At 42.9% G+C, this 72,089-nt stretch overlaps 1 protein-coding gene and 1 long non-coding RNA gene across 2 annotated transcripts; one reads left to right on the top strand and one right to left on the bottom strand.

Annotated features, from left to right (window-relative positions):
- Positions 1-11,728: 11,728 nt before the first annotated feature.
- Positions 11,729-61,195, top strand: LOC143850659 (CDT1-like protein a, chloroplastic). The gene is made up of 9 exons (XM_077359882.1): positions 11,729-11,735; positions 15,212-15,260; positions 15,789-15,983; positions 17,652-17,771; positions 18,542-18,773; positions 19,482-20,219; positions 20,900-21,101; positions 21,196-21,286; positions 60,787-61,195. Exons 1-9 carry the CDS (start codon positions 11,729-11,731, stop codon positions 60,842-60,844), a joined length of 1,692 nt encoding a protein of 563 aa, XP_077215997.1. The 3' UTR covers positions 60,845-61,195.
- Positions 61,196-65,096: 3,901 nt separating this feature from the next.
- LOC143851236 (uncharacterized) lies at positions 65,097-68,348 on the bottom strand. Its single transcript, XR_013236266.1, has 2 exons — positions 67,357-68,348; positions 65,097-65,808 (listed from the first exon to the last, which is right to left on the bottom strand). It is a non-coding gene; the product is annotated as an uncharacterized LOC143851236 (long non-coding RNA).
- Between the last annotated feature and the right edge of the window lie 3,741 nt (positions 68,349-72,089).

Genomic DNA, 72,089 nt, shown 5'->3' with positions numbered 1-72,089 from the left:
ATTCGAAATGGCTATCATTTTCTCGCTACAAAATTTTGTTTTAATGAGAAGTGATTTTTATATGGGGCTTGGGAAAATATTGTTTGGAAGCGTGTGTTTGATTTGTACTGGGCTGGTTTAAGAAGCGAAATTGGAAGATTATAAGCAATGGGTTTATTCAATTCTGTAATGTTGCTAACCGTGAATTAAGTTATTTGAGGTGTGGTTGCAATATGGCAGATTAGATTGGTAAGTTGCTTTTCGATGAGATCCATGTTTATTTTAAATGGTGAGGAGCTAACAAGATGAAATTGACCGCCTTATTTCAAATGTTTTAGGTTGTTTGTTTCCCAAATTCCCAATAAATCAATCTGAGATAAGGAAGCACGTTGTGTAATGTCTCTATTTTGAGTGTTGCAAATGCGGGTTGAATTTACACATTTCTTTGCCCCTATTATTTTCAGCCGGCCCGTTGTTTTTAATCAAAAAGTGTCTTTGAAAACATGTTGGTTTTATTGGGAAGCCTGCTACTATATGCTTGATACGATATTCAGGTTCTGTGATGCATGTTTGTCATCCAAAAGCAGGTTGTGGTTTAGCCTTTTGCTCTAATTTTACTTCAATCTTGGATGTTTATATGGGCGCATGGAAAATTTTATTTCAAAGGCAATGTCTATTTGGGGCACAGTCTCTTCAAGTTCCTAGGGATACTCTTTGCATTTTTGGATTCCATTGATTTTGGGCATATCATCCTCGGATTTTGGCGATGACGGAATGTTTCTTGAGCCAACCTCTTCCCTTCCTGCCTTAGAGTTCTCGCAGGTTAAGGGATTTCCTTCTCTCAGAGTATTTAACTTGTTAGTAGCCCATTCATTGATCGGGCAATGATAAGGTTACTTGGAGCCCGTCTTTATGTTTTATGGCTCACCGCTTCACACTTGGATCTGCACAAGTTGATGTCCCATGTATGCACTGAAATTTTTAATAAATTGGAATTATCATAATCTTTTGATTTTTTTTTAATATTCTTCTCTTGTACTAATCTTTGAGTTAGGTTTTGAAGATGATAATAAATAGACTGCTCAGGTGAGACTCTCTTGAGGTTCATAAACTTGTCTTTTATTTAAATAAATTGTTTTAGGAAAGAAGGAGATCAGATGACTACTCTATTCGATATTATCGACATGAGTACTGTCTGATCTCAAGGCGGGCTTAGAAATATTATCCTGTGTATTTGTGATATCAGATGATTACTTTAGCATCATCTGATTTCACCCCCATATTGGGGCAGTGGTACTTGTGGTTGGGCATAGAAGTGTTTAATGTTGTTTCTTGCTTTATTAGGCTATCCAGCGGCTGGTCTGGACTAATTAATGTTGTTTACCATTTTATGGTTGATATTCTTACAGATTGTGCACTCTTTAGTTGTAAATCATACTCTGCGAATATTTGTTTTGTTTTTATAATAATTGATTGAAAATTTGAGATTATCTGGTAGCCTTTTCTTCTCTCTTTGATAGACTAACACAGTCTTATAGATTTCTGTTAATTTTCTTTAGATACTAGAATCCCCTCTCATTGCGAGGGCGATGAAGGCGCTAGCCCAAGCCCATCCTTAGGGGACTTGCTCAGTCCAAGTAGCATACCCCTCATTTGTATATAGGAGACTTGCCCAGTCTTGCTAGCATTTTTCTCTATCCTACCTCTGTGTCTAAGAGACTTACCCAGTCTCATTCTCTTGCTAAACCTCCTCTTTGTGCGTCGTTTGGTTTTGGGAGAACACCCTACTCGGCTTGGCAGCATACCCCGACCCTTATAGGTATTGGGTTGCACATTTGTTGCACCCTAGGGCTAGGTAGCTGTCCGGCCCGGCTGGGTGTTTTACCTTTGCCAAATATGCACAGGGTCTCTTATTCCTTTTTACGTCATTTGTGTCTTGGAGACAAGCCTTGTCTCATGTAGAGAGTTTCCCCTTTAGGAGGCTTACCTAGCCTCATGTTAGAGTGGCCTCCTCTTTTAGAGTGAGTCTTTGACTCGGTAGTGTTATTAGAGAGTCTCTGACTCATTTGTTCTCCCGTCTTTGGTGTTTTTTTTAGTTAGGAGTTTCTCCTTTAGAGTTGTCGTTATTCCATTTTAATTAGAGACTAACTCAGTCTTATTAGAGCTTTGCTTGTTTGAGATCTTGGATCGTTTTCTCTCTTCTTGGGACGCTATCTTTCTTGTTGTGGTTCGTCTCTTTGAGGCGTTAGTTGCTTGTTCGGGGTTTCCCCTTTTGGATTTAGGGCTTTGCCCTAGTTTGTGGTTGTTCTTGCGTGTTCCCTTTAAGATTGAAAACATTTAAAGGTTTAGAGCATTGGAAAAGCTTTAAAATCCAAAAAAATCAGAAATTCGAAACTAAAAAAAAAAACATTTGAAAACTTTAAAAATATCAAAAATATTTGAAAAACATAAAAAACCTTTAAAAAAATCTAAAGTGTTGAGTGTATCTTTTAGAAGCGTAGTTTGAGAGTTCGTTTCGAACTACGTTGGCTTGATCCTCTTCCACGAGGTACGTAGTGCAGCTTGAGATTCTTATCTTAAGTCCAGCCAAACTTTGTAAATAAATGCTTTAACCCTTTTTCTTCAAAACCTTGTTTTCAACAAGATCTTCCTCTAGAGTTAGGAGTTTGTCCTAGATAGAGAGTTTTAGAGTTAGGAGTTTGTCTTTTATTTGTTGTGTGCTTGTTTGTGTTGTTTTAGAGTTAGGAGTTTGTCTTTTGTTGTGTGCTTGTTGTGTGTCTGTGTTAGAGTTAGGAGTTTGTCCTAGCTAGGAGCGCCTTCGTCCGGTCAGTTGGCGATTCACATTGCCGACTGATGACTAGGTCTAAGATGCGTTAGTGATCCCATTGTTTTCCTTAGGACACACAGCCTAGTTACACATAGGTCGTAGGAACCACCTGCATTAGCTTAGGGCTAACCTGCATATAGCTAGGGCATATAGGGTGTCCTAAAATTCACAATCCATTTGGAATTTAAATAATCGCGCAAGAAGCTTTAAGAACTAGTCCGGTCTTTTAGATCGAGTCTAAGATAGAGGTCTAGGTGTCTTAGGCATCCTAGTTTAGAATAGGTGCGAAGAACTACGTTGCCTTGATTCTCGTGGAGGCGGGGATACGTAGGCTTCTTTGGATGAACATCAGACCATCCGAGGACTCGGGCTAAATCATTTAGAGTCTTAGGATTTGTTGTGTTATATTGTATATTTTGTTGTGTTTTCTTACTTTCTTGTGCAGACCTATACCTTTAGCTGTAGCATGCATGTGTTCGTCCACCAGAACTTAGACACCAGTTAGGCATGTCACTCATAACCTAGCAATATTTAGGTGGCACCTCTTTCATTTATTTTTTGTGTGCTTATTATTTCTATTCTCAGGAAATGCATGCTTAGATAGACGACTCCTGAGGATTGTTCCCATTTCACATGATTTTTACCCAAACTTCTTCGAAGTTAATGAAAAATGGCATAAGAGACCAAGTGTTCGCACTCGGGCGAATTGGGGACGCTCTTCGGACCTTCTCCATTCGTCATCAGGCACGGACCTTTTGTATCTCTGGTTATCCATTGCAAACAGAGTATTTGTTTTGGTTCCATGGCATGTCCATGGATGGCGACTCTGAGTTATTTTCAGATATGTCTTGGTTTCAAGCCCTGGCTCCGGATCAGGATGTATCTCATTCTTTTTGTATCGCCACTCATGCTATGCTGTGAGAGTGGCACCTGTTTTGAGAGTTCCTTGGCAGAGCTCTCCTTCACTTTGTGGATGATCGAGAGGATGGTGTAGGGACCAGTTTCCCTCACCTCACTACGTCCTCGGATCGGGGTCCACATCTCGGAACTCCGAGAATCGGCCCAGGAGCTTCATAACCCTGGACCCGGTTCCTTTTTTTTACTTCACTTTTCTTCTCTTCTTTCCCTATACCTAAACCACTTCTCTTGAAACCGTAAGTCCACTTTTTCTTTCGTTCCGTCATTTTCTCCCTACATCTTCCTCCAAAACCCTCTTCTCCCTTCCAAATCCCTCTCTTCTTCCTAAAACCCTAGCATTTCACCCCTTTTTCGTTTTTTCTTTCTTCCCTTCTCTATTTCTCTTTTTGGCCTCCATTTTAGGGCTATTTCTCTTCTACTTTACATATCACTTTTGTCTCCATCCATATTTCCTGTCACCATGCCTCCTAAAACCAAAAATCTCAACATCGGAGGCTCCTCCCAAGTTGAAGACCCCGAATACGTTCGTGAAGAAGTTCCCGACGAAGAAGGGCCTTCACGGAAGAAGTCCAAGGCCAAGGTTGTGGCTGCCGAGGTTGTGGCCAAGTCCTATTTCACTGGGGATAAGGCGAAGAAACTCTGGGACGACGTCGGCACTAGGCGCGTCCTCACCGGTAGGTACATTGATCCCCCTGTCCTTGAAAATTTTGATTTAAAGGCCAAATTTGATGCCCTTCATTGGACACCCATCCTTCACATTAACGAACCTGTTTACCCTCGATTGGTGCGTCTCTTCTATGCCAATCTCACCATTTCCCCTTCCTTCTTCAAAATCGAATCTAAGGTGAAGAAAACTGTCATCAAACTCACCTATCAGACTTTTGCCACAGTATTTGGGATTAGCCATGACGGCCTCTTACACTATTTTTGGTCGGACGATGGGACGCATGAACTTGATGATATTGATCATGACACTGTCTATGGGCGGATAACACGGCGCTACCACCCTAATATGCCCGTACAATCTGCCGACCTCATTCCGGTTGCGCGCGTGCTCCATAACTTCATGTACCACATCTTCATACCTCGTGGTGGGATGCGTGAAGCCGTAAGACCCTTAGAGGCATATATTATCTACAGCATCCTAGAGGGCCGCCAGCTTTGTCTGCCATATATCATGTTTCGCTTCATGTTTCAGACCCCTGAACGCTACCGATCTTCCTTGCCATATGGCATGATTCTCACCCGTGTCTTCCGGCACTTCGGCATCACCTTGGATGGAGAGATGACCATGACTCCTACTGCCCCGTTTGATGTTCCGACATTTAACCGCATGGCTCTTAATGAAGCAGCGATTGACATCGATGTTCACGATGGAGGAGGCTATGAAGCCGAGGACCAGCCTGCACCGGCACCTCAGCCTTCAGGAGATACATCTCAGTTCTGCACTCGCCAGGATTTGGCTCACATGCAGGAGGCCATTGAGCGATCCATGGCCTCTCAGTTTCAGCAATTGTCTACCCATGTCGACTCTGCGATTTCGACTCGCTTCCACACCATGACTTCCCACTTTGATGACCAGTGGGCCGCCTATTATCGCTACATCTCCAGTGGTCAGTGGGGCCAAGCGCCGGGCAGTTCTTCTCATCACCCACCGCCTCCTTCGGAACAGTAGATAGCTCTAGTTCTCTGATGATGGATCCTGTGTTGTTCAGATTTCTTTTTATATTAGCCTTATCTATATGTTTCTATAGTGTTTGGATTATCAGTTGGTTGTATGGATCATATTTAGGTAGTTGCTTGGATAGTAAGTTGGATCTTTTTGGGATGTATTCCGTTTTATATAATTCTGTCACTGTTATGATGTGTCGTGGATGCTATGTACTTTGAGTGGTTGTACACACTTTCATTGGCTCACACCTACTCTCTTTCCTTTTGTTCCACCTTTTTTGGTGATGACAAAAGGCGGAGAATATTTGAGCTCCCAAGTCATAATAATATGCATATATTAAGGGGGAGTAAAGCTCTATGCTCCATTTTTTTGGGACATCAATGCCCATGAAACGAACAAAAAGGTCAATAAATAAAGGTTGCAAAATGACAAACTTTATTGCTCCCTTTCTTACCAGCAGGGAAAAGCTTTTTGCAAACTTTTTTGCAAAATGACAAACTTTTTGCAAAATGAACAAAAAGGTCATATATATACAACCAATTTAATTTTTCAGTTCTTGAATTTTCTTACCAGCAGGGAAAAGCTTATTTTAACAATGCTTGCAAGGTAGAACTCATTCGAGCTTCAGAAAACTGGGCAGCCTTCAACTATGACAACCCATTCCACCTTAAGAAAACAGGGTTTCCCTCCAAAAATTACAGTATACCAGTAATTACAGTATACCATTAATTACAGTATAACAAAGAATACAGTATTCCACCTTCAAAAAATTGAATTTCCCTCATAAAACTGGGCAGCCTTCAACTATGCACACCACTAATTACAGTATACCATTAATTACAGTATAACAAAAAATTGAGTATTCCACCTTCAGAAAATTGGGTTTCCCTCATAAAACTGGGCAGCCTTCAACTATGCACACCACTAATTACAGTATACCATTAATTACAGTAGGGTCCAAAAAATAGAATATTCCACCTTCAAAAAATTGGGTTCTCCTCAGAAAACTTGCCAGCCTTCAACTATGCACACCTCAAAAAATTATTATATACAGCAACTAATTACTGTGCACACTTTCAATTAATCCACTTCTCCTCCTTCATCCAACTAGAGCCTCCAATGCATTATCCGCGGAATAATTACGTGAAAAAGGAGCTGCACAAGGTACACCCGACCTACAACACCACCACCACACCGAATAAGTATGGAATCGGGGATGTTCTATACTACTTATTGACCTCAATATATTACGTATCATGTACCTATTGAAAACGGGGGCAGAGGGTCCAATGGAAGATTCATCAGGGAGTTGTCTCTCCATGGGAGGTTCTCTGCAAGTCCTTTTGTTGTGGCCTAGTTTTCCACAGATCGTACATTTGCGATGCACTCCACTCTGCAATTCGCGGTTAGTTCTTCTCGTTCGCGGCCGTCCAGGTGGTCTTTTCGCTATTGGAGGTAATACAGTCTGTAGAGGTTCTGGAGGCAGTTCCCATTGAGTGCGATCTACTGTAGGGTGAAGCACCTCACAGTACGTTTCCCGATACATCTGTATACGAAACCATTTATGGCAATAATCGTACTCATCAAAATCTGTGATGGCAATGGCTGCCATGGCATGTCCGCACGGAAGCCCAAGCGTTTGGAACTCACGACATGTACAGGTTTGTTGCAGCAAGTTTACGACATCATGATGATCACGGGACCTTACTTCAAATTCGTGCACACCTGCTCGATAAGCAGTATATCCGCGACCCTGTTCCCTGGCCAGTCCCAAATGTTTTTCTGCATAATGCGTGCACTTTGTTTCCCATTGAAGGCCCATCGCTTGACGTTTCTGTATGTATTCGGAGCTCTTAAAACGAGTCAGCTCCACCGCAGCTGCAATCGGCAATTTTCTGGCATCCTTTAGCACTGCATTGTAACACTCCGATCTATTGGTGGTCAACACATCATATCTTTCCCCCTTGAAGTAGAAACTAGCCCAGTTTTCCTTCGGAATAGCGGCTATCCAGTTGTGTGCATTTTCATTCCTCGCCTTTATTTTTTCCATTGTGTCTATGAAAACACTCTCTCTCAAAGCCCTAGCAGCTCTCCAGAACAATTTCTTAAGTGAAGGGTCTTTGAAGTCGGTGTACAGATTGGCGGCGAGGTGACGCATGCAGTAGCTATGGTTTGCAATAGGCATTACTTTAGGCACTGCTTGCATCAACCCCTTTTGTCGATCGGAGCACAGGGTCAATGCGCCTATCCCCTCAGGCAATACGTGCCGCTTCACCAAATAGAGGAACCAGCACCAGCTATCTTCGTTCTCAGTCTCGACAACACCAAAAGCTAATGGAACTAAGCCGTTGTTCCCGTCTACCCCAACTGCGATCAGTAAGATTCCAAGATACTTTCCACGTAGATGCGTCCCATCGACCAAAACTATCGATCTGAGTGTTCGTTGGAAAGAACGTATGCTGGGACCAAATGCCCAGAATAAGCGAGCAAATTTATCATCTCCCCCTGGACGTAGATCTCTCGCTCGAAAAACACGCATGTAGGTGCCCGGGTTTGTTCTCATCATCTCAACTATCAGTGCAGGGAGCAAGCGGTACGAGTCCTCCACATTTCCACACTTTATTTCAAGGATGATGTTCATCGCAAGGTGTGCTCTACGGTAGGTCATGGTCATACCCCAGTGCGACTTCATGTACTGTCTTATGATCCTTGTCCCCACATCTTCTGGACGGTCAAATAGGGGTAAGCATGTCTCGGCAACCCATGGGGATGTAGCTAGATGATTATCATTGCCCTTTAAGTGAGATGTACACGTATGGTCGCTCACAAACTTCTTCACTAACACATAAGTCATACGGCTAATGCCTGATATACGCCACTTGCAACCTGGTTCTTTGCATACAACGGCATACTTCTTGGGAGTTGACCGTGACTTCTTGAACATGAATCGCTGCCGAATTGCATACTCCTTAACGGCCTTCTTGAACTGCTTCATATTTGGATACATAGCCCCAACAGTTAACTCATCGAACTGAAGATTATCTGCATCTACCTCATCAGCCCCAACATACATGTCGTCTACTTCCAGTGGCCGACTTGTGCCACCAGGTAGAAATGGCCAACCATTGGCGGTAGGGGGAGCCACTTCTGTTGGCCTACGATTTTCACCAGAATCTTCGTTCTGATTTTCATTTCCATTATAATTTTCAGGATCATGGGCGGCCTCATCACCCTCCTCATCCTGAACCTCAGCCTCGTCATCATCCTCATCATCATCCTCTGCAGGATCATCATCATTGTCATCTTCAGTTCTAAATTCTTCGAAATCACAACCAAAGACATGAAAATCATCCTCCAAAACGTTAATATGCTCCAACGGCACATCTGCATCATTCCCGGGGACAATGATATCTTCGGAGGTAGGGTTCTCATACATATCGTCCGAGAAGTTTTCATTTAGGCCAACTCGTACCCTACACAGTTCAACAATATAAAATTAGGATAGTAGATTGAGTACTTCAATATAAATAAAATTGTACAAGACATACCTTGAACTTAATTGTGCCGAGTCACCTCCTATGCTTGTATTACCCAATTCTGTAAGTCTACTTCAAAACGAGAGTCGGGAGTGACAGTTACTCGTTCCGATGGATATCTTAGGTGTGGAATCGGTGGAACGGAAGTAAGAGGTATGCATGCATTATGAGAGGGATTTTGAGAGGGAATCGGTGGTACAGAAGTCAAACGTATGGGCAGGTTATGAGAGGGATTTCGAGGTGAAAAGGAAGTAGAAGGTATGACATTGTTTGTAGGCAGAATTGAAGAATAAGATGAATTTAGGCCATTGTCAATTTTTGTTATGTATAGCATCACAGAGTTGAAATTATCTTTCTCAAGCACCTTAACCAACGATTGGAAGATTTCATCGCTATCGACGTCGATTAGAGTGCTTATATATGGATCAACAACATATCGACATTTGATGGATAGTGACACCCCTCCTCCAATACTCCCAATTCGACTGTGGATTAGAGCCTCCAATTCTTTAAGATTCATTCGGGGACTTACCAATAACAATTTCTTACTCCCACCAACATATTCCCAATTAACTTCATCATTCAGTATGCCATCATAGTGTAACAGCAGAGAAAGCATTGTGCGTGCCAGTTTACGAAGACCTGCAAAGGGCAGACAAGATATGATAAGAAGCAGTACGTAAAGAGGGCTTCTCAAGGCGAATAAGTAGAGGCCGACATAAGCAAAACCTTCGGAGGCACACGTTGAAAGAAGAAAATATGACCTTCCTGATTGAAAACTTGTCTGCAAAAGGAGTATATGATATGGTTAAGACTTAAACATGAGAAGAAGATGATAACATATTTTGATTCTCAGTACATTTAATACCAGACTGAAGCATGGAAATAATTTAACATAAGTGAACATTGCATTTCAAGTACACAGGTCACAGTACGAAATCTAGTTTAAAGACGAAATCTACGAGAAATTAGTTTAACATGTTACATCTGGCAAGGATATAATATTTTCTTAATTAAATTACAGCAAAAGGGATTATGGGCCCTCAAATGGGGTAGGAGAAGTACCCTCGGAGGGTCCATCAAATCCAGAAGAAGGTCCTCAAGGTGAAAGGCATGGGTTTTCAGCTACAAAGAAGGGGTTATTAGTACCTAAGGGGGGCTTCTCAAGGGCAATAGAGGGGAGCTATGCATGGTATTAGAGAAGGGATTATGGGCCCTCAAATGGGGTAGAAGAAGTACCCTTGGAGGGTCCATCAAATCCATAAGATGGTCCTGAAGTTGAAAGTCATGGGTTTTCAGCTACAAAAAGGGGTTATTAGTACGTAAGGGGGGCTTCTCAAGGGCAATAGAGGGGACCTATGGATGGTATTAGAGAAGGGATTATGGGCACTCAAATGAGGTAGGAGAAGTACCCTCAGAGGGTCCATCAAATCCAGAAGAAGGTCCTCAAGGTCAAAGGCATGGGTTTTCAGCTACAAAGAAGGGGTTATTAGTACCTAAGGGGGGCTTTTCAAGGGCAACCGAGGGGAGCTATGCATGGTATTAGAGAAGGGATTATGGGCACTCAAATGGGGTAGAAGAAGTACCCTTGGAGGGTCCATCAAATCCAGAAGAAAGTCCTGAAGTTGAAAGTCATGGGTTTTCAGCTACAAAAAAGGGTGTTATTAGTACTTAAGGGGGGCTTCTCAAGGGCAATAGAGGGGAGCTATGCATGGTATTAGAGAAGGGATTATGGGCCCTCAAATGGGGTAGAAGAAGTACCCTTGGAGGGTCCATCAAATCCAGAAGATGGTCGTCAAGGTTAAAGTCATGGGTTTTCAGCTACAAAAGGGGTTATTAGTACGTAAGGGGGGCTTCTCAAGGGCAATAGAGGGGAGCTATGCATGGTATTAGAGAAGGGATTATGGGCCCTCAAATGGGGTAGAAGAAGTACCCTTAGAGGGTCCATCAAATCCAGAAGATGATCGTCAAGTTGAAAGTCATGGGTTTTCAGCTACAAAGAAGGGGTTATTAGTACCTATGGGGGGCTTCTCAAGGCCAATAGAAGGGACCTATGGATGGTATTAGAGAAGGGATTATGGGCCCTCAAATGGGGTAGGAGAAGTACCCTTGGAGGGTGCAGCAAATCCAAAGATGGTGCTCAAGTTGAAAGGCATGGGTTTTCAGCTACAAAGAAGGGGTTATTAGTACCTAAGGGGGGCTTCTCAAGGGCAATAGAGGGGAGCTATGCATGGTATTAGAGAAGGGATTATAGGCCCTCAAAAATTCAATCCCTACACTCTTCAAACTCATGTCTGTCTTCTTTTCGCAAGCACTTTCACATTTAACACCAAAGCTAAATGGGATAGCATGAGTTTTGAAATACTAATAATAGCAATATCTTATGGAGCACAACCACCCTTTGCGTATTATCATATCACACTGCCACATTTCTCTTAAATAAAATCTTTGCAAATTATTTCTTTCAGATAGTAAAGAAAATAATATGAAAGATAACAAGGGGGTGAAGGCAACGGAGAAAGATATGTGATTTTATAAGAATGCCATCTGGAAACATGTACCCCAACTGTAAGAACGGTGTGTTTGCCACAAATGGTTTATTTTTTCTCTAAATATACACTCAACTCCTGTTGTTAAAGCATCAATTTCTTTAATGTTTATCTTTTCAACAATTTGTTGCTCAAAATAAGTGGATGTTAAGAAACATTTTATTCATGAAAAGTTCAAAAGCATAAATGTAGTTCAAAAGCTTTTAGTATGAGAGGTGAGACTACAAACTACATCTACATCTCTACTATGACAGGTGAGAATACAAATTTATCAACTGACTACAAACTACATCTCTACTTCGTACTCACACCGAAGACAAATCATGAAAAATAAACTGAGACCAAGTAGGGTTTACTGTTTTCCAGGTTTCATACGTGCTTCACCTTCGTCGATATCGCCGGAGAGATTGCCTACGGCTCTGTTTGGTTGTCAAAAATGAGGCATCTCATTAGAATTTCGTGGGAATTTTAGATGCCGGCACGTCGTTTGGTTGTGTTTTTAAAACCCGATGGTCAAAACACCCACAACAATGTCGGGATACGGTCGGCCCACGTGGCTCTCCAATGAGAACCGAATGGCAAACCCCCAAAACCGAGTTTCTGTATTAGAATTTCAACAGGAATGGCCTTCTCAAACGACGGATGAGGCTCCACGCACTGCTTCGTCGCATATCTTCCGCTAAATTCTTGTAATCAAATGGCATTTGGGAATTTAGTTCCAACAAAATCCTAGTAAGCATCCCTACAACCAAACGTTATTTCAAAACCCCACCCCCATAAGGTCCTTTCATTGCCATTCTGCACAAATCCCCTTTCACTTCCCCTTCCCCTTCCCGCCGAGATTCACGAACCAAACAGAGCCGTAGAGATCGCCGGAGAAGAGGACGGAAAAAAAAATAACACAGACGGGAGGAGAGAAGAGGGATGAGAGAAGAGGGAAGAGAAAGAGAGGGAAACTGAAATACTTTTAAGTCATATCACCTATTTCTGCCACAAGGGCATTCTCGTCATTGAAAATTTTGAAAACCAAATTTTGACCCCGTTATGTCATTTTGGCTATAGCTAGACCCCTGTGTCATTATACGATTTATTTGACCCCCCTACGTCAAATCTTTCAAATCTAATAAATCCTAATGATTACTATTTTTTCCATTTTATGCTTTTGCTAGCCACCTTGCCCCCATGGCCATGTTACTTCTTCCAAACTTTGCATCAAAGGATGGGCCACAAGCCGAGCAAGTGGCCTCGGCGAAGGTGGCTAGCAAATTCCTATAAAAAGAAAAAAGGGAAATGTTATCAGCATTACTGTATTTTGATGAGGGCACTCTTACTTTATTAAAAGTACAGTATGTACTGCACCATAGGATGATCCAAACCGTCCATTAGATGGGCCACAACCCATGTAGGTTGTGCCCCAAAAATCATTTCCGTAAGTTGATCCAAACCCTCCGATCTGAATGTTAGAGGGTTGATCCTAACCCTCTATAGATTGGACGGTTAGGATCAACCTATGGAAATAATTTTTGGGACACAACCTATTTAGGCTGTGGCGCATCTAATGGACGGTTTGGATCATCCAATGGTACGGATCATACTGTACTTTTAAGAAAGTGAGAGTGCCCTCGTCAAAATACAGTAGTGCTGATAACATTTCCCCAAAAAAATGTCCTAACCCAACCAAACAACGTGTGGGAGATTTGCGCTCAATCTCCCCGTTGACCGATTCCCTTTTGATTTGCTTTTAATCTCCCTTTGACTTGTTATTCTCCAAATCCTCCCAACATCTACCGGCATCCAAATAGAGCAGGGAGGTTTGATGCATGACCATGTTTTAATAATTGCACAAATCTAGCTTGTCTTTTCGTTTTTAATTGGTTTTTGACCTTTGATGTAAGGCTACAGAAGGGTCAGGTTGGGTCGGGTTTTTCAAAACCCTAACCCAACCCTGAATCCCATTATCTCGGCCCTAACCCACCCTGATCCTGAGTCAAGGCCAAAAAACCTCAACCCATTGCCCGCCCTACAGGGCTCAGCATAGCCCTGGCCCGCCCTGATTGGCCCTGATTGGGCCAGGCCAGGACGGGCTGGCTCTGATTGACCCTAGTGCAAATGCCTATTAAGAATGCCAAAAATAAAGCAACTACATATCATATAGAACAAAATGATCAATAAACATAGAAAGGGAACAAGATAAGACAATATGATTTCAACAACATGATGGGCAGCAGAGACAATCAATTAATAATAATAATATAAAGAAACATCAATTCAAGATAATAGAAAACATTAGCAAAAGAAACATACACAAATGGTTCAATTTTATAATAGAAAACTCAAGGTCGGGCCGACCCGAGGTATTAACCTTAAACCTGACCTGACCCGACCTTGACTTAGGCCTAAAAAATGAACCCTGACCCGCCCTCAGGGTTGGAAAATCCAACTCAGACTCTGTTCGGGCTCAGGGCTGACAGGGCCAAACTTGCACCCCTTTAGTTTGATGGCTCTTTAAATAACAAAAGTCAAGACGAGTTAGTTCAAATATCAAAACGTGGTTGTGATGATATCAGTTCCCCTTTAGAAATGAATAGGTATATTGTACATGATCCTATTAGGGGATTTTCTTTTCTACACCTCTCATTCTCTCGTCTCTGCAGTTATGCTGTGTTCTCTTGTTTCCTTTTCGGTTGGGTTTACGGGAAACCCCGCTGAAACTGATATTTGTGGTGTTCTTTTAGTTTCCTCGGAAACTATTTTATCAAACGTGGAAAATGAAATAAATTACTTGGAAAAGACTTTTCCGCGGCTTTTCTCCCATCCCATTTCCGTTACAAACTATCGGAAAACCCACTTTCTCTCAAGTTTCCCCGATCGCAGCTGTGAGAAAAAAAAAAAAAGACAAACAACTTTGTCGTCTCCATCCTCCCACTGTGGCGAAAAAGCCTCATCTCCGACCTTGCTCACGGTACATGCTCTCACTCTCTCTTCTCTGTTTCTTATCTCTCTTCCCCATTCTTTCATTTTTTTTTTGAAACCCTTGTGCTCATCTTCTCCAATCTGAAATAGGGTTTCTATAAACCTGATTTAGTAAATCTGAAATAGGGTTTCTATAAATAGCTCTGTAAAATTGATTTGAGAAATCCTATTTCATGTTTTTGAGAAACCCTATTTGAGAATATTTACAGAAACCCTATTTCGGGTTTCATAAAATTGAAATAAAGTTTCATTCTCCCTCTTTTCCGAGTCTATGAACCGATAATCCAAGCTCTAGGTTTGTTGGGTTTTTTTTAGATCTAGGGATTTTTTTATCGCGGGTTTTGGTTGCTTTTTTGTACTTTTTATGCTAAAAATAGGGATAAAAGGGGTTTGTTGGTATGTCTTTGCTTGGGGGTTTCTGTACAATGCATTTTGCTGGTGTTTATTTTTGTGATTTTGTTGTACTGAGCTTTGTGAGTTTAACCCTATTTAGAGACTCCGCGACTTCGCCTCCGAATCTCCGACCACCCTGACAACTCCGGCCACCTCTCAAGTACTCCACGGTAAGAGTCTAAGATCCTCTCCCTTCTTTTCTTTCTTTCTTTTTGTCCTTTTTAATCTTTTTCATGTTAGGGTTTTGATTTCTCTCCCCTCTTTCAGTCTTTCTTTTGGTCCGAGAAATCCAATCCCACATTTTGATCTTCTCTTCCACGGCGTCGCTCTTTCAATCCCTCTCCCGCTCGACCTTGTATTTCAGTAGATTCGGAAAGGTTCGAGAGCACGGCTCCATCTGTATCTGTTTGGAGGTTTGATCTCTGTTTTTGCATCTACAATTTTTTTTTCGTTCATTTTTATGAATGTCTGAGTTTTTTCCACCAATCTCTAATAAATATCATTTTTTAGTGTTTTTAGGGTTGTTTTGTAGATTTATTCTGCTCTAACTGAACTAACCGAACAACCTAAATTATATTTCGGTTTCGGCTCGGTTCGGTTAGCAAATAATTTGGTTCGGTTTCGGTTAGCAAATTTTGGTAACCGAAATATTTCGGGTTCAGTTAATACCGATTGAACAGCCATCGCCTCTGAGAACCCTTGCTCCGTTTGGTTGCCAGTAAAATTTTTGTCCCGGGAAGATTTAGTAAAATTTTGGTCCCATCCCATGTTTGGTTGCCTATGAGCACTGGTTTTTTTTTAATCCCACTCTTGTAATGATTGCTTGTGTGGTGAATTTTTTAATCCCACTTTTGTAATGATTGCCTTTTCATCCCATCCCAAAATAATCCCAGGAACAAAAATCCCACCAAAAAGCTAATTCATCTCCCACCGCGGAGCAGAAACCGCGGTGTAGCCCTTTCTTTGAAGGAAGTAAAGATGATGGCTCAAGGGCTTGAAAAATCACAAAAAGGTTCTTCTGATCACCAAGATAGTTGCAAATCAAGCACATATCTCTTATCAGGGGATCAGACCCATATCGGTTCGAGCTTTCGCAAGGCCTCAAAGAATGAATCCAATCTCAAGCTCCATGAAAAGTAAGTTTTATCCCCCTTTTTTGGAGTTATTTAATATTTGTTATAAACTTATCTGGCATTTGGATGCGATTCAATAAAATAAATTGATTTTTTATTATATTGTCTAGAGTTTTTTTCTGCATTTTCCAGATTTCTATTTGGGGAAATTCATTGTATTCATATTGTTTTTCCTTTTTGTTATTTATGGGCATATTTTAGGTTTTGGGCCTTGAAATGCATTTTATGTAATAGTCAATTGTTATATCCTTCTATTTTTTTGTTGTTTTTGTATAAATATTATGGCTATATATTTTGTTGTCCTGATCATAATTGCACGAAACGCATGGTGGAAGTGGGAAACGCGTTTCCGTTTACGTGCCCAAAAAAATTGTGAAACGCCTGTGAAACGTGACGGAAACGGCGGGGAAACTTATGAGAGAGAGAGAGAGAGAGAGAGAGAGAGAGAGAGAGAGAGAGAGAGAGAGAGAGAGAGAAATCGCACTCTCACGATTAGGTTTAGGTTGAAAAACGAGTTCATTTAGGTAATTCATATATTCACCCCATTTTTTAACTCCGGAAAGCCCCCTTTAGTGTATTTGTGACTCCTCTTTTACACTAGATGGGACTGTCCCTATTAAATAAAAGGGGTGAAGACTTTACGTAGCTAAGTTTTATATACACCCCATTTGTTTACTTGGAACTGCCCCCTTTACTGTCTTTATGACTCATCTTTTACACCAAATGAGGCTGTCCCTAGTAAACATAAGGGGCGAAGATTTTATGTGTCTAGTTATATATTTGCCCCATTGTTTTACTTGGAACAGCCCCCTTTAGTGTCTTTATGACTCCTTTTTTAAAACTAGATGGGGTTGTACCCGGTAAACAAAAGAGGCAAAGACATTATGTAGCTAAGTGATATATTCGCCCCAATTTTTTACTTGGAACAGCCCCCTTTAGTGCATTTATGACTCCTCTTTTACACTAGATGGGGATGTCTTCGGGAAACAAAAGGAGTGAATCATTTCCCTTTATATATCACATGAAAATGATAAAAAGAGGTAAAAAGTTTTCAAGGAAATGTGTTTCCAAGGAAAAAAAAGTGTTACCCTTTATCTATCGTTTCCCGTTTCTCGTTTCCCCTATAATTTTTTTCACGCGTTTCACGTTTCCGTTTCTCGACCTGGCAACTATGGTCCTGATGTTCTTAAAAATTATTAGGTTTCTGGTTTGAAGCAATTAACCCATCTGGGTTCATCATCATTAATGTTGATTACGCGATCTTAAATACCAGATCAGTAGCCTTTAGAAGATGGTTAGAACAAAAAAGTATGGAGATTATGTAGTCAGTCCAGATCTGCTCTGCTCTTCATTTTTGTTTCTTTTGGGGATTTTTGCACTTTTCTATGTCATCAGAAGATCCATGAGCTTGAGTTCAGAGTTCAGTGTCCAAAGAATATTTACAGAACTAATGCTAACACTATAATTTGCTGGAACTCTTATATTTCACTCTTTATTTTGACTTTGGCATTTTTAGATATTTTCTTTATTGATAAAATATGATTGTGGGTTGTCAACATAAGTTTGGAAAGTGTTTAATTTTGTTCTATATTGGAGCAATGCTTATAAAATTCTGTTAATTTTACCAGGTTGATTATGTCCTGAAATTTTAATATTTGCTTGGATGATTAGGTATGAGCTGTTGGGAGAGTTCTTTGACAGGTTGCAGAGTTCAATTAGGCTGACTCAGTTGAAAGGAGCAACCACAACATTTTCAAACATTTCTCCAAAGATTGAAACTTTAACTGATAGGTATCTTTTTATCTTACCAGGAAAATTTTATTAGGCATTTAATATCTCTTTTTTTTAATTTGTTTTGTAGTTTACCTATTATCACTTAATTTGCACCAAAGAGTTTAACCTTTTCGAGAAATATTTCCAACAGGTCCCTAAATGCTTACGTAAACATACAATATATACTAAACTTTTATTGATAAAAATGTCCTTCGAGCATCACTAAAAGCAGACATTATTTTTGTCCAAAATCTTTTATTTTTGTTTCTTATGAAAACTTCAATTGTTTTAAATACGAGGAACAGTATGACTAAATAATATTTAGGAAAGAATCATGATTTAGAATGCCTTAAAGGGCATTTTTGTTGACACAAGTCTGGTATATTATTTAGGGGCTCTTCAAAAAGAAACTTTTTTAGCATTTCATGATTTGCAATGACTAATTAGATATAGAGGAATGCTAAACTCAAGAGGGCCCTTGCAAAAATCAGAGGAAAGGGTGGCCCCATTGGATGGACTTCACGAAAGTGCATTTAATAGTCATTGACTTTTACATTCTTTAATTGCACTTTGGTGACGTGCATCCAATAGAGGGCACCCTTTCTTCTGATTCTTGCAAGGGTGCCCGAGTTTAGCATTCCTCTTAGATATATTAGTTGATGATTTACAGGCAGAAATCCCTTTTTTTCATTTTGGATGCATAATATGAGAAATTTTTATTTTTCATTTGCTGAGTTGCGTATTGATAATGTACTACTTCTCTATTCTCTACTCATTTGAGTATTTAGGAGGTTTTCTTATGGTCATTTGGCACAATTGAAGTTCATTTTGCCCGAGGCCATTTGTATAAAGAAGATCCTTGTGCACGATGAGAGGACGCTTTGTATGAAGCCAGATCTTCAAGTTACCTTGAAACTTGATGCATTAAAAAATAATGGAAAGAAAAATCTTGATGGTTATTCAATTTTGGCGAAGGTGTTCCGAGCACGGCTTTTGGATTTTGTCAATGCACATCCTGAGGTACCTAATTCTTATGTCTACCTAGTCTTTTGTACGAACTAAAGTGTGGTATAACTCTCATTTCAGTAGTGATTACTAATGCAATATTATTGTTTGGTGTATTTCTTATGTGCTGTTGAATGATGTTAATTACAATTAGATTTTGTCTCAGAAAACTAGTAACAGTTTATCCTAATGATTTTCTTTTCTTGGCATATATGTGAGAAAAAAAAATGCAACCATGTTTTGAATTTGGGAAATAGCATCTTCTAGAACAGTTCTAGTTCTTTTATCATTTTTTCACAATCCATTTTCAAATATGAGTAATATGGCAGAACTCTTTTCTTCTATTTAGGGTATGTCTGGCAGCAAGGATTTTTTTTCATGAGAAATTAGTGTCTCCAAGTGGTGATAGAGGGGTAGGGCAGGTGGGAGAAGGAGAGAGATTTGAGAGGGCCGATCGCAATGAGGGTGAAAAGTGGCCAAAATTCATGAAAAAGTCAATCGGATTTTGATTAGAGTTTTTTTGTCCTGTTTTTTAGCCACTTCCCTGCCCAAGCCCTCTCTCACAATTTGGAGACACCAGTTTATCATGAAAAAAAATTCATGGTAGCCAAACGTGCCCCTAATATTTTGAGACTCCCCCCCCCCCTCTCTCTACTTACATATTGGTAATGATTTGTCATTGTGCAATGTCTCTGTAACACTTGTTTTTTTCTCATTAATCAGGGTGATGAAATTCCAGAGGAAGCACTACCAGAGCCATTCAATAGAACAAAACCAAGCATGTTATCGAACATTAGCAAGCCCTCCCGGCCCTCATTACCTATTGCATCTTCATCTGAAAGTCCTCTTCAGCCTATAACAGTTCCTTCCCATTTGTCTCAATCCTTCCAGAGAAGATTCTCGAAGAAAACTCCTCTCCAAGAATCCAAGAAAACTCAAGTACACCTATTGACTACTCTCCCATCTCTAAACCTGCAAAGTCCATACTTAAACAAAAGGTCTTCTGATGAGCCAACATCTGATTCTACTGTTAAATCCTCATTTGACTGCTCTTCAAAAGCACACACCATAAAAAAGTCATTAACATTTTGTTCTTCCTCTGTTCAATTATGCCCTTCAAGCCCGCATACAATCCATGATGCAGAGATTGAACCCACGAAGAATGTTGATTCTTCTCCAATAGAAATATCTGACATCAAAGGAACTCCAGAAAAATTCGTATTTACTCCATCAAAGTTGATGACTGTTACAGCCGAATTACGGACACCAAAGAGATGTCGCTTGAGTCCAGACAATGATTCCACAATGCCTGATAAGGCTGTGAGGCATTCAACTCGGATCCGGTCATTGAAGTTCCTCACACCTGTAAAGACTCCAAAAATCAAAGACGAGAATGAAATAGGAATTTCATCAGCGGATGAGGATATTATTAAGATTCTTCCTAAGGAGCTATTGCAATCGGTAAATCTTCTCCCTACTTTATCTTGGCTCCTTGAATTTGATGTCGATCTATGCAATTACAACACTATTTCTCACTAGTACTGCTTGCCAGGCATTGTTTTTGGACAAATGTGTCCTCTTGAGGTTCTCAATAGATTATTTTTTCTACTATTTCTTTGTTCTCTGGTCTTGTCTATGGACTCTGCTGAAGTATAAATGATTAAATAACACCAACTCTAACAGCTCAAGTTTTTGGAGTAACCCGAAACAGTTCTATTGCCTCACGACATGTCATGTGTTCAAAACCCATCAACTCCTTGATAATAAAATTCCACATGTATGGCCAACCCAAAAGAGATGCCACATGTGCCATGTGTACGGCCAACCCAAAACAAAGAGGGGCCACATGTGAGGGGAGTGTTGAAGTATTAATGATTAAATAACACCAACTCTAACTGCTTAATCTTTTGGAGTAATTGGTTATTTCACACTCTAGGTATCTTCATATAATTCAGTTATACAGAGTCAAAACAAATCAGACAAGACAAATGGCTTGATTGGCAAATGGTTTTTAAAGTGTCAATACCATTTCTTATATTAATGTAATTTTGAATACCTAGATAAAATTATGATTTTACTAGCATATCACCATTTTATGTTACATGGTTTTGATGCAGGATTAACCATATCTTTTCTCACAGGTAAGAGAGAAAGAGAGGAAGGCATTGGAGGAGCGTGATGCGGGCATTTCTGAAGCAAAGAGGCGAAAACAAATGATTGCACACTTGCCTAGGCTCTTAGACATGATCCACCTCACATTTCAGTCTACGAAGCGCTCTGTTATCACAAAACGGGAGTTGATGTACAAGATAATTGGGAATTCCAGTTATATTACCGATGATAGTAAGACCTTGAGTTCTTTATTAAGCTGAGATGACTTTTTACAACCAATAATGATTGTAGCTGAAAGCTAAATTTTTGTGATTTGGGTTTGTAGGAGAAGTTGAAGAACAGCTGAAGCTATTGCAAGAGCTTCTTCCTGATTGGATTCAAGAGAAGATGTTAGCTTCTGGGGATCTCGTCTTTTGGTAAGCTTTACTAATATTTAACTAGATGCCTTTCTGGTGTGTCTTGCATTTTTTTGAATGGTGATTTTAGTTGGATGCGTTGACTTTTCAAGAATGAACTGTGGAGATCTATACCAACTTTCTTTAAAAGAGAATTTCAAAAGCTGAGGCCCAGTTTGTTCACTTTGTTGTGCCCTCTTGGTTGAAATTCACCTCTGATTCTATCAGAGGCTGTCAAAGAAGCTTTGGACAATGAGTCTGATGAAATATAAGTGATCAAATATTTGGACTAATTGGTTGTTTCACATGTTATCCAGAACCATTGCCTCACGGCAGATCCTGGGCTCAAAACCCAACAGCTCCTTGATATTAAAAATCCACGCGTACGGCCAACCCCGAAGAAAGAGGGGCCACACATGAGGGGGAGTGTTGAAGTATAAATGATTAAATAACACTAAATCTAACTCTAACAGCTAAAGCTTTTGGAGTAATTGGTTGTTACATATCTGATATTCCAGTTATTCTTTTAGTACTTAGTGTACGAAAAATATGCATATAATCTACAACTTTACCTCGTTGAAATAATTTAGCTACGTTTCCTTTTTTTTACACCCTATGTTAACTAAATCTCTTACTGGTGTACCAAATTATGAATGTTCACAAAAAAAATGAACTATAGTACACTATGAAGTTGGTTACTATATGGTGAAGATAATTCAGCAAAAGTGCCAATTATGAATTCTTTTGAGACAATCTTGGTTGAGCTTGTTATGCAAAGGTATTTCCTGAATTTGCAGACCTATTTAGAAAGGGAGCTAGAAAGCAAATATGAGAGTTCTAAGGAAGTTCATTTAATGGCCTCCTATTCTCTCTATAGATGCTCGTAATAATGCAAGTCAAAGTCAAATGTTATGGGTATGGACTCATTCTATCGTTTGAGGATAGAATGAGTCCATTCACGAGAGCCCCGTGTAGTTGACATCCCAGATGACTACTATGGAGGCATGGTCCTTAATCGGGCCTGGGTCATATATGTCTTTGACCCTGGAGGATATTTTCGCTTAGTGGGCTGGTGGGGAACTCGAGGTCGAGTTCTTTCAAGAAGGGGAGTGTGATGCAGGAGCATCCCCTGGAATCTCTACATTGGCCTTTCGATGCTCATTAGTGTAGGAGTTTTTTTTTTTTTAAAGTGTAATAACCTCAACCTAAAACTCTACTATAGGCGAGTGCAGTGAGGGCCCTCGGGTGAGGGACCGAACGCAACGACTCAACCGCTGCTAAGGGGGCACGCTTCGCTCAATCAAACCTCTCCCTCCGTGCGTGCATGCTGGCGTTTGAGCGTGCTAGAGTCGTGAAAGGGAGGCTTTGCCGAATGAAGGCATCAATCATTTGTTCATGGTCAAACAAAGCGAGGTCTGGGGCTCATTCAAAGTCAAATCAAGGGGAGGGGTTCGATGAATACATTGATTATCTGGGTCCGTCTAGTCTCGACAAGACGGGTAGGGGCTCCTTCGTTGCCTTAAGTAGAGCTGGGCACTACCAAAAGATCAAAGGCGGGCTAGCACGTGTCAGGTGATGGCGACGCCGCAGTACTTCGATCTGGAGTGGCCGATTCCCGATAATAACACATTCTATTGATTGCCTCTGATCGGAGTCCTTGAGTTACCCGTTTAGCTTTTGAACCCGAAACCTACCAATCCACCTTTCCTCAAATGCTAGGGCCGATGACCCTCTTTCGAATCATATTGTTCACCCGACAACCCCTCTGCCAAAGAATCCCCAGTCTGGGAAAGGATCGGGAGGAGAATCGAACCTATGTGTCGAGAGATCTTTTTGGTTGTTAACCACTTCAATTCACTCCATGACGAGGACGGAAGAACAAGCAAGGCGCTGTGTTGCCCTAATGTGCAGTCTTTGCTCACTCACTATACGCGATTTATGGAAAACCAAGTGAAACAAGAAAGAAACCTTCATCGCCATCTTCAGTCACCTTACCTTAATTGGAGTCAGAGCCCGTGGCTGAACTTACCTCAGCAGTAGGAACAAAAGCATCAATTCACTTCGAGCAAGAACCGGCTCGCCCTCATCTTCCAAGCGAAGACAAACCCGGAGCCTAATCCGTTCGTTCGGAAGTTGATTCATCGAAGAAGAACTAAGATACGTCCTTGACTACTTCATTACGGGCTTAAACTGAGATGGCAAACTCTTCCTCCCATACTGTCGAATATCATGAAAGATCAAGTCAAGCATGACATTAAGAATTCCGTATCGATAGAATGAAATCGACTTAACCAGAAACGACGTCATCTACAATCGGAGTCACAATCTTCAAGTTCTCGGATGGTAGACCGATCGAAGAATACCGTCTCGCAGGCAACCTTTAGGTGCAATAGTAACAAGGCTCAGCTCATTCATTGGCTCCGTCTCAGTTTATAAATTCTTTCTTTCAAACTGTCCCGATTAGCTAGTTCAGGACCGCTCGGGACCCTGAACCAGAAAGATGGGCCTGCGGGTCCGCTGTGGTCGAATGCCTTAGGGCAGATCCTAACTCATCTGTCTTTCTTTTCAATGTAGGAATAGGAATTGAACATTGGGTTATGAATGGGTCAACGGTAGGAGAGCCACTCTTTTCACAAGACCGGAGGCAAGACAAGATCAATTAGATAGGAAAACCGGCCGTGAATGGCATGGCATAAAGAACGGGACTTTCGGGACCCGATGATGAGACTTGTTGGCCTGAAGAGGCAGAATCTCTTTCCTGCTTCACAGCTCAATCCCTCTTCAGAGTCGGATCAGCGTTCTAGTTCTTCAGGAATAGCTACGAAAGGAATCAGCTTCTCCGATCTGAGTTGAGTAGTTCCGGTAAGAGTTCCTCTTCGATGAGGTAAGAAAGATCTCATTCTCATCTCCTTTTGATTGAAAAGCGGGCTTCGTTTTTCCTTCTGGCTGAGAGCCGATGATTAGACTTTCAAGCCTAAGAGGTAATTCTAGTAATAGCCAGGAGGGGAAAGCAGCTTCTCCGACTTGCCTGTGTGAAGCACATGGCTACTTCGAAAGCGTTGGAAAGCTAGCCTAATAAGGTCTTTCCATAATAGAGAATAGGCTCTTAAGCGCCTCTTCCAGGGGGTGATGGTAGGGGGGATAGGTAAGGGGAGAGGAAGGAATTGAAGTTCGCGAGTCGCGAGGCAGGCCTTGACTTCTCATATCGTGAGCAAGTCCCTGCTTTTGTTACGCTCGAGATAAGGGCGAGGAGGTGATGATTGAAAGTTTTTTCTTGTCGGGTAAGTACCCTGAGAGTTAACTAAGTGAGAGTCAGTCCCTTGAAAAAAAGTATATTCTTTACTAAAACAGAAGGTAAAACACAATACCTCCCTTACACCTTAAGTGACTTTAGCGCGAGGAAGTCAATTGAGTTCAATGGGAAGAGTAGAGCAAGTCCCTTTCGTGGCTTAGTTCGAAGTTTAGACTTTGTTACAGGTTCTGGAAGTCCTTCAAGTTTCTTCTTATCCAAAACTTATAGTAAAACAATGACTCCTCCCGTAATTCCCTTACTAAAGGTACGCGTACGCTAGAGTGAAATAGGTAGAGGAAGAACCTTGAGGGAAAGTCCAGGAGTAGTTCGAGTCCGTTCCTTGATTTCACCGAGAGTGAAGAGGAAGTCTTTCGCGCTCGCAAGTAACTTGAGTGTAAGCAGGTCCCCGACCTTTCTTGAATGAAAGTTTCTGATTCCCTTGCGTGAAAGTCTTGTCTTGTAGACTACTAAAACGTGTGAGGTAAGTAAATTCTATCTCCCTGCCTTACTGAAGGAACCGAGATAAGCTCAAGGAAGGAGCTAGCTCGACCGATAGTTCGCGGCTAAGGCACTAGCTCAAGATAAGGTCCCAGAAGTAACTAGAGTGGCTTAGGTCGAAAACCGAAGACTAAGTACACAATTCCTCCCTTACTGTTTGTACTAGGTCGACCATGAAGGGATCAGAAGTTTCATAGCTCGAGCAAGTCACGAGAGTTAACTAGAATAGGGATCGGACGAACCTTGAGTGGCTTAGGGCGAGGAAGTCAATTGAGTGTAATAAATAGCTAGAGTTCGCTGAGTTCTTTTGTTGTGCTGCTGTGCTCTTCTTTCGGATAAGGCAGCTCATATAGTTCCTGGGTAGTGTAAATTAGGGATGCTATGCTCGTGAAGAGTTTGTTACAGGATCCTGAGTAATTAATGCTATCCACTGGATCCTCACTATCTACTGATCCTAAGTAAGGATTGTAGCTGTTCTTTCAAGCATCCGCTGGTACTCCAGTTTTTGTAGGGAGTCCTGTAAGGTTGGTAGTTCCTCGCATGAATCGCGAGAACTGTTTCTTTAATCCCTCTTCTAGGTGATTTTGAGTGTGAATTCCTCTGCTACGCCCATCTCTGTGGTTCTGCGGTTCCTGTTAAGTATTTTACGTCAGCAAGTCCCTTGATTTCAAGAACTATCACGAGGAAGTTATTGAGTGAAATAGGGCCAGGCAGTCCCTTGAGTTTAATAGCGCGCGCAAGTCCCTTGAGTGAAAGACGTTCAGTGGTTGTTCTGAATCCCACTACAGGGTCCTCCGTTTTCTGTCTGATAAGCTCCTCTTCCGGGTCAAGGATGGAAAGTATTGGTTGGTCTGCTGTGCTCTAAAAGACTTTCTTAGGATCTGAGGGTCTGTCTCATAGAAGAGATGTTATTTCAGGATCTTCAGTTCTGTAAGAGTTGTACCTCTCTACTGATGCTCAGTAAGTACTCTATCAAGGTACTTACTACTCCTCAGTAATAGCTCCACTAGCTTCTTACGCGTCTTCAGTTCTTAAATGAGTTCCTTACGTGTTCTCTGTGTAGCTATTGTTTCCTTTCTATCTCTTGGCAGGTTAGGACTTTTGTTGCTATCTTCTTGTTGTTTCTCATTTTCTTTCGTTCTAAGAGCTTCCTTCTGTCTATGAAGTTAGCTAATCAGCTGAAAGGACGCGAGTTCCTTCAGGGAAATGGGCATACCAGAAATTGAGGTCATGCAAGAGCCTGAAGTCAAAGTATTGACCTCTCATCTGAGACCCAATAAAGCACTTTCCTGGGCGGTTGAGACAGAAAATCTAAGGAAGGGGAGTGCCTGCACCATCCAGTCCATGCTTGCTGAATCCGAGCAAATGGAACGGAAAAAGGCAGAAAAAATAATATTGGAAAAAGAAAGAATGAAAAATGTATCTGCAGAGGTGAAAGGAGCCCGAGGCGAAAGAAGAGTTGCCCGAGGCGAAGGATGGTGTCTATAGAGCTTCGATAGCTCAACTTATTATTGAAATCGAGAAAGATTAAGAGGGCATTCGTGACCAATCCAAACCTCCCTCTCTCTGTTCTACGATTATCTCCCTCCTGTTTGTGTGCACAAGCTATTTGTCCAATTCCGGGCACTGTAAGAACCTATTCTCTGATTCAATCAAATATCCCAAAGGCCGATGAAAGCCCGCCCAATAGCAAGAAGGCTTTTTCAACGATTGCTATTCCTCGATTGATGAGGCCTAACGTCTTGCCTCTCCTTTATAGTCGAGCGACTTCGTTCCTCTTGGCTTTGCTTTACTATAATATATTCGATTGGAAGAGAAGCGCACCTTGAGCACTCATGAACTCATATGCACTCCTAAACTCTTGAAATCTGGAACTGGTTTGAAAGCAGCTTTACTCATGAGCTATCTAACTTATTTTGATTTTCGAGTAGTGGAAAATAAAAGGGGTATCAAAAAGTAAATACCTAAATAACTCTGGTAAATGGGCTTGCTAAAAAGCTTTTGAAGAAAAAGCGAATCTGAGCCATGTGAGGGAGGGCAGTGAGAAGGCTTTTTGGTGCTATCTCAAACGGACATGTCTTGAATCGGTGCAACACTCTACCAATTCTGCTATTCGTAATGAGCAATGCATATCGAAGAGCTAGCGTTTTGTGTGTTGCTAAACGTACGTCAATATATTTTTAACTGGGTATTGTGTCCCTACCTACAATCTTTGTCATACGAAATTGGAGATAGAGACTAAAGAGAGGAACCGATGGATAGAACAAGCAGTCGAACCAGCGCTAGTTGAGTAGGAGACCTCAAAATAGAGTATTTGGCATTCATTGTGAATAGCGCCTTCCCGGCTCTCTCATTTTTGAACCCGACGGGCCTTTTTTGCTTTGTCATCAGATATAAAATATCCCATTTCATCCGCTTGCTGTTTCACCAATGCGGAATCCAATCTTCGACAGAAAGCACACTGACATCTGCCTTTTTCGCTTCCAACCCTGTGTTTTTTGCTTCCACCCCGATTCAAAAGGGACATGCACGGAACTCCCTCCTCTCGTGCCCATAGGTTCGCTTTCAAGAAGAAGGACTTTGTTCTCTCCTCTCATGCAGGGCGAAACTGCGAGGAAGTCTGCCAAAGCCTTGCACCAGAATGAGTAGGCGCAATCTTTCTATTCTGTATATCGAAATGGAGCGTTATGATCGGTATGCAGAGAATATTTGTATTCTCCCACTAGCCGTAGAATAGGTCGTGTACGTCTTGAATCTTTGCTTTAGAACGGGAATAGTTCAGAAATGGAAGTTGTATGCCGCGTACTGGGAATTGGCATTGTTAGCAGGCTTGCGCATGAGCTAGCTTGAGTTTCTCTTTTATATCGTCTCATCTATCGATGCAAGCATGAAGGCATATAATACTACTTGCCCTCTCGGAACTCACATTGCCTGCAGGAAGAGTGAAGCGCAAATCTGCTGGATTTGATTCGTCAGGAGCTAAACAACTCAATATTGGATCTCAAACGGGAGCTTCTATTACTAATATTACAAGATTTGAACCCGCCTAACAGAATGCTGTAACCGAATGAAATACGTTTTCGTTGCTGCCTTTGCCTGCCTGCCTTCCGGGCCCGTTCTACTAGCTGTTCGAAAACAAACAGATAGGAACTCGTTCGGATGAGACAATACACCTATCTCCTTTGACGAAACAATATTCCCAGTTGAACCATAATACAATATTTTTCAAACTGATAGAGTCAAGGGGCTTGACTATACCTAAAAAATGCTTTCATAGCATTATATTGGGGCGCTCCCCCCTTCTTATCCCCTTTTGTACTCTTATGCACTTGTTACGATTGCGTTGCTGGAGCCTCGAACGGACTTGCAGTCACGTCACTCCAGCAAGCCCATCTTCAAAATAACGGAAAAAGTCGAGTCCCGTGCGGCGCCTTACCTATCAGTGAGGAGGGGGATTCCCCATTGATAACCAAGGTTACAACGCCGTGCTATCTGTTTCCAAAAAAACAAGCTGCTGAATAGGCTGTTTGTTCGTAAGTGACCCAGTGCATGTACGTGGACAAAGAAGAAGCAGCCCTTATTGCAATCCCTAATGCGGATTGGCAGGATGGGAATAGTAGGCAAATGAAAGACTCCAAAAAGGGAGAAGAGATATATAAGAGGATCATGATGTGCGAAAAACAACGGGACAATGTTGTGCAAATACTTAGAGAAGAAAGCAGCGACTTGAGACGAAAGGACTTGTTGAGCAAGTTCAAAAAAGTGATAGACTATTTATGGACAAAGAAACCCGAGGTATATAAAAGCATTTTTAATATGAGTTCTCATTTAGAAGATTTTAAGGGTGCTGGAATGTCGCTTTCTGTTTTCGACAGTGCACCGGTCATATATACTTAAACCAAATAAACCAGGCAAGCTGCGTCCTATAACACTGCCATGCAAAAGAGACATTATCGTTATGGAAGCCCTTTCTGTACTACTTAATATACGAAGACGTTTTTCTAACCAATTCTCATGGCTTTAGGAAGGGCAGAGGACCTCTTACTTTCTTCGCCCATGTTGAAAGCTGGGGGAGAATAGATCGATTTATCAAAGCAGACATTGTTGGTTGTTTTGATAACATCGATCATGCCATTTTGAATAGAGTGATAGGCTTCGATTTAGGTGAAAGCAAGAAGGATTTATTTGTGTAACCTCATTGCTGCTTTCCTAAAAACGGAGATTAAAGAGTTGGGGGGTTAGGCTTTTTTTTTTTCTCTTCTTCCTCCACTCACCTCCACGGGCGAATGGAGTCTACTACACTCTTTCTTGGCTAGTGTAGTAGACTACTATATTATAGGTCATTCGGAAAGGCTCCGTATAGTTCTATTTTGGGGCGTAACTTTGTGGTTGTTCCCGAGAAAAACAAGTTCCAGAGGCATCTTCCATTCATATTGATTTGGGTCTTTCCGCACCATATTTAGATCTGCCCCTTCTTCGATTCGGAATTCCTAGCAAATCCTTGACTCCTCGAATACGATGGGATTTCACACCTGGCGAATCTTTCACTCTACCTCCTCTAATTAACACCATAGGATGTTCCTGCGAATTATGACCTTCGCCCGGAATGTGAGCAAATATATCATGTCGATTGCTCAACCGTACTTTGGCTATCTTACGTGGAGCTTGTAGGTGTACCCTAAGGGAGCTTTGGGTGCGGACTGTGAGTTTTTCAGAGGGATGCTCCAGTTTCTTTGGTCGAGGACGGGGGCCAAAGACAGTGTAAGTTGGGTTGGGTTCCCACTTGCATTGCGTGTACGGACGGTGCACGAGTCTTGACTATACTTTGCCTCTGCACCGCGGTACGTCTTGTGGGTAGGCCATCATCAGGCTTTCCATGAGTTCGTGCCGGGGTGGCTTCGGCCGCCTTCGCGAGATGCAAGTCTTGTGGATTAGTCCATGGTGCATGCTTGCTCCTTGGATGACCAAGCCTTCGGGTTTGGCGGATCGGGACGTGGTGAACTCAATGCCTCGTTCCAAATGCAAATAAAGTGAAAGGCTCCCAAAAGGACCAGACGTTATACTTCTTCGCAAAGGTCCCGACTAGAGACGCACTAGCGTCGCAAGCTAGCTCCCAAAACAAACAAGTAAACACTGACTTAACCTTATTCCGGGGATCAGGTGAAATTCATTTTCACCGCTCTGTTCTGGGAATTAGCCTGTGACGCAGCGTGTCTAGGTTTGGTTAGAGAGGGCTTGAATGAAGACCCTGATGGAAAGCACGCTCCGTACGTTCAATGAATCAGAGAAATTCTTAAGTCTTATAGTGGATGGTCTTCATCATTTCGTGGTATTCATGGAGATAAACTCCAGGAAATACCACTCCACGATGGGCCCGCGGTTGGATAAGACCGCGAGCACTTACAAGAAATGATGTACCTGAGCTCCCACCGAGCAACCACTGTGAACCAGGGGCCGATGGACCAAGAATTGGAATTCTATAATCCAAACCTTCTTTTGATATAAAATCAAACACTTTCCACAAGATGCCAAATCGAACCAATTGAGGCTCTTTCCGGACAATCTTGTAGTCCGTGCTGACCATTGGGGCTCTAAAGAAGGCCTCGATGTTCACCTCGGGATTCAAGGCTATCCCATAATACCAGTGACAATATGTTAACCACATTTGCATCCACCCTCTTAACGTAGACCACTCTAGGAAATCTTGGAGTCCGGTAGAATTACCAGATCCAAAGAGTTCATCGGGCGGTAAACACAACTCTTTCGGCTTGAATTCTGATCGTAAACGATCAATTATCACACCTCGGAGATACGGGTTCAGAGGCCTTCCACGGCCCAACCATAATTCTAGGGGTTGATTGAGCTTAGTGTACATGGCATGAACACGCTGAAAGTGAACGGAACGGGTATGGTCAAGGCGAGAAATTGTCTGAAAACCAGCACCTCCAATCCGGGCCTGCGTCGAGAAACGCTTGACAGGGTACCTTTGACAGATACCCATCAATCCATAAGGATGAAACCAGTTTAGAAGCGCCTTGCAAGAGATAGGGGAGAGGTCGACCCTCAGACCTCGAACCCGAAATCTCTTAGCAAACTCCCCCGCGCCAGTTGATGATATGAGAGATTTTTGTAGTGATACTTGAACTCCCAAATCATCTAAAACCCGGCGGTAAACCTTAGCCACCACCTTATCGGCGATGATCACATTGTCACCTAGGACTGCATAATTTGTGAATTTGCGTCCCGGGTAAACCTTCTCTGCACAATGCCACACCACCACATGCTGGGATAGCGCAAAGAGTGGCCAAGACGAATAGTATCCTAGTGGTTGTCCTGCCACGAACGATACCGAGGACTTTTGCTTCCTAAGAAAAGGTACCTCAAATATATTCATTGCCAGTGCGGTATTAACGACGCTGGAAGCGAAGGAACGACCAAAGAGCGCCTGAAACAGTTCCATGAGAACTAAGAGAGGCCACCTATCGGTAGCCGACTTAAGGTCAAATGAGAACAGAGTCTGGTGTCCCTGCAACCTTTCTAGAGGCCGAAGTTGGGAGAAAGTCCCATCCATCAGAATCCTCTTCAAAACCTCCATCAGCCAGTCATGAATTGGCTTCAAAATGATTTGATTGATATAGTTGCCTATGGCAAATATCCGTCTCTTGCCCCCTCCTTCAATTACCTGGCCTAAACGCCCTCCTATGAAGGGGATGTTGGCGCTCCTACAATTAGGAATAAGGGGTCCAACATTCCGCTCAAAGAAATCAAGATCCGTTCCAGTGAACACTTTGATCATTGGATCTAAAGCGTATCGGATTCAGTGAGGCCAAAGCACTCCTGAATTCCACTGCTCCCCATAACTATTTACAAACTCAAGAAGGGAACCGTAACACGTCGGTTCAAAGTAAACAACGGCGAAAATGGTTCTCACACGAGTAAGAACTCTTTTACCATTAATTACACTTAGAATCTTATTTATTCCTGTGAGATTCAGAAGATAATCGGTCGGTACCGATTTCCAGGTTGGTCTCCATGAGATACCCTGAAAAAGAGGTATCGTGGAAACCCAGGGAATATACCGATGTATGAGTGCGGGAAGATCGAGTTTAATCTCACTAACTCGCATTAATACTGAACCAGGGTTCGTCCAAGGGGATATTATTGAAGAGAAAACTTTCTTTCGAATCGGTGGTGCAAGATCGACCACACGATAGATAGAAAAGAAAGAAAGGTACATCTTCACTAAGAGATCAGCCTTGGAGTCCTTCCGATACATCATTCGCCGATGGAATCGAGGAATGATTCAGGGATACCCAGATCGAGTGAGGGAGACTGGTACGGGAAGGAGAGAAGGTACAACCTTTTCCCCTCCATAAACCATCATTAAGGAAGAACTACACTGCTTCAAATAAAGAGAGCAGAATAGAAAGCCTGAACGACGGGCCAAACGCACCACCTCTTTGGAGAACAGAAAAGCTCCAATACAACACTCCTTGGACAAGCCATCCCTGATAATTAGAATCATTCTGGAAAGGAATGACCTCATTACCCTAGAATCTTCCAAAATTCTATGCCACTTCAAAGGATTCAATCGTAATACTGCAGAAAACAACTGTGAGTATTTCATTGCTACATCTTTGGGGGTGTCCTCTCTTTGGTCGCCAGTGATTACTCACCCGACCTGGTTTCGGACTTCGACCATAACAGTGATCACTCAAAGAGAGCGTCTACAGTAAGACCAAATGAAGCTAAGAAGTCTTGCCCACATGGAAGGGAACTTGTCCGACCGTAGGAAGGCACTTAAGCTTAACTTAAGTCGTTACTGTGTTAGAGTAGCGTGAGGTATTGAGCCTCATATCGCCCCCGGAGGGGCAACCGAGACCCAGGCCTCGGGTCCGTTGAGGATAAAAGCACGGGAAGCGCTCCTATCCAGAGGGGGGGACACCTTCTCTGGAGAGACATGGCCCAAAGCCCCGGGTTTTGCGCTTCTAATTGATTTGAAAGTCGTCCTGCTTCAGAGCAGAGGGAAGGGATCCAGCAGATTTAGAAGCTGGCTCAGGATCCGCAGTTGAATCTAGTGGAGATCGGCATTTCGCATAATCACTTGGGATTGGCTCCTTTTGAGGCTTTGGTCTATCTGGACTACTTTATGGTGTCTACCTTAGTTGCTGGGCGGGTGACCTAGGAAAGATGGATAAACCTGACCCTGAGAGATTCACACCTGCAGTTCCGGTAGAAAGCTTTGGCTTTGGCTCCTGATCCTCGCTCCTCTTTCCAGCTTCAAAAGAAGTGGGTGTGTAGGCTGATTCGGGGGTCTTTACATTCTTGGTTTGCGGTGGGCAAGAGTTCACAGAAAGGAAAGGGAAATGCCTGTAAGAAAAAGCAGCGTGCTAGGCCGGAAACTGTAAAGCAGCGAAGGCTGGAACAAGTGTGGGCACCTGACCATATAAAGAAGAGAGGCGCGGATGACCACTTTCCCGCAATTGAAAGGTATAAAATCATAAGCTCAGTTCTCTAGCACTTGAAGGTCTAGAACAGAAGGGTTCGAAGCGGGCAACTCAAGGCTCGCATGACGCAAGGAAAGAAAGCAGTTTGTTACAGGTTGCGTGACAGAAATGGAACGAAATCAACAAAGAAAGAAAATGCTCATCCGGGGGAACGAGATCCCTGCCTCAATCTGCGGTGCCTACCCGCCCTTAGAGTAGAAGGGATGGGAACTTTGGAGGGAAAGAAAGACCAGTAACGGAAAAGATGAAAAGAAGGTCTGCTGCGGGAGAACTCCTTGGATGGCTCCCAATCTTCTCTACTCTATCTTTATATAAAGTGGTGATGACTAGGTCTTTCCAGACTCACCAACTGGACTAGCAGCTCCAACTAGATTCCCAGTTTCTGGTTTAAACTAAAGGCTTTTTCGCATGGATCCATTCCCTACAAGACTGGAAGGAAGATGTCCTTTACCCAAAGCTGCATGGGAGTCCGGATCAACTCAATAGGCTCAGCCTGGATACCTCGTCTCCGCTCCTGTGGTTGGGCGATCACGTCAATCAAACCCGGGAATTTGGGCATCGACTTCGTTTTCCCTCATCAGTCGGTGTGAGAAAATCCTTTTTTGAATCAAACCCGGGAAAAACAAAATGGAGTCAACGTCTTTTTGCCTTATAAACGGTATTTCGAAAATCCCAGTTCTCTTTGGAAATTGCATTGATTCATTTTCCACCTATCCCGGAAGAACAATGTTTTCATCAAAGACCCGGGCATGAGAGAATGATTTCAACAACTTGAAATCTCGGTTCTAACTTCACTTCTTGAACGACTGACTCAACCCGTGAATGCTCAAGAGTTCTAATCCCACTCCCACCTACATAACCACGCACTTTGGAATATGGAGCTTCACAAGTCTCGTACTGCCTGAGACCTATTGCCGCTCCTGCCTATCTGGATCTTGCTACAGCTAAGGCTAGGGCTTCTGGCTCTGACTTTCCAGTTACTGCTCTGCTTGAACTAACAACTGGCACTCTGACTTCATCAATCTCAATTGCTTGCCCGCTGCCTAAGTCTTCAAAATAATGTATTCGATGAACCGGTGGATACTAGGTTGGTACAGAAAGATCTGTCCCCAAAAGAGATTATTATTCGCATTATAAAGAAGATCATTCAACTATTCCCTTTGATCGTAACAACGCAACACGTGATGCTGGAGTAGCCCTTTTTGCTGCTTCTGCTGTTGTCACTGAGCCGGCTCTAACATCTGCATGATCTCTCTTTGTAACTCTAGCGGAAGATGCTCGCCCAATGATTGATTCACCAGCTACTAGTTAGTTGGTAGGGACAACCTCACCCGTGTGTGAGCTAAGAGAGGCCCCCCTATACTGAGCTGGACGTTGCAGATCTTGCTTCTTCGGAGGCAGCCGATTCAGATCTTGCTTAATCGGATGTTTCTGACTCTCACTCGTAGGCAGATGATTCGTATGTAAATGCTCATTGCCTTCACGCCTTTGATCTGAGGCGAGGGGATTAGTCCTAGTCTATTCAACTAGGAAAGTAGGCAGCCAGACCAGAGTAGCTAACAGGGAACATGCCAGAGTAGACATCGGCGGAACCGAGGAAGAAATCATTAATTACGTAATTCAAGTCTGGTTCGGGTTCGATAGTGAAAAAGTCGATTGATTGTCCTGCTATATCAGCTTCGACAAAGTGCCGTTCAGACCGACCTTCCCTAGCACATGCAAGCAGAACTGCATTGATCGATGAATCTCCTGATGAGAACTACACCAAGGCTTCGGTTTCAATAGACAAGTAGCTAGCTTGCTTTCCCGAGTGAAGAGGGAGTCGTTGCATCTCTTCTCGTTCTTTCTTACTCTTACCGATGATCAAGTGTAGTTGAACCGGCTTGGGACTCAGTTTCCGTTCGTATGCTCATTCATGGAAAGTGCAGGATCGGCTCGATTGACGTGATGCGTGAAAAGTCAAATGCTTAACAAGTGGGGTGGGAACTCATTGATAAAGTGATTTACCTGATTGATTGACCTACTTTCGCTACTAGTTGGATTCGGTTTCCGTGTCTGTCCGCTTCTGGCTTAAAAGCGACTCTACGCTTGAGAGCTCAACCCGCTTTTCTTCTCTTCATCGAATGAATTAGCTCATGGGTTATTATGACGCCGTCCTCGACCTCTTACGATTGCCTTTTGATTATCCGATAGTTACTTTGGGAGGAGTTTTTTTGTTGCAGCCAGCTTCTAAAGTCAACTTACGTGAGAGGGGCTAATAAGGGCTAATAGGGCGTGAGAGGGGGATTCAAAAGGCAATAGGCTAGCGTAGGCTTAAAAGCTGCCAGCTACTTCCCAGCAAGCTAGCCATGGGACTTCCTCTTGCTCTTGCCAGCTGTCTTTGTCTTATTCTTATTCCGCTTTGTAAACATAGGTTTATACGAAATTCCTCCCTTCATCCTTCTTTTAGACCAAAAAACACTTGCCCTTACTTGCCCGGAGTCTCTGTTCCGCTTTCCTTGCTTTCTCTGTTCTCTGTCTTCTGCCGCCGCGAGCTTATATAAAAATGAACGGTCAATTAGTAAACAACTGAACTCAATGCTTGATGAACTCAAAACCCCCACTCGCAGGCTCTCCTCCACTCCAACTACACCGCCTACAAACGCTTTCTCTGGCTCTTCACTCGAACATTCAAGAAAGGCCATTCGACATTGAGAGCTATAGCCGCTTCTGTGAGCCCCCCTACTTCAATACGCTGCTCACGAAACAAACCAACTGATGAGAAAGGGGCGGGGTGGCTCATCAATCAATATACGATCAATCAGCTCGCCCCTGCATTAATGAATTTCATATTAGCTGCCATGGTCAGAACATACAGAACGTGAACGTACATTCCTTCTACGTATATATAGAGCGGAGCGCTACAACGCATATAAGATCACAGAGAGCCTTCGGAGAGCAAGCCAGATGAGCAGCCTACCTAGGATCTGTGCGGTGTGCCTAGTGCCCGGCTCACACTTCACAGCGTTCAGGAAGGTACTTCAGGTTCCAACCCGCTCACGGCGATAACCGAATCAGAGAAGCCTAATAAAAGTACAAAACAACGCTATATTATGGTGCTTGGGCTAATATCATGCTAGAGGTTGTTGACAACGCTATATCTATCATGCTTGTTGAGGAAATGCTTGGGCGGCCTTGTTGATTGCCGGTTCTGGGGACCTGTTCGAGTTCAAATCGAGTATTATACTATATTACTTGAAACCTGATTTTCTTCTTTCAGAGTGAGTTGAGGCTTTGTACGTTCAGTACCATTTCAGTACGTTGTTGAGCCGAGTGCAGCAAAGAGTGTAGTTGCTTGTTGAGTGATGTGAGCCAGGCTCCGGGAGTGAAGTCATTCAGTTAGTTTACTATTGAACGGATGTTGATGTTTAAGGACGTTAGAAAAGCGCAAGGTAGGGGACTGTATACATTCATTAACAGCCGGCTACTGATCGAATCGATTGAGCCCGCATCCGAACAACATCTTGTTGGACAGGCCAATATGGGACGGGGTTGATAGATACCGTTGGGTTGTTAACGGAATGAATAAGTAAGGTTGATGCTTGCTATTGATGGTAATATAGCCTACTGGGGAACTGCTCCGACGACTATAACGTTTTCCTTCCCAAAGTGACTAAACGAAGTTTGATATAGGAAGCCGTTAATGTAGCGAAGCTTTTCAAGGCGAAGCTTTTTGTGTCATATGATCGGTGTTGATCTTCATTCTATACATTCTCTTAGCAACTGCTCCGGTTGTATCCACACATGGCGTGTGGGGGGATTCAATCAATAGAAGTTGGTCTTCTTTCTGTGGAGCCGTTAGGTAGGCTACCAGTGAGGTTGAGGTGAGTGTGGGCAGGGGGGGAAACCATAGAGAAGGTCGGGCCGACCTTCTTCCTATAGCCTTAAGCGCTAGTGCAAGAGCTAGCTGCCTTAATAGCTGCTTTAACAAGTAGCACTATGTAGGCAAAAGCTAAGGCATAAAGAGTCCGGGAAAAGGGGATTCAATCAGCCACTTAGCGAGGGGCGGATTGCCCAATTCGGAAAGTGAGGCAGAGTGGTACGGGTTCCTATCTGTAGGGCGCTGGAAAACCCGGCTTAGCGAATCGCTTCCAGATTGGCTTGCTTCAATCTCGAAAGCCAACGGCGTCTTGTGTGCCTCGTTTATGCTTTCGGCAATCCCTGCAGTAGACCCCCCTATTAGTAAGGGAAATACCGGAATAAGCAAGATTGACTAGACCAGGAGCACCTCCTTGGTTACTTCTACTGCTGGTTGACCCATGCGAGGCGAGCATGAGCAATAGGTCTCACATAGTTGGGGTCACCCACGCGTCGAAACCGCCTTGCCAAGCCACGTGGGACGAATTACCAGAAGATCCATGGACAGACAAATTCTTGCTAACTGACCGATCCTCCCCCGCCCACACCCCACGGAATAATTCGTAGGTGCGGGACTTGCCTCCGAAAGTGTTGCAAATATAAAGGGACTGCACGAGTCGGGAACAAAGCTTCAATCTGATGCTGAACCAGTAGGGAGGTGAACCTTTCGCCTCAATCCCAAGCTGCGTGAGTTGGTGGAGGAGGAAATTGATGCTATGTTGGGGGGAGGCCTTCTCTCCCCCGTCATAGAATCTGAGTGGGTGACTCCCATCGTCATCTCTATCAAGAGGAATGGTGGAAGGAATAAGGGCATAGACTTAAGAATGCTCCATGATGTATGCGAGATCCCCTTCCTACACCATTTACTAAAGAAATTTTGGGGGGCCGGATCGCGAAGTGTACCCTTTTAAAGATGGTTTCTTCGGATACCATCAGGTAGAGATCCCGGAGGGAGGAGACAAACTTGAGACTACTTTCATAGCGGATTGGGGGGTTGCTTTGCTCATAATGCAATGTGTAATGCCGGTATGAAGAATGCTCCTGTTGTCGGATTGTGATTTCTGCAAAAAAAAGATTGGATTCAGAAGCTGAGGCGACCGGAAGGGAGGCGAGCAGAGTGAGGGGAGACGGGGGGTAACCGATTCAGAGATGGGAGAAAGTCCTTCAAGGAAAGCAATAAGAAGAAGCCTTAAGTTCTGTTCCACTAAAGCAGCTCTAACTCAAAGTCAAGAGGCTCTACTAGCTCTTTGGATCGCAAGCTACCCTCGAGTCTCTCTTCCAGAACTAAGACAAGAAAGCGAATCCGCCTGATCTCGAACTAATCTATCAATGGAACAAGCCATAAGGGCCCTGCAGATCACGAGAATGCGCACCTGAAATGACAGAAAGGTACAAAAGGATGGGAAGAAGCTAAGATACAAGGCTATACAGACTATGGTTACCTCCATGGTTTTAAATTTCGGCCGAAACGTTTCGTTTCGGCAGAAATATTTCGTTTCGGCCGAAATATTTCGTTTCGGCCGAAATATTTCGGTTTCGGTGGAAACCGAAACGAAATTCACTGTGAGTCGGAAAAGTACCAAACTTCGCCGAAACGTTTCGGAAATTTCGGTGAAACGTTTCGGTGAAGTACAAAATTTCGGTGAAATTTCGGAAATTTCGGTGAAATTTCAGAAATTGGTGAAATTTCGGTGAAATTTTTACAAGATTTCGTCCGAAATTTCGTACCGAAACCGAAACGTTTCGGTTTCGGTGATGACCAAAACCGAAACCGAGATTTAAAACCTTGGTTACCTCCTCCTAATAGGAAGAACCAACAACCAGTATTAAAGGATTCTATTCCCTTTTCCCCTATTAAGGGCCTGGTCTTACCTCAATCTGATCTGGAAAGCGAAGACATAGACTTGTAACAAGACAAGACAGCCACTTAGGATCCTAAGGTCGAGTGAGTTCCACTTCTTATTCAGTCTACTTCTTCTAATTCTAATTATATATAGGAAGAAAGGGCTTAAAGGATTTCATTCCTGCTATTTATTAAAGGTGGGCATCGATAGGTTTAAAGAGAGTTTGCCATTAACCTAACCATCTCGATTTGGTTTGTGTGAAGCCTACATAGGCAAGAGCTTTCTTCTGGCTTCTGGATTCCATCACGCACGTAAGGAAAGTCCCACCGATTTACGAGAAAGAGTCCGATGCGATGGCTGTATTGAAGCCTCTTATTCCGTGTCGTAATAAGGCTAGGCTCAGTCCAGTTGCAGAGGTTCTCACCTTTTTGATTCACAGGAAATAGGGAGCTCTTTTGAGATAGATGGGAATACCAGACCCGGCTTTATGATATGAAGGGACCGGCTTACTCGACGCCAACTTCCAACTTACGAAAGTTTAAGTAGAAGAAGCATCTCAAATCGGGCAACGAAAGAATGATCCAAGGGCTGTATCAAAGACGTAAAATACGGGGTTTGAAGGATGTGAAAAGGGATCGGTTCTCTCCTTTTCTTGTCTTGAGATGAGGCAGGGGAGTTGCGGACTTCCTTTAGTCTGACTGCAACTAGGAAAGGGAAAGCCCTCAATAGTAGGATGCGCAACCTTAACCTTAAGTAAGCAAAGGCAGGGGCACTACCAGCAGCATACCTTCCATATCGAGATCGTGATCCAGATCCGTATACGAGGCTATAAGCACCAGAGCAAGCACCAATACCAGTTGATCGGGAAGTATATCTAGATGGATCTTCTGTTAGGTTCTTATTAGTAGCAGCCGGCGACCCTTTCTTCTTTTACTTCACTCTGAAATCTCTTCTTTCGATCCAGCAGTGGAGATAGAGACAGAGGCGGATGCATTTGACCGAGTGGAGACAGCTGTGGAAGCAGCAATCCCTTGCCTCCTGGAGGAGAGAAGCTTTAAGTAGGGCCCGCGGGAGTAGCTAACTAGTCCCATCCCATCTTCTCTTTCTCTCAACTCAATAGTATAGATGCATCAGTCAACTCTGTGGATTCTGTTTATTCCGTTTCTTCCGAATATCGATCCTTTCGTCAAATCATGTCTACACGGGAATAAATCTTTTCAAAGCACCCGCAGATTGAACAACTGAATATCCGGTTTCAAGATTCAGATGTTATATCGGATTTTTCTCTGGGTTCCAAACCTCCAGTGTATACTTTTTCGCCTCTAGCTCCTTCCTTCCGGTGGTCATCACCTCCGGATTGGACGCAAACAAGCGCACCAGCTATATAGAATAATTCCCCCTACATGATCATAGGCCGGTCAGTTCAAAGCTCTAAGAGGGATAAAAACCTCCATATCTTACCACCACTTTACTCTTTGAGTTGGTAGCCAAAGAGATATTCTGAATTATAAAGGGAAGGGGATCCACAACGAAGGAAGAGCTTGACTGCTACTAACAAAGGTACGCCCTAATCGCTCCCCTTTATTATTATTAGTAAGATAGGGTGGTTGAGAAGCAGGTCGTTCGTGTGCTTATTGTACAGTAATACCTACGACTATCAAAGGAACTAATCTCACAAGCAACCTTACTAATAAAGGCTCGGAGGCCTCTAACAGCCACTCTCTTTCTCTTCCTTCCGTAGGCTCTGCCTCATAGCCGGACTCAGAAATGCAACTCTTTGTTCAAACCTAGCAAATAATGGCATAAACAATGGATTCTAACTCGGGGCGGCTCAACTTTCCATAATCCACTGTTCAGGACCCTCTTCTTTCTCATCCACCTTCTTTACCTTGGTACGGTACCTTCACGGCACATTTGTTCTCAAACCCTTCTTTTCAGCGGCTTTTGCCTCGTAGCCATACCTAGACGAATCTGACTCCTCTTCGAAAAGAGAGAGCAGTTATTCCCCGAAAGACTTGCAAAGGTTTTTTGTGCTACAAACGAGATCGAAGTAGTAGGTTTCCAGCCCAGCTGTTTACATAGAATACAATGAAAAGTGTCTTTTGATCATTATACTCATCGGTCAGCTTAGATATCTCCGAATGACTTATACCCCTAGAGATCTCTGACTTCAATCTTGGACCAGGATGATTGCTTCTTCCACCTTTAGCAGCATCCATCTCACTTCTCTGTGAAGACAATTCCCAATCCAGGAGGAGTCTATGCCATAGAAGCTTACGAAGACCCATTCGGAAAAGGCCTTAAAAAATCCTCAATAGAGCTACCTTCAAAGAAGTCTCATCTTTTTGGAAGCAGATGGCCTGTTTTGACTACATGGGTGTCATAGCAGCTGCGCAGTATAACGAATACAACTTCCTACGGGACACGAACTCTCCAAGAGGTACGGGCACGCCATTGCCAAGTTCTACGATGAAAAGGCCTATAGAATCATCTGGGAGCAGTGGGACTACTTTGAGGAAATGAGCCGCAAACTCTCCCCAGATGAGCTTCTTCTTGAACCAAGAGTTCCGCTTGCACCTAGAGGCCTGCCATCCGACCGTATGGGCACCGGTTCGATTCCCGCATTCTAAAACAGGTGCGATTCGATTCCCAAAAGACTCCTCTGAGACAAATGAGAAGCCCTTTCCCCTTTCTCTAATAATAAGGTAGGCATTCAAGATATCCACTAGTCCGAAAGGAAGGGAGGGAGGAGGTAGTTAACAGAGGAAGAGAGTCGTAAAGCCAAGGAAAGAGGAAGAGAATCGTAAAGCCAAGAACTGGAATTCTACTTTATAAAATAGAGGAATGCTAAATTCTCATCCCCCGGTAGGAATTGAACCTACTTGAGAAGCTTCCCTTCACTTTTTGACTACTCGGCGGAAGGATGAAAGGGGGCATTGATTCGTAACGCGAATCGCCGGATGTGATTCGATAGATGAATAGGCATTGATCACAGGCCATCCTCCCTTAATTGTCCGAAGGTGGCTTAATTAAGGGCTTACTTCCGCTCAGGAATTGCGTAAGATGAGAGAAGAGAATGCCCGTCGTAAGTAACCATAGTGCAGCGGCGAGAGACAGAGGTAAAGAGGCAAGACGTCCAGGTCCGCAAAAGGTAACCGGAAGCCTGGGGCTTAGGACAAAGGAACGTCTGGAGCCCGTTAAGAAAGGATAAAGTGAGAAATTGCAAACATGCTGAACCTTTTCCATCGAGTTGTTACACCATTAGCGAATGCCTATTTGACAAAAACAGAAGGAAGAAGACCAGATATTACCAATAGAAGAGAGAGATTAGGTTGAAATGAGAAGTCGAGTGGAAGTGCGCCTCTTAGTCTGAACAAGTCCGTAGAAAGAGGAAACCAAAAAGAGTTGGAGATTCCTACTGATTTATCGAACCGTCTGGGTGGGTTAAAGAAGAAATAGGTAAACCCACTCAAGGCATGGAATTCAATAGCAACGACAATGTACCAACTACTCGGAAACCTAAACTCTCTTTTTCAGAAGCGTAAGATAGGTAGACCCATATTAAGGCATTCAAAGCATGGACTAGCAATTATAGCCAAGGGGAAAGAGGTATCCGGTATTCCGTACTGCTCATATGAATTAATCCCGTTCGGCACGCTACTTTGTTTATCAATTTGTGGCACCAACAGTGAAGGAAGGTTCCTCGGATGATTGCTTCTATCGACTGTCCTTCGCTATCTATGTTGACTGGGGAAGCCTCTCAATGTGCAACCTTACTTTGCTTTTGCTTAGCTAGTGCTACTCTTTCTTTTGGCCCGATCTCGTAAAGAAAGGAAGGCTCATGAATGACCAATCCCTGGAGAAACAAACACTATGATTCTGCGTCTGATCGTACTAGGCCATTAAGGTCTCACTACTTACTATGTGAATCTTTCCCAATGAAATCCCATGCATTGAGATAGCAGGTTGGATCATCATCAAACGATGATTCAATTGCTAAGTCAGAGCGCATTCTGCCTAGAAATCCCATTCGATGCTTATTATAGGATGAATTTGATTCACTGACTTCACTACCACCACCGCTTTACGGCTATGTGAACAATGATTATTTCAGGGTATGTATGTATAAAAGAAAGAGCTTCAACGGCTAAAGGACTTGCAGCTCCTTCTATTTCTATGGCTCCCAATCCCATTCTTGCTAACAGTTCTAAGCCTCCCTTTAACGACTATCGAAAGCAAGCGCCCGGGGTAACACTTTGATGAAAAGGGGGGAGTACTGATATGAGCCCGATGACAACGAAGTCACCAGCTCTTTCACATTGACTCCAGAATAGTACGATGGAAATGCATTTCGAAGGCCCGTATCAAGAAGATCAAGATTCTGAATTAAGAAAGATACATCTGAGCTAACTAGCATATGTGTCATATTGGTTACTAATTCTTCAAAGGAAGCCTCCACTAGCTAAAGGAAGCTAACTGGGTTGGTTTGGCCGAACCTAGCTGCAAGACAAGACTGAGATAGGAGTGGTATCTTAAACCGCCCTTAGTCTGTAAAGCCGACGGAGAAGGAGATATTAGGAGAGAGCTACTTACTAGCCACTTGCTAGGCCACGGAACCTGCTAACAAAAACAACTTTAGCTGCGTGAAGTGGAGTACGCATCTTCTTTCTTTCAAGCGACCAGCCCTTATTGCCCAACTCAACTAGAGCCAACACTCTCGCCTTATTGCGGCACTAACTCGAGCTAGGAAGCCAGCTAGTCGTACTAATAGCTTGAAGTCGTGTCTTGAAGGCTTGCCCCCGCCCCCCCGACGAAGACATCTTTCTCTGATCCTTGAATGCTTCCTCGTTGGTTTGCCTTTCAAAGGATTCCCTTCTGCTTTCGCAATGAGATAGTACCCTTAAATCAAGGAAATCCCAATGCTTCTCTTATTCAGTAGTTCAATCCGCCTTTGTTACCCCGGATCCCGCTCTTAATGAGCCGAAGAGAAGTGCATGAAATGGTGGAGCTACCATTGGCCAACAAGTTGCGTAGACTTCAGACCCACTTTGCTTTCACGATTTAACCTTGACATTCTATCAATAAATTCATCTTCCGCTTTGCACTAACCCCATTCCTCAAGTCCGTGGTTTTCGATCATAAACTATCTCTCCCTCTCGAGACAGTCAGGTCATCCATCATAGCTGGGTACTCGTGGACCAAGATGTGGTGCTTTTGCCTACCTATATACCGTTATAACAGATAATAATTGGGAGCCGCCCTCTCTCTTTTGGTCTTTCGAACAAAGCTTCCACGAGAATCTCTATTTGAAACACAGAGAATCCTGCTGGCAAATCTAAAGCCAACTCAGCCTTATTCCTGAAATGACGAATGGAAGGATGGCCTGGCCTATATAGCTAGCTGCTATTTCCTACTCATAAACCTAGCCTATCGGCTAAGCTGCCTATCCCTCAGATAGATTAGTTGGCCCACCTGCCGGCCAATATGGATGAAAGGACAGATGAGATAGATTACCGGGCATGCCCTCCCCTTTAGAAGCTTATAAGTCAGAGTCATAATCATGGAACAGAGCGTCCTTCCCATCTGAGCGATCAGCGAAGACCCCTGCGCGTAGTAGTTGTGAGTTGCACGATCATGATGAGACCTGTGCGTGTGACACGAAAAATAGGGAATTCCATCCCGCACCCTCTCACCCCGGACCGTTCGCAAAACCTACTGGCTTTCGGGGGTGAGTCTTGGCTCGGATGCCCGCCGAAGCTCCGTTTGTGGAGTGGTCGGAGAAAGACCGAATCAAAAATTGTGAATCGAGTTGGATGCAGACCAACACTAGGAGGTGAAATCGTCCCTTCGGTTAGATCAATTCCCCGTTTCGCAAAGTGATGGGCGGGATGGGACTGCCCTAGTGGTGTGGAGACACGTTCTGTAGACGGCCCATGTCGGTGTCTGGCAAGTTTTTTGGCCATCCGTTCCGAACGCAAGGAAGGCAGACGAGTGGGTGAAGTTAGTAGCAGCCTCGTTGTGCCTGGGGATGAGAAAAAACGAAAAACGGGGGATGAGGGGGGCCAACATCTCAGGTGCCTTTTCATAAAGCTTTGGTGGCCGGGATGGAGAGAAATACGACATAGCATTTTGGAAACCCTGCCCTTTCAATATCAAGATGTTGGGGTTCGGCTTTCGCCTCTGGGAAACCATCAATGCTTGGCATACGTTTACAGATGCAGACACCCCCGATTGTTTAGGCGGTATGGACATCTCTTTAGCAATTTACACATTGATCTATCTGGTTCGGGTGAGTCCATCATTTTGACATCATGGTTTAACGATTCCTAGTTCAGACAGGACCAGGGATGAGGGCATTTCCCTGTAGCGAGGGGCAGGCACTGTATCTCGATTTGGGACTGGAACTGTTTCCACCTATGCTTCATTCATTCCGATCTCTATTCGTTACACTCTCCATTCACACCTAATACCAACACATACCCGTAACATCAAACTCAGAACCATATAAAACAACAATTGCTCGTATAAGATCTCTTCCCCCTACTACCTCTCCTTCTGCTGGTGAATGATCTAAATTGACTGCTACTCTACAACTCGAAGGGATGTTCGCTGACGAATGACTCTTCAAGTGCTAGAACTAGACTAGAATAGGCTTTGGCTTTCAAACGTCGAATGAACTCAGCTCCTACTCCCATCTATTAATATGATGCCTACGCATGGACTCCTATGACGCTACCTACTCGTTGGTCTACCTTCGCGCACTCTATGCTCTTATACCTCCTACGCGCTTTCGATCTTCTTTCTACATTTGATCGAGCTCGTTCCTCAGATCCAGATACAGATCTGAAACCGTCGAAGAGATTGAAGTTTATCCAGCATCAATCGTTTAAGAAGCAAGAGCCAAGCAAAGACCAATACAAAGCCAAGCACAAAGAGCTCGAGCTAAGCCTGCATTAGAGAAAGCTAAGGCAGGGGTAGCGGCAAGGGCGAGGGCGAGGGACCGAACGGAACGATCTACTCTTCTAAAGAGAAGTATAAGTTAGTGAAGTAGCTGGCTTCCTTCCTATTACCAAACCTGCTTACTTACTTGTGTACCGGAAGCGGTTACGGTGACTTGCCTCTTTCCTTTTGTGCCTGCTTTCTTTCCTATTGCTTGTGTTGTCCCAGTTGAAGGGGACGGTTGCTTGCTACTCCAACTCCAGTAAGATTAGATAAATAGAAATAATAAGTAGAGGAGAATGATAGAGGGACAGAGGTAACAGGACGGAGGGTTGGGGAGTCGAGAAGGTAGTAAGGTGACGGTAAAGGTCTTACAGAACCTTTGCTTGCTTTCCTACTGAACTTACTAATAGGGCTTTCGATTGCTAATACGAGGAGCAGGAGGCTCTGCAAGACCTACTATTACGATTGATTGCTTTCCTGCCTGCTTGACTATTGCTTGTGTGCCTGTTCAATACCATAATAAAAACTAGTAGAGAGAGGAGAAGAGGAGAGCCAGAGGAGATAGTGACCAGTGCCTTTTCGATTGCGTGCTTTCCTTCGTTTGTGTCTGACCAGAGTGAGTGCTGTACTTACTGAATGACTGACTTAGCGATCGATGAAGTAGTCGTCTGGTCGAAGCCGAAGAGATCAGAGGCAGAGCCAACCTTTATCGATCGAAAGAGATAGAGGCCATGGCGCGAAGGGTCCAAAGAAAAGCAAAATGGGATCTTCGGTAAAGGGTCGGTCCCTTCTTATAGCCTTTGGTTGAGGCTAGGTGGCTAGTGCAGTCCTAGTCTTTGCTTTTTTGATTTAGTTGGATCCCCAGGGAATTGAGAAGCTAAATCTCGTCCCAACATAGCCGCCAGCCCTCTCCTTCCGATGATTCCAAATCATGGAACCTACGGTCGTACATCGTAGGCTAACCGTAGAAGCATTTCGTGTGGGGCGGGCCGCTGCTCTTTCTGTTAGCAATTCCAGGCCCCTACTTCTTCCTCAATAAGGCTAGAGCCATGCACGAATGAAGCTACGCGCCAACGAACAATTAAGCACACGCACAGGGCGCCCTGCCCAGGAAATTCAATATCAAAGTTCGCAGCTCTCCATGAAATCCCTAGCTTTGCGAAGCGAAGCGATCTTGTTCCAATAATGAAGAAGGTTTCGATCTGACACATCAATTTTGAGAATTCCCCAGGACTTCGTTCCAGTTGCTATTGGTAACGATCAATTGACAAATGTGGGTTTCTGTTAATTCCGGCCCAATCGATTGATTGGTATAACGACCTACGGGGAAGTTATGTTTGTTCGTGCTGAGCACATCTCTCCCCCGCCCCCCTATGAAGAAAGAAGTGCTCAACCTCTCCCCTCGTCATGCAGTCTTCAGTCATGGGCCCAATAAGTCAGGACAAAGGGAAATTGACTAGCCTATAGTTTGAACGCTGATCGAATGTGAAGTACGAAGCGATCAATTGGAAGTAGTGCCAGCGATAACCAAACCCCTCGACCAGCCACTATGTATCCATGGCCACTAGGGATGAGGAAGGGGCTACGGCAGTTTGTTATTCATACTCGTCATTTATATGGTTACAGATAGAATGTTGCTCTAGAACTCTTTTAGCTTGAGCGAGTGCAATTTATATCATACTTGCGCGGTTAAAGAGAAGTATTCGTAGTGGTTCTCTTTCTCTATCCATTCACTTCGCCATGCATGTAACGCATCTTATTTGATGACTCGATTGATAAAACAAAGCAGGTAGCCCCTCCATCCAGACCTACAACGAAAGATGGATTTTCTCTATTTATGCAATTGGAAAGTCTTATAGCAGTGGGACCGGGGATTGCCGGTGGGTAGCGAATAGGGGTGCGACCAAACAGAGGACATTTGAATGTAAGCCCGCCCGGGTGATCAAGAAAGCTCGAGTTCGAGTCCGTAGGTTATCCCTAGTCCAAATATGGTTTGTTCTTAGTCGTCAGAAAAAGACTTTGTGACGGAAGTTGTTGGGACAAAGAAGTTCCATTGAGCCGGATTGGAAAGAGAAGAATGTAGCCTGGTATTGTAGGTAGATTCAAATCAAAGGAGTTAGCAATGGAATGAAAGTCAGGAAAGGAAGAAAGTCATGAAGAAGTACTAGTCTTGTTTGTACGAGTAAGGTACGCGAGAAAGTCAATCAATTCATTCGAAGAAGGGTGTATGGACAGTGCCAAAGCCACGTGTTAAGCATCTAGTGATTGACGCCAATAGCATGAATTCGCGGACGTACTTCACTTTATATCTTCCTTTCCAGTTTCGTGGGTCCATTGGCTCTCCTTTAGCCAGGCATCTTAGCCTGATCTGGTCTGGTGCCCAAGCTTCTCTCGATGATCAAGCATCCCCTAATCTGTATGCTTCGGATTCGGAAGCAGCTTATTCTGAGGTTGGTGACTCGGACGTAGATGCTGCTCACTGCTTGCATGCCTTATCTGATCGTTTTCCTGCTCTTCTCTCCCCCCTATTTCCACCATATGATAGGCATGTGTCAATGGCAAAGGTACTTGAACGAGACCCAGGCTATGCTGCTATTTCATCATAGTTCCCACAAGAGAGAGAAAGGCGAACTACTATACAAGAATAACCCTTACTGATTGGAATGTCTGTTCCCTATACTATAGCCTACTACTCCTACTTGGTCCTTTCTATCGCTACCTACACACCATGAGTGACAGATCACCCTAGGGCCGATTCCCTGATTGGAAGACCGAACATTGCCTATCTCGGGATTCCCATACTTCCGATTCCACACCTACTCCAATTGGCCCAAGCACCCAATGCTTCTCTGCTGCGCCTATTGTACAATTGCCTGATTGATCTAGGCGCATGGTTCCATACTACTGCTCTCTATCACCCGGTCATCGAGCAGGAAATCGTTCTGCCAACAGTCGCATACGGATCTTCACCCAATCAACTGGGCATTCGGTCAATCCATCGAAGCCACTCGCTCTTGGGAATACTAGCTAAGTCGCCGGGGCCAAGCATCATTCATTCTTACCGCGCATCCATCGAGCAGCTCATCCAACCTTCATTCGCCTATCGGCTCACCCTACGGGCCTTCGGCTTCTAACGGACTCTCTCCCTATCGGTCGAGCCCCTTTGCCTATCGGCTCAAGCTCGTAAACTCGCTTCCTTCTGTCATGCCATCAAAGGGGGGAAGCGGCTATTGGCATTCATTCGTACCTGCCATCGAACTAGGGAAGAATCCTCATCGCCTATTCGGTCCTATCAATCAGCATCGTACCTACCTTCTGCCAAGCCAGCCATTCGGCCAGGCAACCAACCTCCCGACCCTCATTCCCACTTCGAGCATCCGTACCTGCCAATCGTAGGGCACGACACACCTTTGGCCCTAACACTTCGCCCCACATTGGCCCCAGTCCGGTCCCGTACGACGCCACAAGGTTTGGCAGGCCGTCGGCTATGGTTCGGTGTGTGAGTCGGTGCGCTCGCCCGCTTGATCAGAAGGGTTACCTGCTTGCGCTTGCCTGTTTGGCTGATGAGGGTGACCTAACAACAATACCGATCGGTGCTTTGCTTGCTTCTTAGGCTAACTAAAGGTTCACTGCCTGGTCCGCCTCGTAGTGGTAGTTCACAAGTTCGCTAATGACGATAGCAATTCGGATAACCAAAATTCCCACACGAGACAAGTCCCAAAAGCCGCCTAGCTTCATGCACACCAGTTGGCACAACAATGCAATCTTTGAAAACAAGTAATTGCGCACGATCTCCAAAAAGTCACCGCCGAAATAAAGACCCTTGGGGAACGAAGAGCCCCCAAAACAGAGAGGGACATAAGAACATAGCCGTTTTCTCTTTCCCCCTTTACCAAGAGGATCCACCAGAAACCATTCTCAACAGCTACAGTACTTCGCTTAAGCGTCCATGAATGGAGTCTCTTGCAAACGAGAGAAACTACCTCGGGCCGGCATAACGATACGACAACAGAAGTAGTGAGAGTCCCTACTGGTTCAACCAACTGGAAGACTTTCAAAGAGCAGAAATGCCGCAGCTCTTCGCCGGATGGTCGAAACCGATGTGTTATGTGTGTGATCCGATGACCTGTCGACTGAGGCAACCACAGGAATCAATCCAATTCCCCTCAGAACGTACCTCCGTCCCTTTGTTTGAAACTCCCCATTGCCGAAACACAAGAGCTAACATCTCCCACCGCGACTGCAGGAAATAAAGAAGCAGGAACATAAGCACAGGCGGGCACAACACAACCAAGAAAGCACCTAGGAAAGCACGCCATCAAGTGAGCTGGAGCTGGTACATCAGAAGCAAGAAACTTCCTCTTCACTGGCTAATAATCTCTGATTCCGTATCTCTGATTCCGTCTGCGAAAGTACTGACTTCCCATTGACAAGGAAGGGCCTCCGGCTGGGCCATAACCATCTATATCTATGAATCTGACCATCATGAATGATTATTCTACTTCACAATCTTGAATCTATGTTTCACCATCCTTATCCCCTGTCCTGAGCTTGACTCCATCTTCATCCACGAATGAGACTTCACCCGTATGTGCATGAGACTTTCTCTCCTTGAAAGTGAGTTGTAGAACGAGAGACTTTATCCGAGCGAACGAGGGCACTGGCCCAGTCCTATTAAACAAAGAAATAGTCAATCAGAGAAGAAAGCTTCAACCCATCTTACTATACGCTATTTGATATACATCTCGTTTGGGATTCGAACCCATGCGTAGACCAGTCACTTACTTAAGTTGTTCACTGACGCCCGCTATACCACTTAGCTAGCAAGATTTCTTCAAGTTGCCGGCAAAGGTATCAATCCGGATTGAAGCGAAAACAAAAGATTGAAGAAATTAGGAAGCAGAGTCAGTAACGGTGGGCAGCATATGTGGCACCTCCCTTTGAGATCGAGGTGAAAAGGATTTGACGACTATACAGGAGAGGTACGAGCGCTTGACACTGAAACCTATATGCGTCATACGTATGGTATCCCCAATTGGTTCGGATAATACAAAGAGTACGCTCCCTCCGCTCTTTTAACTCAGAACTCTAGTATCGGCTTATATCCGGGCTGAGATGGCTTCCCGATCATGTAGATCGGGCTCATTTTTTTTATTTTTAGCCTGTTTGCATTCCTTTGAAAGGAGACAGTACGCTTTCACTGGTTATTATATGAGCATCTAAAGAAAGATAAGGAACATAAGGTAACAATCAACTCCTTTTCCGACCCTTGTTGTTTGCACGAGTCTTAAATAAACTAAAGTAGTGGAAGTTCCTGTTAGCAATAACAATTGAGCGAAAGAAGACACCTAACCTTGAGCTTGAGGCTAGCTCCGAATCCAAGAAGCTAGCCATAGCGAGACTAAATGCAAGGGTTGGGCTGGCAGCAAAGGAAAGGCGCGCGGTAGGGATTGCACTCGCTGCAAGTGAAGAGAAGAGGGACAGACTTCTTCCTAGAGAATCGGAGAAGCTGGACTTTATTCCCTATGGGAAGTCTTTTTTTTCACCATCCATTAGCCAGGGGAGTAGGGTCTTTCCCAAAACCCATAGGAGAGGAGGGGATTTCCTTCTTCCCAGCCAGAAGCAAAAGAAGACGAATCTGCATTAGCAGACACATCTGTAGAAGCATCCAATTATATGCTGTTTCATCCGCCACATCATAGGAAGGCAAGAAAGCTCGAACGGAGGCATCAAAAGCATAGCAGTAAGCTTAGACTTAAGCCACTGGTCTAGGATAAGCAGCATCTACTGAGGCTAGAAGAGACTCAACAAGGGATTCAGCAACTCGAAGGAGGTACTAAAGAATGGCACAAAGTCAGTTTTTCAAGGTCTGAACGAAGAACTAGGATCAGCGATAACAAAAAGATTTGCTTTTCGGGCTAAAATAAAAAAAGAAAGATAACAAAGCGCTTTTTTAAGCCCAAAGGCTAGTTCAGTCACTTCCGGATGAATAAGAGTTATCTTTCTCTTTATCGATCGAAAGAACCATAATCGAATGGTCAAGCTAAGAAGAATCGAATCATCGCCCGAAAGAAAGGGCCTTAATTAAGGCTTTCTTTCCTAGATGGAGAGAATCCGCAAGTAGGAATAAGAGCATTGGGGAGGGGCCTATCTGCAGTTGTCGACTCTGAATGAATGGTTTTATGTGAAGAAGAGTCACTATTATAATATAAAGAAGAAGATCTCGTTACAGTTAGGAAAGCAAGTGCCATCCGAGAGTCTTCATCGCCTTCTGCTGGAACTGTTTTTTCTAAAGGTAGTGAAGTGAGCCGAGGAGAGGGAGCATCTTGTTCACCAATCCGATCTTGTTTCAGAAGCTGGTAGAGAATAGAGAATAGAATAGGCTGTGATGCCAGAAGAAGGGGAGAGATATTTTCACTCTTGAGAGATCCTTTGAATACGACCAGGGGGATAGAAGATAAGGTAGGCTAAGCCGGAAAGGGAGAGAGTTGAGTTAGATCCGATGCCAATGATTCTGTTGGAGGAAGATCCGCAGGAGAGAAAATTGCTTTTGTTGAAGCTTAAATCAAATAAGCTCTTGCTCACGAATCCCTTTCAGGTGCAGATGAATAACCGCCGGTGCACTAATAGGAGTAGACATTGGAATAAGAGCTGTTGTCGGACGTTAATCAGTAACCAGTGTTCTGTTTGCAATTGAATGCGTATCCGCTGTGATCTTTTCTGCTGTGATTGAATCAGTAAGCGCTGCAGATATGATCGTATAAAGAATTACCCTCATTCGATCTCAGATGGGATGAATACAAAGGAAGCAAGGCAGGGAGTAGCACTAGTCTCAGGGACAAATGCCACAGAAGGAATAGAAGTAGCTGCTCTCGAATGCCCTCTTGCTGTTCTCGAATAAGCTGTTTTCGACGCTAACTCGAAATTGAATAAATAAGATCGGACGATTCTTTACCTTCAGCTTAGATTCGCATGAGGACGATTTCCGCCTCTAGTAAGGAGATCGGACATGATCAATAGTAGAATAAGTAGACGGGAAAGAGGGAAGGAAGTCAGTTGAATTTGGTAAATCGTATAATAAGAGAAAGAAGTCTTGGCTGCTCTCAAGACCATTCTCAAATTCCTCTAAATACTCACTTGACGAAGCGCGCAAGCAATCTCTCTTCTCTTTCTAATTTTTTTTTGAAAGATAACAGAAATATTATTAAAAAGAAGAGAGGGGACAAGATGTCCCAGTACAAAGGTGTTTTAAGCTATACAGCAGATCAACGCAAGGTCATAGCCTCTGAAAATATTACAATGACAGACATTAAGATGACACCCTCTTTTGCCAGCGTGTCTGCCGAGGAGTTGGCAGTTCTCCTACGATGTGTGAGAGTAGGGCGAATGGCCCTTACAAGGTCCCGGATTTCATCAAGGATATTATGTAATCTCCATGGCCCTCCACCGTTATTGGTCGCCCATGCTAAGACATTAGAGGAATCCCCCTCCACCATTAAAGGCCCAAAGTTATGAGAGAAGTACCATCTGAGTTCGAAAAGCAGACCCCTAGCCTCGGCTTCGTTCGAATCGCAAATCCCTGCGGGTCCGGAATATGACAGTATAGTTCTCCCAGATGAATCGCGAATCAAACCCCCAAAACTAGCAGGTCCAGGATTGCCTTGGGAACTGCCGTCAAAATTAAGTTTTAGCCATCCCTCCCCCGGTGCAACCCATATCGGTGTTATCTCCCTCCGAGGTAGCCTTTCGTGCGCCATCACATGCCAATTTTTCAATGCCAGACCAGTAGAGTATGGAATGCTTCCGTTCGCCTTTGCCCAGGAGATAAGGGCTAATCTGATTTCCAGAGTAATGTGCCTCCAATGCCTCGCCTTGTCATCGAAGATGCGGTTGTTCCGTTCCTTCCAAATGTACCAAGTAATGGCCATCGGAAGAGGTTTCCATAATGCTTCACCTATGCAATGTTGCTGAGATTCAGCCCCTACCTCATTGTTCATTTGTTGTAGGAATGAACGAACCGTGAACTCACCTTCCGCTTCTGGCTGCCAGACAATTGAATCATCAGAATTTCAGGATATGTAACAACCCTCCAATAATTGAAGGAGGGAGGTGTAATTATTGATCTCCTCTTCTTTCAGATTCCTCCGTAGCTTAACATCCCACACCAAGCTATCAGTCCCTGCCCTTCTATTGCAGTTGTCTTGCACAGATGCAAGGTTGTTACGGGCCAACCTGAATAGGTCCGGGAATCTATCCATGAGCTTTTGTGTCCCAATCCAGAGATCTTGCCAGAATTGAACATTCGCCCCCTGACCCACCTTGAAACGAATGAGAGGCAGAAATTGGTTTTTCACAGAACATATTGATTTCCAGGCCCTCGATCCTTTGCCGCGCGATGGATCCCTACATATCCAGTCCCCCCATCCCTTACCGTACTTGCTCCCTATGATATTCTGCCACAGCGCATCTTTTTCCGATCCGAAACGCCACAGCCATTTTCCCAACAGTGATTTATTTCTTAATCGCAGCTTCCCAATCCCAAGTCCACCGTTACGTTTTGATCTGCAAACCGTATCCCAATTGAGAAGATGTTTGAGTTTCTTGTCGCTTTCCACACCTTCCCACAAGAAATCCCTTTGCATTTTCTCGATTTTTGCTGCAATTGAAGCCGGAATCTTGAATAACGACATATAGTAAACCGGTATGTTTGCCAACGCAGCCTTGATCAAAGTAATCCTCCCGCCAAACGACAAATATTTCCTCTTCCACAATGCTAGTTTCTTTTCGATCCTCACCACCACCGGATCCCACTGTGATTTTGTCGGGATTCCGGATCCCAACGGCAGCCCCAGATGGGAAATTGGTAGTGAAGAAGCTGCACAACCCAGTACTGCGGCAAGTCTCGATACACGGCCATACTCAACGTTGATCCCTGCTAATGTACTCTTGTACATGTTAATTTTCAAGCCTGTACAGATCTCAAACCATCTGAATATAAGTTTTATATTGGAGACCTGCATTGCGTTATTCCGGATGAAGACCAGCGTGTCATCCGCAAATTGCAGATGAGATACACCCGGTGAGTTCTCAGCCACTTTTAGCCCCTCCACATACCTCTTTTCAACAGCCATTGCAAACAGGCTATTCAGAACTTCAGCCACTATGATAAACAAATATGGCGAGAGTGGATCCCCTTGTCGAATGCCCCTAGATGCATTGAAAAAACCTTCCGGCGATCCGTTGATAAGTAAGGAGAAAGTGGCCGAAGATATGCAAGCAGACATCCATTTCCTCCATTTTGAACCGAACCCCATACGCTCCATGATATAATCAAGAACGCCCCAGTCCACATGGTCGTACGCCTTTTCAATATCCACCTTAAAGATAAGCCCGCTGCCTCCATCGCGCTTCGTTGAATCAAGGATTTCATTAGCTATAAGTACACCATCCAAAATTTGCCTCTTATTCACAAAGGCCCCTTGGAATCTTGATATAATCTCTCCCATCACCAGTTTAAGCCTTCCTGCCAACACTTTTGCTAGGATTTTGTAGACCCCATGCACCAAACTGATTGGCCGGTAATCTTTAATCTCTACGGCTCCATCAATTTTCGGGATAAGTGAGATAAAGGTTGTGTTGATGGCACGGTTCAGAGTCCCTCTTTCATGGAACTCATTGAAGAATGCCAGGATTTCCGTTTTGAAAGTTTCCCAATGTCGCTCATAAAAAGCCATAGGGAAGCCATTAGGTCCTGGCGCTTTGTCTTTCCTCATGGATTTCAACACCGCTTCAATCTCCTCAGCGGAAAAAGGTCTTTCCAGCCATCTCCCCCGATCCCCAGATATCCTTTGAAATTAAGACCCGCTAGCTTAGAGCGCCAACTAACCTGTGAGGAGTACAGATTTTGGTAGTAGTTCACTATGTGGCTTCGAATGGCCTCCTCCTCCTCCAGTAGGCTTCCGTTCACTGATACACAGTTAATTGCATAACCCTCCTCCGCAAAGAGGCCATCCGGTGAAAAAACTTGGTGTTCTTATCCCCTTCCTTAAGCTAGGTGACTCTAGATTTCTGCCTCCAACTAATCTCCTCCCTGCGAATGATCTCCTCATACTCAGCCATCAACTCCACACGAGCCTGTCTGTCCTCCTCATCCAAGATTGATTCAGACTCCTTATATTCCAGGTGGTCCAGTTTAGACAGCACCTCTCCCTTCCCGAAGTCTCTTTCCTCCCTAGCATGTTTCGCCCACTCTTTAATCTGTGTCTTGAGAACTTTTAATCTTTGACAAACTTCAATACCTTTCCAACCTCCCTCCTGTGCAGCGTTCCACCATTCCGGGATTTTGGAATTGACAGCCTCCACATCACATAAGCCCATGTCAAAACGAAAAGGTTTCGGTCTGCCATTAAACTCCTTCAATAAAATCATCACAGGATTGTGATCTGATATGGGCCTTGGAAGAGCTCGCTGACAGATCCGTGGGAACTCCTCATCCCATTCCTTAGATATCAAAATCCTGTCCAATCTGCTTAATACCAGCGACTCCTGGTTGTTAGTCCATGTGAACTTTGCACCTTCGAGAGGAAGGTCCACCAGCTCGCTTTCTTGAATGAAGTTTGAGACGCCTCATACTGGTTGTAATCGAGCCTCCCCTGCTTTTCTCCGAAGGGAATCTGACCGTATTAAAATCCCCGCCAATGAGCCATGCCCCCTGCCACTGATCCCGGATACTCATAAGTTCCGGCCATAGGAGCCTTCTTTCTCTTGCCCTAGATGGACCGTAAACCGTGGTCATCAGCCATTGACACCCCTTTGCCCTGCACCTGAACCTGATCGAAATGGAATGTTCATTGATAACAGAATCCAATCTATCGAAAATATTGTCCCTCCATATTATGATTATTCCTCCAGACGATCCCCTGGAATCCTTTGCCTCCCACCTTCGGTTTGATCTTCCCCAGATATCATCAATCAGCTGTTCAGTGACCCCTTCAATTTTGGATTCAATAATTGCTATAATGTCCGGTTTTCTAACAAGGCAGAGATCTTTGACGGCCAGTTTATTTCTATCCGAACCCAGCCCTCTTATGTTCCAGAAAATAACCTTCATTTGTAACGTCGAGAAATTCCAGCACCCTCACCCCAAAGCCCTTATTGAAGGCGCCTTAGTTCCCTCGATCCCTCCCCCCTTTCATGGCTGATGCTTTATTCTTTCCTTCCCGATTATCAATCTCCTCTGCCATCTCCTTAATCTTGGAAACATTCTCTTCAAGCAGGATTCCGAAATCACGACCCATGTTCAGCAGGGCATCAACATTGTCCGTATTGCTCGCTGACTCAGATGAGACCCCGTCCTCTACATCCTTTAAGCAATCATTGATTTTGTTTAGTATCTCAATTTCCATAGAGTCCACACCCGCCGAGGACTCCTGAGAAACCTTCTCTGTCCCCGCTTCGTCAACCGGAATCAAGGGGAAGTGATACGTATCGCCACCCAACATGTTTTCATTCAGCGACCCCCCACAATTACCCCCCCTGATCTCCATTGGGTTCCCCTTGTCCACACTTTCCGTAGGACATGATGATAGACCAGCAAGGTGCTTTTCCGTACCGTCATCTCCACAGATCTTGTCGCCCACCACGCCCGAGAAACAGAGTGGTAATCGAGTAGGAGACGACAACACACCTTCAACAGTTTTGAGTTTCTCCCCAGGAATTTTCAATGTCATAAGAGCCTCCTCCCCAACCTGTGATTTGTTAGGATCCACCCTCATCAAAACATTCAGAGATCCCTCACTATCCATTTCTTTGTCCAAAGAGGGCAGATTTCCATTTGGATTCAGTGATCCTATTGTCTGACCGGGCTGAGCCAAATCCGTCTCTTTCTCAGAAGCGCCCACCTTCGATTCAGTGTTTTTTTTTGAGATGGTCCTCTGTTTGTGAGCCACATACTCCTGAAGAACCTCATCCTTATCATAAGACGATGATCCCCCATTTTTCCTCCAGCTACCTTTCGATCTCAGATGTCCCCGTCTCAAAGCACGATCAACCAGGGTCCATATGAGATGATCCAACGAGCGGGATTCTCTTGCTGGAGAACGGTGAACGGGTCTTCTCCCCATGGAAATTCTTCGGTTTTTGGGTGAAAGAAGAAAATTTTGGTTACCAACATTTAATCTCATAGACCCCTGTTTCACCTTTCCTTTCCACTGTTGGCCCCACCTGGCAGCCCGCATGCCACCCAGGTTCAGACGGTCAGGGTTTGCTTCTCGATGTTTCTCCAGCTGCCCAAGATTGTCAGGCTTCTCCTTCACGTAGCCATTCCTTTTATCTTGCTTGACAGCTTGCCCACAGAAATGGTTGTTATTGACCAAATTGCCCCTTTCAGCATTTCGAGGCTGTTTTTTTGGATGATTAATTTACCGCCCTTTTTTGAGTCCCTCCATCTGTCCACTTCATAGTTATCTGTTCGGCTTCGAGTCCCTGCACCGTTGTGGTTGATTGCACCCAATGGTTTGTAATCCGCAGTTCCAGTATTTCTACCTGGCTCATCATAGCGGTCAGGTTCCTCCAATCGATTTTCACAGCGTGTTCGTTTCAGAAAGCGATATTTTACCGCCCTCGAACTTTCCACCAATTTTTCCTTATCACCAAAATTGAAATGAAAGGTCGGATTAGCATCATCCAACTCTAGATCGGAATCAACAGTGAGTACTTCTTTTCCTTTTCTCCTTCTTTCCTCCATCCAATCAGACTTTGCATGCTGAGATCCACCGTTCGATTGAGATTCAAAATTGATCAACGGGTAATCGCCTTTCTTCCTCCATACATCGCCAGCGGAGGTTGTACGGCCGATGAACTCTTCGTTTTTTTTTCGACCACCGTAGTCCAAATTCTTTTTCAACACATCCTTTCTTCCGATGCTTTCTTTCACCTCAAAAGGGTAGTGATTCGCGCTGTTGTTATATGGCATGGCACCAGTATAGAGATTGTCATCGTGTTCTCCTACCACACCAACAGTATACCACCGATTCTCCACCTTTAGCCGAACGAAGGATCGGATAAAAGACCTTTCAGTTGTAAAAACCTTTGCGGACATGTATTCCATTGCATGAGGATTATTTTCACAGCGAGTTTCAATTACGTTCCCAAAAATTCCGCCCAAAGCCTTAACGGTGGAAGCAGCCCACGCATGTAGTGGAACTCCATAAAATCGAATCCAAATCGCCTTTGCACCCGTCTGAGTTGCCGGGTGCCAAGGAGAAAGGGAGAGAAGAAAACTACCATAGGCTTGGGCACCTTTATATAATATTGACTTTGCTTGAGCTTCCGATTCAAAGCAGAATAGAATCTCATTAGCATTAAGTGCAAATGGAGCTGGTAGCATTTCCAGATTCCAGAACCATTTTCCCCAACTCCAGGCTTCGTCGATAGACCATTTTTCCATTTTTACTTTCCCAATCAGAATAGTTTTTAGGAGTTCCTTTCTCTTTACCACTTCTTTTCCGTTGATGATGATGATAGGGATTTCACCTTCGTTGCATACATCAATAGAGCCTTCTTCAGGCCAGGTCATATCGCCGTGCTCTTCAACTTGCTCTTCGCGCTTCATCGGTTTCAAAATGTCAACTCTTATCCGATTGCATTCCCAACACCAGTCCCTCCTCTTAAAGTTGTGGTATCCACACCCCTTACAGATCCAATCGCCCGGTAGAACTGATTTTTTGCTCCTAAATATCTCTTCCACGGCTTTCCTTTTTTCATCGTTTCGGCTTCTGAGGCCAAAACGCGTTCCATTTCCACCGCCGGCACATCTGTCAGCCACAATGTTTTCATCATGTCTTTTGTATGGAGCATCAATCCACCGATTCTTTGGAGCGAACCTTCCATCCTCCATCGGCTTGTGTATTGTTTGCTGTGGGAGATTTTCCAGCGGCTTGTGTATTCTTTGGAGCGAACCTTGCCGCCTTCCCTGGACCAATGGTAGTCTTCACTGCATAGCTGAAGGTTCAAAAGAAAATAGGAGTTACTGAACACCCACCCTGGTCGGTGTGTGGGAATGGCTTAAGGCTTAATAAAATTCCCTTTAGCTCTACGGATGACTAATAAGGCAGGATCAAAGCGGGTGACTGCCGAGCAGCAGCACTGCTCGCCCTGGCATAGCCGTATGATTTCATCACAGATTGTATTGTCTCGACTGTCTCATCCCGGCTTGTAATGGCGAAGGCCTTTACAAAATTGGGCAAACAAGAATGAATCATAGGAGCTTAACCCAGGGAATCAAGTTCATGCAAAAAATGGCCATGACATTTCTGTGAAGCAATTCTGAATAACATTGTGCAGTTCTGTAGGCCAAAAGGGTTGTGTTATTCTGTGGGAGTCAATATTTTTTGACATGGAATAGATTTATTTGCTGCATTTGAATTGATGTTTAAGGATAAGTTTTAGATATTATACAGTTAAAATTAGTTGATTGATTATTGCCATTCAAAAAAAAATAAAAAATTGTTGATTAATAGTATGTCCTGTGGGTTTTTGCAGGATCAATAAGATGTCAAGCCCTATGTCCCTACATGCAAAACTTGCAGAAGCTGAGTAAAAGAGAATCCTTCAACTCTATTCTGCAACTTTGTTCCCTTTCATGGCTCCAAGTTTTCTAGATGGCCTAATTCGTGGGCAAATACACAAAGTATGGCTGCGTTTAGTAGAAAATTAGCCAAAACATTCATGGCCAGTGATTACTGGTCTCATGTTTTAGTCCCTGCAAAGGGGCTGCCTTGTATACATACTGCCTCTGCCCATCATTGAACTGATAATTACATGCCCTTGAGGATGCCTATCTATGTTATGTAAAAGAGGCTCGAGTTTTTAAGTTTTGGGCTGATTCCTTGTAAATGCCCATTTCTTGCCATCTTGCTTATTAATACCAAAATTTCATTGCAGAAAGAAATATGTTCATGATAGTGGTTAGTGTTTTATCTTTTGAAATACATTGTAAATCCTAATTGAAGGTTTGTGAAAATGGAAATTCAGAACAAGATAGCTGTGATCCGGAAGAAATTCTCATTTCTCTGCAATCCGAGGCTTCAAATTTCGCTTGATCTTCATTAATTTTTAAAAATTCGGTTTGCGGACTGTTGTTTGATGCCATCTTCATTGAATTCTCATAGTTCCTGTATGAATTTCATGTAAATGTAACACTGCAGTTTTCTGAAAAAATAAATCCCCAATTTCCCCTAGATTTTCTCTTCTATTTATCTCCATTTTTGAAATTTTCTTCAATTTCTTCCAATTGCTGGAAAGTTCAAGTTTCAATTTGTTGTTTGCTTGTAGATTCATCAATTTCTTCAAATTACTTCGTGAAGTACATGACCAATTGCAATTTTTGAAACCCTAAACTCAAAAAAGAACTGCCATGTGCGTTTTCCCCTTCATTTTCGTTTTTTTCTCCCTTTTTATTGAACTCCATAAAATTGCTTTGTTTTCCCCCTTTTATTCTTAAATTTTTTTTTATCCCTTTCTATTGAAATCCACAAAATTGCTTCATTTTCTCCCTTTTATTCTTCATTTTTTTTTGTTTTACGCCATTTTATTGAAATCCTCCAAAATTCCAACGATTTTTGCTTCATTCAGGTTTTCTTCCCTAGTATTTTGATCGTTTTCCTACCAATTGTGAGTTCCTCCAGCTATTTCCCATCAATTTGGACTGCAACTTATTGTCTTTCTCCCTTTGTCCACTTGATATTCATGAAAGCATCATTTTCATTATGTTCTCACTGCTTGTTATTCTTAGTTCTATGGTTACTTCAATTGAGTTCTGATTTGGAAGAGAAATGGTGAAGGAGAAATAGAAGTTGCTCAAATTCACAGTTTTGCAATTCAAAATGGGAGTTGTTTGGTTCCAAAGTCATTCAGTTCTATTGACAATCACAAAGAGACTATTGGTTGTAAAAATCGTCCAGATTTGGTGGTTCTTTTGAATGTTGCAGCACTATGGAGTTGTGCACGGTATACATACCCGAACAAATCCATGATTCCAAGCTGATGTGGAAGGATTCAAGCCAATTTTTTCAAATTGTCAAGAACACAAATGGACTGTTGGAGCCGAATCTGTTCAGGTCTCTGGATTTTATGGTTTAGTATGTTCCTGAATTGAATTGCCGCTACAGTTTCCAATTGACCACAACTAGATTCAAGAACAAACCATAGCAATAGTTTGAATTTGAGTCTTCAGTGGAAAAAGTTCAAAGTTTCTGTGAACATATTTTATTAAGCTACTGGTAGAGATCTCAAGCATGTTTACTTCGGCAAACGTCAAACGAAATTGTCCGTGTTTTTTTTTTTTTTTTTTTTTTTTGGAATGATAAACGAAATTGTCTGTGTTAATTTTGTCATTTATAACTTTAGCTTGTTTGGTGAGTTTTAATCATTAATTTCACTTCAGTGAAAAGGCTAAAGAGATCTCACTGAGATTTTGTCCTTGGAGGCAATGGCGTGGTTAGCAAATGATTACATGCAGAAGCATGAATGGAAGACAGCGGGTGCAGCTCAATTATCTCATTGGGTTGTGCTAAACTGAACCAGAAAAGTTGTGTTTCAGACCAGAACATTCTTGAACCGAGGATTCAGAGTGTGCGTGTGTCTCTGGTTGCTAGGGGTTGCCAACACAAACATGGTAGAGAATCATGACTGATTAGTATATCTTTAGGGGAACAGGTACTGTTAGTTAGAATTTGTGGAGATTCTCTAGATCTTGTAGCAACGTTCTGAGGTCAGCAATGGCAGCTTACTTTTGTACAGTCTGTATCATTATCTCGGTGTTTCAGTTGAACCAAAAGCTATAGCAGCAAAATTGTGCTTGACAACAGGAGCATGGTTGAGGGAAAATTCCTTTTACCCTCTGTTTGATGAGCATGGGACAGCAGACACTTTTTCATAGTATGGGGAACAAAATGCATAGGATGAGGCATAACATGTTCTCTTCCAAATGTACCATCCACAGAAAAGTTTGCACCTTGATAATAGATGCCGGCAGTTGCGCCGGTATGAGCTCCCAAGAAGCTACTCAGAAGCTTGGTTTAAAGCACGAGCCTCACCCTGAGCCATACGAGATGGCCTGGCTGAGTAGAGGCAGCAGTATGAGTTATTGAGCGATCGTTAGTGACGTTTTCTATGGGAGATAAGTAATAGGACTCGGCGTGGTTTGATATAATACCAATAGATACCTGCCATGTATTCCTGGGCAGATATTGGCAATATGATCGAGGCGTTCTCTATGACGAAAGGAAGAACTCAAATACTTTATTCAATGGACGACGGAAGTTGGTGCTTTGTTCGTCCAACAGGGAGGATAGTCTACTAGAGTCTTATTTCAGCTATTCGATGCATAGTGACTCTCATGATGAGCATTACCTCTGACTGTAGATCACACGGATAACAACACCTCTGAGGATGAGGTTAAGATCGGTATTTATGCTGCAGAGGTAATTCTCGTTGACAAGCCACGTGAGGAGATATTGACTGAGCGGACATAGGATCAAGCTGATTGCGTTGTGGAGATGAATGAGCAGTCATCCGAGCTTCGCATAGAGACTGAGCATATGACAGAGTTCACTATTGAGGCATTGGATGATCAGGTCAAGTTGAGTGATCAAATAGGGGTTTATTTGGAGCTTACTTCGATAGAGGACCGCCTAGATTGACGACCATCAGTATCTTTTGACTGAGAGACCCTGTACCAATGTAGACAGTGCATCGATGGTCAGGATGGGCCTATTGAGCAGATGGAGGCTGAGATAGGAGATGACTGGCTAGAGGATCATACTACACGTGATCTTATAGGGGTTAACATTGATGAGGAGGAGTGCATTATAGAAGACCTTCTCTATATATGATAGATCAGGTTGATGAGGATTTTATGACCATGGCAGAGGCAGAAGATGTTGAATTGGATGGGATTGCGGAGGATGGTTTAGCTCTTGAAGAGGACAGAGGGACACATTGCTGTAGCAGAGATTATCTATCAGGACCCATTTCTAGAGCTGACAGAGACCTGTGATTTGCATGGAGAGTGACATAATAAAGATGAATAGAGACAGGGACAACCATGATACACAATCTCCTATGCTTAGTTAGTGGTGGGAATTATAGGGTAGACGTGGCCGAGTTCGTATAAGTGACAGGTCTTGGATTAAGGGCTTGATATAGAGAGAGCAATGTGTTTGTTTCCGGCACCGGCATCACATTTGCTTTGGCCAAGTATTGAAGGATGACATCCTTGCTTGCCCACTGAACTGGGTCTATACCCCTTCTATCATGATGGAGCCGAGCTTGTGGTCAAGCTCTTTTCTAACGGGGTAACATAAACTAAGACGTTATTTGAAGCTCAAAATTCTACTTAAAGTCAATTATCAAGGAGTAAGTAAAGAAGTAATTGTTCAAACAACCAGGAATATGGGATCTAAGACATAATCCAATAACACAGGTGGCAAAAAACTGAGCTCTTAATTACCCCAAGCAAATGATATGAAATTCAGCAATGCACAATAGTAAAACAAACTAACTATGCTACATATGCAGAAATCCAAAATATGTTGAAGAGTGAACTGGTTTTAATGGTGACACAACTCTGAGTCTAATAATAAGTTAAGATTCAACGGCAAAGAATAATACGGAGATCTGAAACCTAAACAGTAACTTGGATTTCAGTAGTGCAAAACAACATAAGGATTTGAAATCTAATTAAATTTTACTTTCGGCAATGCATATGACAAGGTCTAACTTTAAACAACTGATACCAAAGTTTATAACAAGTGCATCATGCAATTTAAGTGCTTGCAACAAGGTCTAACTTTAAACAACTGATACCAAAGTTTATAACAAGTGCATCATGCAATTTAAGTGCTTGCAACAAATTATGAAGTTTATAAATTTAATCCAAGGCAACACTCAATTTCAAAGTACTATAAAATGTGCATCAATCAATGCAATTCGGTCCACTAAAAAGAAAATTCTACTCGAGAAAAAAATTACTAGCCTCATGACACAGAAACATACCCTGTCAGATGTGTACCCATAATCTATCCCCTCTACCCTTTGGCAGTTCTGAACCAAATCCCATAAAAACATGTCAGATGTGTACCCATAATCATTTCTTCCTCATGTCCATTTCTCTTCAAACCAAAGTCTACAAGTTTGATTTCTTCCTGTCTGCTGTCAATAGCATATTATCTGCAACCCCCCATCGGGATCAAGTAAAGGGAGATATATTTAGGTGATAGTATGCAGAAAAGTACATGTTTTAATTAAAACTGCATACAAAACCTATTGTCAGAGGAATAGACACTGGCTATTAACAAATTTAGTTGGACAAAGCATTTAACATAAAATTTGAACGATCTCCTTAGCATGTAAGGAGGCCAATGCATTGGAAATGCCCAATGCATAGTTGATGGCGAGCTGTAGATTGATGTGATTGTTCTCTGAATTAATAAATTGTTGAAGAGAACCCATCATAAGCTCCTTCACTCTGACCATTTCTTTATCCTTATGTGCACTAATAAACTGTTCCAACAAAATGGAAAATCTCAGCAAATATGAACATAAAGATTTTTTTTCAAATTTATACAAACTAAAGAAAACAAAGATCACAGTAAGTTACAATTTTTTTTCATTGCATCAATCCCCTCCAAATTGGAGAGAACTCGCCTACAAATTCTTTCAAGTCCATGCAGCCAAATCCAACAATTCTACATTCCTATGCTCTAGGTGAGTTGAAAAGGCCTGGAATAATCACCATTGTAGTTAAAGTTTATGGACTCACAGTTCAGACGTTCTCAGATTAAACCAATAATGCTGCAAGCTTTCACACTAATTTAAACTTACATTTAACAAGCGGAGTTGTAGATCTGGTGTAACTTCACTTCAATATCAGCTGGCCCACACAAAAAAAAAAAAAAAAACGTCTGGAATGTGAACTAACTAGCAAGCTACTTAACGTTCAGCTCCTTGACCTTCCGAAACTAGTAGAATGGAAGAACAACAAACACTATGCCTCTGTAATTCGATTCATAACTACCCACCTTTGCAAAGAGATCCTTGAGCTTAGACCTGACAGTGGTTGGTAGCCTCGAACCAAAAAAAGTTCTCAGAACCACTCACAACGAACTTTCTCCCCTATACTCTGCTACGTCATTTTAATTTAAGAACCACTCACATTTTAATATAATGTCGTTGTGGGATTTGGTTTTTTCCCGTCCTTGATGGCGGGATCACCACTTCGGGTTTTCTCTTTTTAGGATGGGGGTGTTTGTTTGTCTGCATTTCTTGTGAACTCGGGATTAGGGTCCGGATTTCACAAGAAAGAGAAATTTTAGAGTCGCCACCTAGGTTAAGACCTAGGACCCGTATCTGCTTTTTCAATGAGATGAGGATAGGAATCCAAGTTTTATATGAAAAGCATTAACCACAGTTGTACTCTAGGTCGGGTGCCTAGAACACATAATTTTGCTCTGTTTGTTAAGGCATGGTCTTTACAGAATTCTGAGTAAGGGTTATGGTTGCATTCGGGGAAGGTGTTAGGCACCCTTCATGCCTGGGTAAACTCGGTCTCTTAACTTGATTTGGCATTTTTGGAGAAATTTATTAGAAAATTTTACTGTTTAATCCTTTATTACGATTAGGTTTAATTCTTGAGCGTAAAAGAAAATGGATTTGCAAAGAAAAGAAGAAAAATCGATTTGGGCGTTATCCGGATTGAAGTTGTATACTGCAATTTGGAGTCCCAGAAAGATCTCTCAATTAACTTCAATCAAGATAACTAAATCAAATGGAAAAGACAAGACATAAGAGAAAGAAAACTCTGGGTTTCTGATTTCCTCCGTTTGTCTGACGTCGTGGAGCACCAGGGCTCTCGTCTCTGTCTCTTTTGTCTATGGTAGGACCAGAGACAGAGTGACGGGATAAGGAGAGGGAACGTAGCCCTATTCACAAAGAGGGGTAAGGAGTTTACGCTTCAGGATCCAGGGCAAAATGGGCCATAGATCCCGTAACTACCATGTACCAGATTTTGTAATAAAAGTGCTGAAAGCTGAGAAATAAATGTAATTTTACCAAATAAGCGAGGACATCTTCTAAAAAGTCGGCGGCATAACGGCGCTAATTGGACAGTTTGGCTTCTAGTTTTCAAATTTGGCAGAGCAACATCGCTACTCGGATCAAGAGGCTTTGGGTTCTCCGAAAAATCGGCATAAAAACGGCGCTATTTGGACGAAGGGGCCTCGGGTTCCCCGAAAATTCGGCAGAACAACGACGCTATTATGGTAAAATAGCCCAAAGTTCTTCGAAATTCGGCAGAACAATGAAGCTATTGGGACGAAGGGACTTCGGGTTTCTCGAAAATTCGGCAGAACAACAACGTTAATATGGTACAATAGCCCAAAGTTCTTCAAAATCTGGCAGAACAACGACGCTATTTGGAGGATGTCGCTCCGAATCTTCAGACAAAGGGGCTCCAACTTGAAAGGACAGCGTCGAAGGCACCATGACCGAATGACCGAGATGAGAGCGTTGTTCTGCCGCCACCCACAAAGAAGTCTTCAGTAGCGGGGACCTCGTCGGTATTGGTACCGACTCTGGTGACGACGACATCACCAATAGTAGAGTCGTCAGTGACGATGGATCTAGCTAGAAGTTCATTGGCTGGGCAATCGACTCTTCAACAGGAACAATAGCAACAACAACAGCCGCAGACACATCAGCCCGGAAGAGTGCTCGTGCCAGCGTGGAAGGTCACATCAGGTGAATCGTTACTTGGGGATCCCATCACTTCTCAGGAGGTGGTGGTTCTCGGAACTCTTCCAAGAGATAAGGAGAAGGTTGACCAGGCCTCTATTGAGGACTTGGTCTAGAATCTATGTATCTCTTCAGCTCAGGTACAAAGTTCTCATCTCGTTTGACTTCTCAGCTCATCTAACTTCTAAATGATTGATTTTGCTGACGTGTTCTTTTGCAGATTAGCACCATCAACACAGGATGCACCGCTCATCTTCTTGCCCTCTTGGCCGACTTGAAGAAGCAGGTTGTCGAACTGAATTAGGCTTAGATCAAGGGGACCAATGAAATAAATGTTAGGCCCCGGTGTGGAAACCTAAGAGGTGGGGTGAATTGGTTTTATAAATTTTTTTGCCATTTTAAAAGATTAATTATAAAATCAAATTAAAGAACAAATTTCAAGTAAGCACACGGAAGCTAAAATCACAAGTGCACATAAAGAATAGAGTGCATTGGTGATTTTTATACTGGTTCGGTCCACAAGCCGGACCTATATCCACTCCACCAAAACCCTTGGTGGCTTCACTAAAACCGGTGAAGATCAAACCGCAACAATCGAGGTGGCTCCACACCTCAACACTTTCTAAACAACGAGGTGACTCTATGCCTCAACATTTGCTAAAAAACAAGGTGGCTCGGTGCCTCAACACTTGCCAACCGAGATTATTCCACGCCTCAACACTCGTCGATTACAATGAATAAAAGAAAGATGAAAAACAAAATGCATTCACAAAGTATAATACGACAATTATCTCACTACAATAATCTCTCGATCAAGGCATTAAAGCCATCTGGAAGATCAAGGAAGCCAAAAAGAATATGAAGATCCATGAAGAAGGAAGACCAAGACTTGAAGAAAGAAGATTAAGTTGAAAACCGAGTCGAAGTCTTGTGTTTAGTTTGTAAAATCTACTCTCTCTCACCTAATATACACTTAGAGGCAATAAAATTAACTTAAAATATGTTAAAAGGAACAAAGTGGACCAAAGCCCAAGCGCCAAAGAGAGCTTATACATTTAAAAAGTCCTAATTGGCACTTGCTTGGTTAAACTAAGGCCATTATCTTATGGATAATGACTCTAGAGAATTTTCAGATATTTTTAAAATTATCCAATATGCTTGCTCGGGTGTCTGGATCAGACATCTAAGGAATAGTTTGGACATCCGAAGAGCATCCGAGTTGACCGTTGGAGGAGCCATAACTGCTAGTTTTTGGTTCATACCTTTATATAAAGGGGTTCTACCCCCCTTATACACCCTTGGAACACTCCTAATCCCTATTTTAGCATGTTGTGAGAAACACCCTTGTGCCTTGAATTGTATATATTTGAGGGATTAGAATATGATTTCACTTGTATATCCTTTTTCTTACTTGACTTTGATCCTTGATTAAATCTTCAACTTAAAATACAAAATTCATTGGTATAACTTATTGAATCGACTTGTGTTTTGATTCATCAAACTAGAAGATTGCCAAGAGTTGAACCATTGGGCTTAGAATCTCCCCCCTTTTTATGATGACAACACACAATGTGATTTACCAATTCACTCTTCCTAAATATATGTTTAAATCAATCGAGAATTCCTTCTGATCCATACTTTGCTTTAAAACTAAAACATCATGATTTTCTCCCCCTTTGTCATCGACAAAAAGAATGGGTGTGATATTTTCAAAAATCTCAAAGGGTATTATAGATTGAAAATAATTTTTAACTCCCCCTTAGTCAAGGAATAATTTAAAATAAGCTCCCCCTTTTTAATTCAAAGATGCAATTCAAGAGGGGTTATCAAGGATCTTAAGATTTCACTTTGAAGATTGAACCTTGGGCTTGATACATCACTTTCTTTAATTATTTTTAATTTTGTTTTTTAATTTCAATAAAGATTTGACCAATTTATGACCAAACCAATAAGTCTAAGTTAAAGTAAAAAATTGATTTTCGGCGGGGGCTTTTGGAACCCACAACATCTTGGTTCCTATTGGGTTATTTTCATTATATGATTTCTTTTTAACCCAAAAAATAATCATTATGCTAATATCTAAATTTTCAATTAAATTTATAATGTCCTAATCTACCACAATAATTACATTTAATGGAACATGTAGAAGGACTAACATGGAAATCATTATAAGAAGATTTATATTGGCAAATTAATTTATGATTTTCCTTTTGTAAGTTTTTGTTTTTTAAAACCCAATTTTCATTTTTGGCTTTCATCTCAATAATTTCTACTTTTAAGGTTTTAATTTCATGTGCCGGATATATGGCGCAACTTGGTGTCATGCATGCTTCTCAACAAGAATGGACTAGAGCTCACTTTTGAATCCAATAAGGTTATTATTAGCAAGAATAATGTTTCTATAAGAAAGGGCTATAATGCCAATGGATTGTTTATACTCAATGTACTTGAAATCATGAATGAAAAATTATGTTCTTCTGCTTATTAAAGAAAAGTAATACTCAATATACATTAAAAGACTAATAACTTAGGTTTAATAAAAGAAAAGATTGAACCTAGTAAAGAAAAGTGTGAAATATGTGTTGAGGTCAACTTCACAAAGAAACCACACTTTTGTGTTGAAAGAAAAACTGAATTATTAGAACTCATACATAGTAATTTAGGAGACTTTAAATCATTTGAATCTAGATGAGGAAAATGATATTATAACACTTTTATCAAATACTATTCTAGGTACACTAAAGTATTCTTACTTAGAACCAAAGATAAGGCTGAACAAGCCTTTATAAAACACAAGAATGGAGTGAAAAATCAATTAAACAAAAGAATAAAATGACTTAGGACAGATATAGGAAATAATATTGGAGGTGAGGCAACTTCATATGAGAATTTAATGGGTAATTCTCTAGAACATTCATGTAAACCAAGGTGGGAATAAGGCCAAAAGTTCTAGATCTGTGAAAGAATCACTAAGGAATCGAAAGTAAGGTGTGGATGACAGGTTAGCGAGTTTACACCTACGAGGTAGGGGTGCAACTTGGGTCAGGAGGAGTTGAGCTTTTGCTAAAAAATGAATAAGAATCAACCCGACCCAATTTTAAGGTAAACACTCGACTTGAATTCCGAAAAATGGACCCGAGTTGCACCCCTACTATGAGGGAAGGCTGAAGGATTCTAGCTCCAACCGTACTTAGTAACATAATTTGTTTATCCTAAATATCGTTGAAGTTCAAAAGACACCGGCATGAATTCCCTATATTATTCTAATGTGCTCGGATGCTTCTGTTTTCAAACCATGACTGTATTTTGAATCTTGATGGGAATTGTTAGAAATTTTAGAGTGAAAAAAGAACCATTTGAACTTAACATTTGGAGGGAAGATTCAAAATTCAAATCTACCTTTGTTTTCAAAAGCTCTTGTCTTTTGTGGTGATGTGAGACTTGAACCCTAGACCTACGGGTGTATGGAGTGGGTTTCAACAACAATGCAAGAATGTTTAGTCTCGCATTCAAACTTTTAAGAAAGTTTCACCTCCTTATAAGAGGTGGAGTGGAGGAAAAGCTTGGGCCTTTTAAGGGTCATTGGAATTTGTTGGGTGAACAGGTTTTACATGAACCTAAGTTCATACAAACACAAACACACTCGCACCGGGCCGGGCTGTGGTCCGAGGTCCAGGTCTGGGTTTAAGTGTGGGTTCGGGTTTTGTTTGGGTAAATAAAATGTAATTTGTTGGCAAAATCTATTTTGATTTTTTCTATTGATTCCTTACCAATTTTTATTTTCCTAGACGTTTTTTGTAATGGCACCTATTAATGTGAACTGTTTCATCTTCTCCAAAACTCACAAAAAGTGACTGTTGGGAGAGAAACATTTGCCTCTCTTTAATGGGTGTTTATTCCTCCAATGGTCATATTTTCTTTCTATAAAAGAGAGATAAGGAAGCACTGTTTCACACATGAAATTGATAGACTTGCAGAGAAAAGAAGCATATTCTTTTGCTACATAAGTATATTGTTTTCACAAAAAAATACAGATTTCTCTCCTTCTTTCT

This window comes from Tasmannia lanceolata, unplaced genomic scaffold (genome assembly GCF_043159265.1).
Source record: "Tasmannia lanceolata isolate RefF3 unplaced genomic scaffold, GAP_Taslan_0.1 ptg000018l, whole genome shotgun sequence".
Classification (NCBI taxonomy): domain Eukaryota; kingdom Viridiplantae; phylum Streptophyta; class Magnoliopsida; order Canellales; family Winteraceae; genus Tasmannia; species Tasmannia lanceolata.
Note: the sequence above shows the minus strand (reverse complement) of the source record. Positions and strands in the feature narration are given on the sequence as shown.

Excerpts from the sequence above, each read along its gene's own strand:
- LOC143850659 (XM_077359882.1), top strand. Across the intron at positions 18,774-19,481 it reads TTGTCAATGCACATCCTGAG|GGTGATGAAATTCCAGAGGA; the intron begins GTACCTAATTCT and ends CTCATTAATCAG. Across the intron at positions 21,287-60,786 it reads TCTGGGGATCTCGTCTTTTG|GATCAATAAGATGTCAAGCC; the intron begins GTAAGCTTTACT and ends GGGTTTTTGCAG.